The 60,948-nt window shown below is 58.0% G+C and overlaps 1 protein-coding gene and 1 long non-coding RNA gene across 3 annotated transcripts; one reads left to right on the top strand and one right to left on the bottom strand.

The window, feature by feature from the left end:
- Positions 1-1,076: 1,076 nt before the first annotated feature.
- Positions 1,077-4,748, bottom strand: LOC102445534 (suppressor of cytokine signaling 5-like). Of its 2 annotated transcripts, none has more exons than XM_075917230.2 (3): positions 4,612-4,748; positions 4,284-4,439; positions 1,077-3,484 (listed from the first exon to the last, which is right to left on the bottom strand). In XM_075917230.2, exon 3 carries the CDS (start codon positions 3,347-3,349, stop codon positions 2,198-2,200), a length of 1,152 nt encoding a protein of 383 aa, XP_075773345.1. In that variant the 5' UTR covers positions 3,350-3,484; positions 4,284-4,439; positions 4,612-4,748; the 3' UTR covers positions 1,077-2,197. The 2 variants fall into 2 exon arrangements, with proteins under 2 accessions (XP_075773345.1, XP_075773346.1); XM_075917231.2 differs by having other exon boundaries at positions 1,077-3,479.
- An 18,963-nt stretch (positions 4,749-23,711) lies between these two features.
- On the top strand, positions 23,712-26,720 carry LOC102445379 (uncharacterized). The gene is made up of 3 exons (XR_016347201.1): positions 23,712-24,136; positions 24,321-24,451; positions 24,753-26,720. It is a non-coding gene; the product is annotated as an uncharacterized LOC102445379 (long non-coding RNA).
- Positions 26,721-60,948: the final 34,228 nt, after the last annotated feature.

The raw sequence follows: 60,948 nt of genomic DNA, 5'->3' as shown, positions 1-60,948 counted from the left end.
GATGGGTTGCCTATTGGACCCTCTTTATTAGGGTTCCCTGTGCCCAGCCCAGACTGCTGCACAGGGCAGAATGACTCCAGCTCGTAGGTCACAAGGCTCACTCCATAGGCCTCCTCACTACTGTACCAGACTCTGGCTCCTTTGGGCCTTGCAGCTGTTGCTCTGGCACTAAACCCTGCTGGGGATAGAACCCTGATGGGCAGGACAGCTCCCATGCCTCAGGCCACTTCCCTGGCTTTGCAGGACTGGAACCAGCCTCAATCCCTGCACTGTAGCAAGATGCTGGCAGGAACCTGGGCCTGGACAGGACCAAAAAGCTTGGCTTTTCTTTTCCCTGCTCCCCTGGCACCTCCCTTTCTCTTTGCAGCTGTCCCTTCTCTTGAAGCAGGGGCTGAGCCCTGTATGAGCAAGGTCTCTGATCCTCTTCCCTGGCTTGCTCACAGGCACTCCCAGAAGCGGGAGGAGGCATAAACCTGGCCTGTGTCTTTGACTCCCACTCCCACTCTCTTCCTAGTTGCCTTCCTGGTAGTGGGGCCCCCCTAATGGGGAGTGGGGGCAGGTATTCTGAGGTCCTGTTACACCCAGAGCCAGGTGGCTCTGAAGCACAAGGCTGGAGAGGTGAGATGGTTTGTTGCTGGTTGTGGCACAATGGATATATACAGACCCCACCCCACCCCCAGCCTAAAGAAGGCTGTACCTCCTACAGTCAAAAGTCCCTGGGCCCCAATAGTGGCAGGGTGGGGGCAGCTTAGGGATCAGCTGAACTCCCCCTCCAGTGCCCCAGAGATCAGCCCTGGGTTTGTTTCCTTGCCAAGGGGCCTGGCTCCCGGAACGGTGGGACAGGACAGCTCTCCTTTGTTCTACCAGCGCCTGCACAGGAAGGATCCAGCTCCTGCTTGCAGAGACCAGCAAGGCCGGTAAGGACCCTGGTGCTTAGCTAGTGTGGGACCTGCCAGGTACCATGCCCCAAATAATTCCCAGAGCAGAGCTGTCAGAAAAAAACCAGCATTATGTAAAACCAGAGACAGACTCCACCTATCCCCTCAACTAGGCCGGAAACTAAGGACTCTTACTGCTCCAAACCAAATTCTAATTTATTTCCAGTATGACTATCTTCCAGCCGCTGGTGCAACCTTCCGTGGCTTGCCTGCAGTGGCCACGAAATATTTGTTCCCCGCACAGGTACTTACATGTGAGGATCCAGACACCCTGAACACACACTAAGTGAAGCCAATCAAGCTTAGGGTTGAATTCTTTTATCCTTCTTGTGGCTCTTTTCTGACCCCTATCCAATTTACCAATGTCACTCTAAGTGGTGGGCACCAAAACAAAGCAGGAGCCCAGCAGCAGTTGCACCAGTGCCCAACACTGAGGGAAAATCATCTCTTTGCTCCTGCTTGATAGTTGTGGCCTTGCAGCTGGAGAACAAGCCAGCCCCTGCCTCAGTGTGCTGGCCCAGGCCATGGCTCTTAGGCTGCTCTTGCATCATGGGGCCATGGCAGGGGATAGAAGGGGAACAGATTAAGGAATTAGTCTCACTCAAGCCCTGCCCCTGCTCACTTGGAGAATTAGGATCCCAGCAGGTGGCCTCCAAAGGAACAGAGCCATATGGTCGCTTCCTGTGACAAGGCACCCAGCTCTAGTGAAAAACCAGCTGGGATTGCTAGGGGGTGGAGTAAGGGGTGGGTCAAGGTCAATCATTGAATGCAGCCCCTTCGCCAGCTCTCAGTGGGGGCTGAGGGCCAGACCTGGTCATCCTCCGATACGTCCCCAGGGGCCTCTTACAGTTGTCACAGCAGCACAACTTTATTCCAGTAGCCCAGCCTCTTTAAATAGAGCAGCTGATGGAGGCCCCAGTTGTGTCTTCCCCTGGGCAGGATCAAGGCAGGGGAGAAAACTCCTGCCACAGTACGGTTGGTGGAGCAGTAATTCAGACATACTGTTCCATCCTGCTTGGGGCTGACGACCCCAGCACACCGGGGGCTGAGAGAACTTCCTAGACGGGACCCAGAACCTGCTGTAGAAGGCAAACCCGGCCATGGAAAGTTTGCTGGCAACATAGCTGCATATTGGCCCAGCTGGTGACAGTCCAATCCAGGAGTCAACCCCATGCCCCTTGCATATGAGCTGTGGCCAAGAGGACCAAAGCCACAGGCCGGATGCTTCCAGCTCTGGGAAATCGGAGGCTTACCGGGGCTCAGTTCCAGTGGGCATCTAGCCGCCGCACTCGTACCTTCTGCTTGTAGTGATACTCCTTGAGGTACTCCTGGAGTGCACGTGGGATGGGAAGGTGGCTGATGCCATCATAGGAGGTGCAGCCGGTTACCACAGAACGGCACAGGTGCTGCAGGGCAAAGGGGAAGGGCCTGCACACTGGGTGGGAGAGCAGAGGCTCGAAGAACATGCAGGCACTGGGGTCCTTGTAGCGCTCCAGCAAGCCTGAGACAGTGGGGGCATGGAAGACACCTGGGTCATGGACATCAAAGCTGAAATTGTGGTTCCACTGCTCAACGCGGGCATGAAGTGAGCGGCCGTAGCGTCGGAAACTGACAGAAAAGAGATAGTCCTCTTGGGCTGAATCACGCAGCAGGAAGGTCCCATCTGGTTTCCCCTCCAGCAGGGCTTCTGCTTGGTAACGATCCATCACCCCCCAGTAGCAGGACAGCTGGGTTAGCTGCAGTAGATCTGGCACCAGGCAGTGAATGTAGTCGATCTGGGTGTGGATGCGGAGCTCCTGTTCTGGGGCTGCCACTGCTGCCTCCTCCTCTTCCTCCTCTTGCTGGGGTGCCAGGGTGGCCCGATTGTCCCCAGCCAGTTCATTCATGCCATGGGCCAGCTTGGGCCCCAGTTTGTAAAGCGGGTTGATTTGCGCTGTCACCTCGAAGGTGTGGATCAGGGCATCCGGGGGCGGCTCAACCCCCTGCTCAATGCTGATGCGTCTCCGTTCCCGCAACCGGTCATCCTCGTCCTCTGCCAGCCCTGCCCCACCACAGGTCAGTCCTTCCTGTGCAGATACGGGTGCTGTGTGTTGCTTGATGAGGTTCCACTTGCGGGCCAGCTCTGAGCCGGCCGGGAAGGGGCACGTGTCCAGCATCAGCTCCCGCAGGTGGATCTTGCGCTGGGAGGGGGAGAATTCTGGGGATCGGGCCCTGCTATGCCCCTTGATGGGGAAACACTGACCCACTGCATCCTTGATCCTCTGCCGCAGTGAGCGCCCCGCCCGGCCCGGCTCTGCCCTCTCTGGTGTCTCCAGGTGCTTTGTTCTGTGGCCGCTGCGCCTGCCCCTGGCCTCACCTGGCCTCTCCTTGGGCCGGGCCCCTCTGTCAGGTTCCTCTGCGGCCTGGGACATGGCAGAGTCAAGCACTTGGAGGACTTGGAAAGGTGTCAGGGGGCCCGGCAGGGAATAAGACAGAACTGGGGGTCTTTGCTGGGGTGGGGTGACCCTTGCTTGCTCATGGTGAGGCCAGGGAGCATCTGGGCTGTACTGAAGGAAGAAAATTTGTTAAGAGTCTAGCCCCAGCTTGTGTCCTGTGGGGACCCTAGAACTGGCACACTCCAGAAGTGATTGCATCTCAGGATGCCAGATCCCTGTAAGACCAGCTCCATGCTCAGACACGCCCCACCCCACAGGTGGTTGCTGCTCAGTGGCCCAGCTGAGGGGGTACTGCCTGGGTTCGGGCACTGCCAGCTGCAGGTTCAGCACTAAGGGGGAGTGACAATCTCTACTCAGAAGCTCCCCCTCCCCCACAGAGTTTGGCCTTCAGTGAGGGGTCAAGCTACCTGCAGCCAGGAATCTGACAGCAGCTGTGGGGATCTGGGCCTCGGTTGCTCCTGTTCTGGAGGGAGGGGGCAAGCAGTCTAATGGAGGGGTGCACTTGAACTGAGCAGACTAATGGCTGGGAGATAAATACCCCCCATCCAGAGACCCAACCCCCATCTCTAGCCCCTCCCTCCCACACTAGATACACCCCAGTCTCCTCCATGCCTGCAGCTGCACCCCTCTCCCCTCTGGTTCCCCACACAGCCAGCTGTCGCCCATCCCCACTCCCCCATATCCCAGCCTGGCCTCACCCCCTCACCCCCACGACTCTGCTCCCAGCTCTCCCCACACACACCCTCACTTCGTGCCCCTCGATCTATCCCCAGCGCCCCAGCCCTGCCTCCCCCACCTAAACCCAGACTCCACTCCCTGCCCATCCGCCTCCCACCCGCGCCCAAATATCTGCCCCTAAACCTCCCCACCCCCAACCCAGCTGCAGCCCACGGGCGGAGCCGGGACTCACCGCGGCGGGTCCCCACGCTGTCAGGCCGGGGCCGGAACTGGCTGAGAAGCGGCGACCAAAGACGGAGCCAGTCGGGGAAACGAGGCTGGGCCGGGCCCAGCGCCCAGCTCCCCCCGCAGCGCCGCCCAGCTGCTGCCTCCGCTGCGGAAGGGAAGGCTGAGCCGGGAGAGAACGCAGGTGAGAACCTCCTCCCTGCCCCCCCCCAACCAGGCATCCTGCCCCAGGAATCTTGGCCTCCAACCCTCCCCCACTAGACCCCAGTCTTCCTGCCAGCTCAGAGAAAGAAAAGAACCCGGCGCCCAGCTGGGCCCCAACAGACTCCACTTACCTTCCAGACCTAGAGCAAGAACCCAGATATCCTAGGCCCCCACGCAGCCCCGGCTCCCCATCTCCTAACCCAGGGGAAGAACCTGGCCTCCACTCCTCTGCTCGGACTGCTGCGCCTTTCCCCTCCCCTGACCCGACCCGACCCGACCCGACCCTCCAGTGTTTTGCACGAGAGGGTATGTCTACACTTGCCCCCTAGTTCGAACTAGGGAGGCAAATGAAGCATTCCGAAGCTGCTAATGAAGCACGGGATTTAAATATCCTGCACTTGATTAGCATATTTGCGGCTGGTTGCCATTTTAAAAAGCCGGTAGCCCGAATTAACTCGCCACGTGTAGACGTGGTAGTCCAATCCAAAACCCTTCCCACTAATTAACTGTTACTCCTCGTGCAATGAGGGGCTTAGGGGGGAGACTCTAGGGATAAACAAACCTTTCCTTCCCCAGAGCAAGGCAGGGGAAGTCCACCCCCCCAGGTGCCTTCTTGCTCTGAGTTCCTGCCTTTTAGCCCCCCAAGTAGGTGCAGTGCACCGCTGCCCTGCACCAAGGAGAATGGGGCCTGGGACATGAGAGGGCTGGATGGTGGATGCCAGACCTCCTATTGTCAGCCAGTTGGAGGTGGTGACACCAGCAGGGTTCAGGAAGCCAGACTACCTCTGGCACAAAGGGGGTAGTGATCTCTAGCAGGGATGGGGGCAGCCCCGAGCATAGGGCAGAGAGATGCCTGGTTTTAGGAAGAGACTTGTTTATTGAGGACAGAAGAGTTCTGATGCCAGCCTGTATATACAGAGGGCAGGTGCAGGGCTGAAACAAACAGCAGTAAAACAAAAAAGACCCCAGCTTCCTGGGAGGGACCCCAAAGGGGATCCCCTGGCCCAAAGGGGGCATTTCCAGGGGTTCTTCAACTAAGCAGGGGGTGGGGGAAGCAGGGCTGTTTCCTCCCAAGTGTGGGGGTAGGGGAATTCCAGCAACTTCAGGCACAAGAAAGGCTGCTCCCCAGTGCTCACAGGGTGGAGCAAGGGCCCCCCAAGTTGGCATGTGGATCTGTCCCAGGAGAGGGGGAGGCTGCTCTGTCACTGGAGACTGAGGCAGCCCCACAGCCACTCCTGCTGGGTTCTTCCTCGGTGTTGGAGCCCTTGCTGACATTCCCCTCCAACCCAAGGCTGCATCGCCCACTCCGCTTGCCCTTGTTGTTGTTGTTGTTGTTGCTGCCAAAAATCTTCCCCTGATGTGTGGGAGAAGCCTCCCACTGGGGGCAGGGCTGGGGGAGCTCAGTCAAGTATATCTGAGCAAAGGGACCCACAGGCTGCAGGGCTGGTCATGTTGGTTAGCCATGGATTTGGTGGGGGTGAGTGATTTCTTTCAGATGGTGGGAGCCTGGATCTTCTCCTCCCACAGTTTCTCATCAGCTGGACCAGAAGAACTGAAAGAGGCACAGCAGGATGGGAAAGGAGCTGCACCAGCTCACCCTCAAAGCTCTTGGGCTTGGCTATCAGTGAGGACAGGCACAATGCAGACTATACCATAAGCAAGATGCTTTGGGGGGGAACTTTCAACAAGATCCCAGATTCAGGGTACAAGAGGGACTGCTGAAATGGAAAAGATGCCCTGCTCTGGCATGGGCAACATGAGACACAGCCCCCCCACCCTCCCCACACACACCATGTTTTCACAAGATCATAGAACCATAGAGCTGGAAGAGACCTCAGAAGGTCGTCAAGTCCAGCCCCCTGCTCTAGGCAGGACCAATCCCAACTAAATCAACCCGGCCAGGGCTTTGTCAAGCCAAGACTTAAACACCTCTAGGGATGGAGACTCCACTACTTCCCTAGGTAACCCATTCCAGTGCTTCACCACCCTCCTAGTGAAATAGTTTTTCCTAATATCCAACCTGGACCTCTCCCACCGCAACTTGAGACCATTGCTCCTTGTTCTGCCATCCGTCACTACTGAGAACAGCCTCTCTCCATCCTCTTTGGAACCTCCCTTCAGGAAGTTAAAGGCTGCTATCAAATCGCCCCTCACTCTTCGCTTCTGCAGACTAAACAAACCCAAATCCCTCAGCCTCTCCTCATAAGTCATATGCTCCAGCCCCCTAATCATTTTGGTTGCCCTCCGCTGGACCCTCTCCAATGCGTCCACATCCTTTTTATAGTGGGGGGCTCAGAACTGGACACAATACTCTAGATGTGGCCTCACCAAAGCCGAATAAAGGGGAATAATGACATCTCTGGATCTGCTGGCAATGCTCCTCTTAATGCACCCTAATATGCCATTAGCCTTCTTGGCTACCAGGGCACACTGTTGACTCATATCCAGCTTCTCATGCACTGTAACCCCCAGGTCCTTTTCTGCAGAACTACTACTTAACCGGTTGGTCCCCAGCTTGTAACTATGCTTGGGATTCTTCCATCCCAAGTGCAGGACTCTCCACTTGTCTTTGTTGAACCTCATCAGATTTCTTGTGGCCCAATCCTCCAATTTGTCTAAGTCATTCTGGATCTGTCAGTGAGGAGGCTCGGTGAGAAGGTCATGCTTGTGCTGCTTTTCCAGAGAGGTTCCTTTGTACTGCACAAGCCTGGGGAAGGGTCAGGTGAGATGCCATCCCCAGAGAACCTGCATTCCACCCCCAGGCTGGCACTAGTGCAGGTGAGCCAATCCCAGCCCTACTCCGTGGCTTTCCCCTCACCTGTTTTGGTCACAGAAGTACCAGAGAATTTGGGATCAAAGGGGATATCCCAGAGACTGTTACAGTATTTCTTTCACCTGACACATCATGTCCAACCTGACTGGATCTCAGACTCCTGGGTTCCTAATCCCCTGCCAGCCATGATGATGAAGAAAGTGCAGGTGGAAGAGGTCATGCGCCATGGCGTGCCCTCCAAACTACACCCTGTAACTTTGATTGTGCCCAGCTGCCATGAAACTAATGTGTCAGGATCTCATCTGATTCTTAGTGGGGCAGGTTTCTACAGGTCACAGGTAGCCAGAGCAATTGCTTTCTCTCTCCCCACCTCTCTACAGTCTTTGCCAGCAAGTCCAAGGGCTGGGGGGGGGGGGAAGAGGGGACCCTGTAAAAATTGGGGGGCCCCTCCCCAGCTCTTAGGGCACAAGGGGTGGGGAATTGCAAGCTGCAGGGCGAGGAGGGGCCATACCTCTCTGGCAGAGTCCAGTGAGCATTGGGCCTGCAAAGAGGGAGAAATAAATAACAGTAAATAATTGCACCACCACCAAGCTCTTTGCACCTATACATCTCGGCTACGTCTACACTGGCATGATTTTCCGGAAATGCTTTTAACGGAAAAGTTTTCCGTCAAAAGCATTTTTGGAAAAGTGCGTCTAGATTGGCAGGATGCTTTTCCGCAAAAGCACTTTTTGCAGAAAAGTGTCCGTGGCCAATCTAGACGCGCTTTTCTGCAAAAAAGCCCCGATGGCCATTTTCGCGATCAGGGCTTTTTTGCGGAAAACAAATCTCTGCTGTCTACACTGGCCCTTTTGCGCAAAAGTTTTTCGGAAAAAGACTTTTGCCCGAACGGGAGCAGCATGGTATTTCCGCAAAAACACTGACAATCTTACATGAGATCGTCAGTGCTTTTGCGGAAATTCAAGTGGCCAATGTAGACAGCTGGCAAGTTTTTCCGCAAAAGCAGATGATTTTGTGGAAAAACTGGCCAGTTTAGACACAGCCTTCAAGGCAATGTACCAGGCATATCAATAGCATTAGCCCCATTCTGCAGATGGGGAAATGGAGGCAGAGAGCAGCAGAATGAGGGTCAACATTAGGGTGCTACCTATAGGTCTGGCCTGTGGAGCCCAGCCTCACCAGAGAAACATGGCTGTTTCTCCCCACTGAGAGCAAAACCCCTGTACCTCTCCCCGGGAGACAAGTCAACAGCATTAACTCTACTGGGCACATGGAGAAACTGAGGCAAGACCAGCAGCAGGGCCAGGTGCCACCAAGTGGAATTGCTGCCAACTGCGTGCAGCCCCTTTTGGGGTGGGCATGGCTATGCTGGAGTTTGCTGGGGAGCCACAAGTTTGTCTGTGAGCCACAAGTTGCCGACCACTGCTTTACAGGGTCATTTTACTCCAGCTAGAATACTGTATTAGAGGAGCAGCAGAACTGTTTTCTGCCAGTTCTAGGAAGGGAGACTGTGACAGTCTCATGGTGATCTATGTGATCCTGCCCGTCACATGTATCTTAAAGCCTTAAGGACAATAAGGAAATAATAGCCAGATTCTTTTCTCAAAGTCAGGAATATTAAAATACATGTGTTGATTCTATGGCCAACAATTGAAGTATGTTCAGAATTGCAGGATTGTAGGAATTCAGAATTGTAGGAGACCGGATTGGCTTACAGGGGAAATCCTTGGTGAACTTAAGCACAAAAAAGAAGCTTATGAAAAGTGGAAACTTGGACAAATGACCAGGAAGGGGTTTAAAGGTCTAGCTCGAGAATGCCGGGGGGTTATCAGGAAGGCGAAAGCGGAATTGGAATTGCGACTGGCAAAGGATGTGAAGGATAACAAGAAAGGTTTCTACAGGCATGTTGACAAGAAGAAGGTGATCAGAGAGGATGTGGGGCCCCTACTGGATGAAGGAGGTAACCTAGTGACAGATGATGTGGGGAAAGCTGAAGCACTCAATGCTTTCTTTGCCTCTGTCTTCACGGACAAGGTCGGCTTCCGGACTAATGCGCTAAGTGATGCAAGAGGGGATGAAGATGGACAGCCCGTGGTGGGTAAAGAACAGGTTAGGAACTATTTAGAAAAGCTAAACGTACACAAATCCATGGGTCCGGACTTAATGCATCCGAGGGTACTGAGGGAGTTGGCAAATATCAGTGAGGAGCCTTTGGCCATTATCTTTGAAAAGTCGTGGAGATCGGGAGAGATCCCGAATGACTGGAAAAAGGCAAATGTAGTGCCCATTTTCAAGAAAGAGAAGGACGATCCAGGGAACTATAGGCCAGTCAGTCTTACCTCAGTTCCTGGAAAAATCATGGAAGGGATCCTTAAGGAATCCATTTTGAGGCACTTGGAAGAGAGGAAAGTGATCAGTAATAGTCAGCATGGATTCACAAAGGGCAAGTCGTGCCTGACCAATCTGATCAGCTCTATGATGAGGTAACTTGCTCTGTGGACATGGGTGTGACGTAGTGGGGGTACCTGGCTGGTTTCTATGCTGCTGGCTCTGGGGTAACCCCCACTGGCTGCCGTGGGTACCACGACCCAGCAAAACAGGATGAGTCACTATGCAAACCAGTAGGGCCAGACACCCCCCATGGAGAGGAACAAAGGAAGGTGGAGGCTGCCCTGGCTGGGGGGCAGGGCTGGAAGATAGTTAGTTAGTTGCTGTCTGTGAGCATGGAGGAGACAGCCTAGGGAGAGGGGCTGGAGTTTAGGGGCCCAGTCTCCCCCCAACTCAAGGGGGCCTGAGGCATCCTAGCCCAGCTCTGTGACCAGATTCCATCTGTGTTGTGCTGTATCCTGGAGAGGCAATAAACTTCCTCTATTCCACCGGCTGGTGCAGTCTGTTTGTGCCATTTCGGGGTGCAGGAGACGGGGGACCCCCAATCCGCCATCACAATGGGAAAGTCAGTGGATGTGATATAACTTGACTTTAGCAAGGCTTTTGATAAGGGTATCCCATAATATTCTTGATAGCAAGTTAAGGGAATGTGGATTGGATAAATGGACAGTAAGATGGATAAAAAGCTGGCTAGAAGGCTGGGCCTAGCCGGTAGTGATCAACGGCTTGATGTCAGGAAGGTGGTCAGTTTCTAGTGGAGTGCCCCAAGGTTCGGTTCTAGGACCGGATTTGTTCAATATCTTTATTAATGACCTGGATGAGGGGATGGATTCCACCCTCTGCAAGTTTGTGGATGACACTAAGCTGGGGGGAGAGGTAGATACGCTGGAGGGCAGAGATAGGGTCCAGAGTGACTTAGACAAATTGGAGGATTGGGCCACAAGAAGTCTGATGAAGTTCAACAAGGACAAGTGCAGAGTCCTGCACTTGGGACGGAAGAATCCCAAGCATAGTTACAGGCTGGGGACCAACCAGCTAAGTAGTAGTTCTGCAGAAAAGGACCTGGGGGTTACCGTGGATGAGAAGCTGGATATGAGTCAACAGTGTGTCCTTGTAGCCAAGAAGGCTAAAGGCATATTAGGGTGCATTAAGAGGAGCATTGCCAGCAGATCCAGAGTTGTGATTATTCCCCTTTATTCGGCTCTGGTGAGGCCACATCTGGAGTACTGTGTCCAGTTCTGGGCCCCTACTACAAAAAAGATGTGGATGCATTGGAGAGGGTCCAGCGGAGGGCAACCAAAATGATTAGGGGGCTGGAGCATATGACCTATGAGGAGAGGTTGAAGGATTTGGGTCTGTATAGTCTGCAGAAGCGAAGAGTGAGGGGCGATTTGATAGCAGCCTTCAACTTCCTGAAGGGAGGTTCCAAAGAGGATGGAGAAAGGCTGTTCTCAGTAGTGACAGATTCTCCCTTTCGTCCTTAACCACCGCATTCTCTTGTTTTTGTCCGGAAGCAAATTCTCTGCCAAGCCACCTTTTTTTTGCCTGTCACGTAATTGTCCGCTCTTTCGTTCGGTGTGGTAGACTTGGTTTAGCGTGGCATAATACAACCGAGCCACAGAAAAGTCTGCCTTGGTACCACTGAGTACCTGCCCAGACCAAAGTAGCTTTCAGACACCTTAAGATACATGTTGATTTGCAATTCTCCCCTTTCTTCCCCTTGGATTTTCGACTAGGAAAGTGTGCTAATCTTATTCCTCCTCTCCTCTATCAAACTACATCTATAGCACAATCTAACACTATGGAATAGCTGTTAAAAGGAAATTAGGAATCCTAGTTCCTAAAAATTACCAATACATTGTATCTAATGTTCATGTGAGCTAAGATTAGCTCATGTGGCTGACATCTGCAAACATACAGTTTTTCAAGACAATACTGAGGAGACAACATTGAAATGTGTATGTTAATGGAGGAAAGTTTATATGTATCCAGTATCTTGTGAAGAACTTGTCACCTCAGCACAGAGTCTGGGGTGGGTTTTACCATAAGGGACCCCAAGAGATCATCTAGGCCAGCTGTGAGGGGGGGGGAGAGGAGGTTGGCCACTGAAAATGTTGCAGTATTAATTTATTTTTTATTTGACTTCGTATAAAAAAACCATTTACAGTCACGCACCTTGTTAATTCTCACTTGTCTTGTTTTAGTACTCTTTCTTCCAGAACGTTTTAAAAACACAGACATGTTTTCGCATGGGTGGCAGACGTCCGAAGAAGTGCATGTGACCACAATCTTGGCGCACGAGACAAAACTCACTCCTCTCCTGGAGGGAGGGGACATGTTAGAGGGAACACTGGGCTCCAGTTAGCAGCAGCCAGGTGACGCGTGTGTCTGTCCGGCCACACCTGGGGTGGCCTAAGCGAGGCCAAAAGGAGCCATCCTCCTGAGACCATGCCGGCAGATGGAAACGAGACAGCTATCTGGGGAAGAAGAGCAAATAGCAATTGGCTCAAGGTAAGTATCGAGGGAGGGCCGCACAGACGTTTGCGAGCGTGGCACGGGTCCCTGAGAAAAGGCCCTCTGGCTTGTGGTGGAAGAACTTGAAAATATGAACTACCAAAGTCACAGAAACTGAACACCTAATTTTGTATTTTTAAAAATGTCATTATTCCCCCCCCCACTTCCCCAATCTCCTGGCTGGCAATAGTTAGTTTTCCATATGAACCTAGATGCATGAGTTGAGTAGGCTGCTAACTGACCCAGCGTTACGCATGCTGAGAGTTGGCAAAACTGGGATTGAAATAAAGACTTTGTCTTGCAGCTGCACCGAGAAGTGCCTTATGGGAATGGTTCTCTTCTAATTGATCTAATCTTTGGCTTTTGAGTTTGAAATTGTTGCATCCTTCTAGGCTACTGTTACTTGATGTGCATGCTCGCGAGTGCGAGTGTGTGTGTCCCTGGATGTGTACGTACATGCACACGTGCCAATGCCCATTAGCACGTGTGCGTGCGTGTATGCCTGCCTGCAGGCACGTTTTGCAGACACGTGTGTGTGCGTCTGAGCAAGTGCATGAGTATCCACACACATGTTTGTGCGAGCACGAGTGGGCTCTCGGGCGTGTTAATCTGTTAATTCGTGTTTGTGCATGTGCACGCATCCCTGCGTGTGAGCTTTTGGCGGGGCGTGTGACTGTTGCACGGGCGTGTGCGTCTGACGTGTTTCAGTCAGACGGTGCCCTGGCAGAGGTTGCTCCTGGAGAGTGACACCCGTCCCGTCCCAGCTGGAGCATGCAACGGGAGAGGCAGGGAAGAGAGTAGCTGCTGCGGCCCGTTACAGCCCGAGGCTCTAACTGTCACGTGGTAGCTGCTCCTCTCGTGTCCGGCGCAGGGCAACAAGGAGCGGCCTCGCGTCATGCTGGCATCGCGTGCGCCCCGTCCCATGGACTGGAAGTGACGTTTGTTCGGTCCATGGCCTGACAGCAACCGACTGGGAACCGTGACCGCAAGGTGCCCAGGTACGTGCTCCAATCACGTGCCCCGGGAACAGGGCCCGGAGTCGATTGGCTTCGGTGAGCGCTCAGCTGGCGCCAGGTCTGCAAGTGGCAGGCAGAGGGAGACACCGGGCTGGGTGGGACGGGTTCACCCACCAGTGGCACTGCTCCCAGAGATTCTCTCCCATCGTAGTGACACCAGAGTGGTTCCCCCCACCTTGTAAGGACCCAGGGCCTTGTCCCAGGCAGCGCCCCACCCCCTGGTGAGTAGAATGTGAGACTTGGCCCCTCCTCCCTCTAGGGAGCGCACATCCTGGGGCAGGCTGTGTGCAGAGCAAGGTCTGTCCCAGGCTTCTCCCCCCAGGACTGGGCTGTGAGTCCCTGCCTTTGGCAGAGGGGAGCTGCTGCCAGCCCCCAGCATTTGCAGGGAGTGGGAGCCAGGGAGCCAGCAACATGTGGGGAAGCAAAGGTGGGGGAGCTGGCATGGGGCTCGGAGGGCAGTGAGGGAGGAAGAGCAGAGGGGGAGGCGGGGACAGAGTTGCAGGGGGCCCCGCCCCAGAAGCAGCTGTACCGAGGCTCCAGCTCTGGGTCCGGCTCCAGCAGCCGCCTGCCAGGCAGCCCACCCTGGGAACAGCGGGTCAGCCGCCACATGGGTCTGGCTGCAGCTCCAGCCCTGGGGCAGAAGTCCTGGCCCACTCCACTTCTGGATGGAAAGTCTTAGAGAAAACCCTGCCCTGGACCTGGAGTTGAGGGTGGGCATGGGGGGGCAGGGTGAAATCCTCTGAACCAGAGATGGGGGGGTCCAGGCAGCCAAATGTGAGGCAGAGAACCTCCATCAGAATCAGCTTCCCCTCCGCGCTTGTAGAACTGCGCAGCTAAAATGGTTAGAAGCCAATTCTGACCAGCACACGTGTGTGTCAGAAACGGCTATGGGGAGCCAATTGTGACGGCAGCTGTTTGTGACGTCACTCCGGCCCCGCCCCCGGGACTGTGGAATGGTTGAATAGCCAGTGAGAGTTCACGAGTCCATTGACTGTTCCATGAACCGACATTGGACATCCCCGCCTCAGCCCCACCCCCACCAGCTCTGCTTTCCCTGGCCGGCACCCATGCCTCAGTTTCCTCCTTTGCAATCACGTCATCAACTCCCCACCCCGCGCACTCACTCCTCCCCCTTTCCTGGATCCAGCACCTGCCCCCCACTCCCTCCTGGTCCTGAGCGGGACCCAGGCTGCAGCGGCGTGCAACACCTTCTCCCCCAGGCCACCCCCGCCCAGCCACAGCTGCCCCCCCAGAGGTGTGCCATGGCTTGGCGCTCCTGCCTGGCTCCAGCCAGGTGGGCCTTAGGGTGGGAGGGAGGAAGGAGGGAGTCGCAGTGGCCTGTGGGAGATGTAGTTGCCCCAGCCTCCATCTCCCAGCAGCCACTGCGGGGTCAGGAGCACGTGAGAGGGGCACAGCGGCCAATGCGAGGTGCGGTGCATCCTGATTGGGTGAGGGAGGCTTTGGGTAAACTGCCATTTGGTAAGCGAGGAGGAAATGGAAGTGGGTGCAAGAGGAAGTGGCGGTGCTGCGCCGGATGCTCCGTGGGAGTTGTAGTTTCCTGGGAGTGTGCTACCTTCGCCGGTGAATTTCTCCCCAGCAAGTCCCGGACAGAGCCCACCCCACTGCAGCCTGGGCCCCTCAATGCCTCCCCGTTTGCCACCGCCCCAGAGGCAGTGGCGCGGCAGAGGCAGTATGCGGGACGGGGGCGCGCAGTGATGCAGGAACCGACAGAGCCAGGTTTGTCTGGGAGTCGTGTCATTGACCCTCTCCACCACCGCCTCCTTAGCCGGGGGCTGCCAGATCGTAACTGTCACACGTGGCGGCCTTGTGGTGCCCCGTGACCGAGGGGCCACTCCCCCCCCAGCATCTCCCCTTTTCCTGGCTGAAGAGTTCAGTAGCACAAGCAGGTGGAAACGGTCCCCTCCAGCCATGTGTACTGGCCACAGTACAGTGTGGAAACTAGGTCAGATCCCAAGGTCCTTGCTCAAGACAAGGATCCATTTACCTATGGAGTGAAAATCCTGCAAGGGCCTCATGGTTTCACCTTCAGTCTTTTAGGAGAGAGCTGGAGAGGATTTAGCTTGCTGCCACTGCAGTGCAACAGTTGGGTTTGCTTTCCTAGGCCTTTGACTAATGAAAATAGGAAACACATGCCCAGTGCCGGATACAGTGATTACTAATGTAGTTTCCTTACTTAGCGCTGAAATTGGATAGATTCTTGTACCACCATCAGGTAAAGTATGAGAACTGTGTTCAGTTGGGAGTCTGAAAGTGCATGGTCGCAACAATCTTACTTAAAAAATCACCCTGCTGTGTCTACACTGGCATGAATTTCCGTAAATGCTTAAAACGGAATACTATTCCGTTTTCAGTTTTTCTGGAAAAGCAGCGTCTACATTGGCAGGCTGCTTTTCCGGAAAAGCCCTTTTTCCAGAAAAGCGTCTGTGGCCAATGTAGACACGCTTTTCTGGAAAAGAGCCCCGATCGCCATTTTCGCGATTGGGGCTTTTTTGCCGGAAAAGACTACTGGGCTGTCTACACTGGCCCTTTTCCGGAACAGTGTTCCGGAATAAGGACTTATGCCCGAGTGGGAGCAGAATAGTTTTTCCGGAATAGCGGCTGATTTTGTACAGTAGCGCATCGTTGCTTTTCCGGAAATTCAAGGGTCAGTGTAGACAGCTCGCAGCTTATTCCGGAAAAGCGGCTGATTTTATGGAATAAGTGGCCCAGTGTAGACACAGCCCCTGTGTTTATAATGAATAGAGCTAGAGCCACACCACACATCACACAAACACTCTAACCCTGCACAGCAAGTAGAGAGAGTACAGGATAAGCTGGGCGTCCATCCGCTGCAGGCTGTTTGGAAACGGATGGTTTAGGTCTCTTCTCCTTTGCCATCAGACGTCACCGTGGCATCTCTCAGGGCACACAGAGTAGAATACAACTTCTACAATGTGTTCCACTGATGCCACCATGCCCAGAGCAATACACAGGAGGGGTTTCATGTCCTTTTCCTTATTTGTAATTCCTTACCTCACCACAATGTTGGGATGCTCTTCCCTAAATTCTTAATCCTTTTACCTCACTCTCATTAGCAGTAGAAGTCAGTCAGTTACCATGGCATTCTTGTTGTTAGGGAAAGGGACATCAGCAGATGCCTAACTCATTTATTTCCAGAAGCTTCAGGGGGTAGCTGAGTTAGTCTGTTACAGAAAAAAACAACAAACAGTCTGGTAGCACTTTATAGACTAACAAAACATGTAGATGGTATCATGAGCCCACAAAAGCACATGATCCCATCTACGTGTTTCATTAGTCTATAAAGTGATACCAGACCATTTGTTGTTTTTTTCTTTTATTTCCAGATGCTGTGAACTAGCATCCCCTGGCTACATGTCACCTCTTCAGTCATTTCAGCATTTTACTGTTTAAGATGGTATTATCTAGGGTTATTTTTAGTTACTACTTATGCTTAAGGCTTTTTACGCCTTCTATCCTTATTTGGCTCAAGTACTGTCTTACAGGCTCATTGCATTATTGCCTTAATATATATCTAAGCATCACCTAGCAAATACTTAGTGCTGCAGGCAGCAGTACTAAGAGGTACTGGAAGTTTTTAGTGTTGTCTCTAATCTAGTGTTTCTCAAACTGTGGGTCGCGACCCCCAGGGGGGTAGCGATCAATTTAGAGGGGGATTGCAGCTGGATTGGGCTTTTCACTTGTGACCCCTCTCGCCTGGGCAGGATGGTGGAAGGCAGCAGCCAGCAAGCTGCACAGCATGGCTGGGGCCCCGGGAGTCCAGGAGTACAGCTCAGCCGCAGAAGGAGGCAAGGCAGTGGGAGAGTGTGGCCGGCGCAGGAGCAGATACGCAAGGGGCAGGCCAGGGCATGCTTGCCAGGTGACCAAACGCTTCCCCAGCTGGGAGAGGGCGGGGTATCTCAGGCAGCGGGCTGGGGGATTGGGTCAGGGCAGAGGACCCGGAGATAAGGGCACGTGGGGGTCAGAGGAGGAGGCAGAGGAGAGGAAGGAACCAACCAACCAAAGGGACACAGAGGAGAAAGAGACGGGGGGAGCGGGGAAGGAACCTGCAGGAGGGAGGGCGTTAAGGACCGCAAACGCCATGAAGGAATCCCAGGAGGGCAAGGAGTTTGGTGAGAAGGGGGGGGAAGCGACCCAGGGCGGGGGGGGGGGCACACAAAATCATTTAGCATTTTAGGGGGTTGTGGTATCACAAATTTTGAGAACCCCTGCTCTAATCCATGTTCCAGTAATCACTTACATAAAGATGTGATGTTAAACTCATGTGGCTACGTCTAGACTGGCATGATTTTCTGCAAATGCTTTTAACGGAAAAGTTTTCCGTTAAAAGCATTTGTGGAAAAGAGCATCTAGATTGGCACGGACGCTTTTCCACAAAAGCACTTTTTGTGGAAAAGCGTCCACGCCAATCTTGACACGCTTTTGCGCAAAAAAGCCCCAATCGCCATTTTCACAATTGGGGCTTTTTTGCGCAAAACAAATCTGAGCTGTCTACACTGGCCCTTTTCCACAAAAGCTTTTGCGCAAAAGGACTTTTGCCCAAATGGAAGCAACATAGTATTTCCACAAGAAGCACTGATTTCTTACATGAGATCGTCAGTGTTCTTGCAGAAATTCAAGCGGCCAGTGTAGACAGCTGGCAAGTTTTTCCCCAAAAGCAGCTGCTTTTGTGGAAAAACTTGCCAGTCTAGACACAGCCATGTAAGTTTTACCCTAGAAATACACAAACCTTTTAATTTTGAAATAAATCTAAATGCCTAGTGTTCTGTTCATATTCTTTTGAGCAGGTGTTGCAGTTTATTCATATTTAAGAGCTTATGGTTTAATTTATTGCTCACCATTTTAGAGTTAGATGTTATCACTGACTTTTTAGCTGTTATGTTCCCAGCACTTATCAGCTCAGAGGTATTGCTCATTGCTTGCTGGTTAGGGGCTAAGCTCAGCACACCAGATTTAGTGGTTTTCTCTAGGAATGTCAATGTATAGATGACTACACAATTAACCAATAAGCCTAAACTTATTGGTTAATCTTGTCAATTGTATGCATTCTCCCCTCTCATCCGCTGCCTCTATTAGAGGCAGACTCCAGACCCAGGCGTGGCCTGAGGAGTGTGCAGAGAGGGGGTGTGACAGTCAGACGGTGCCATGGCAGTGCATTCCTGCATGTGAGCATTTGGCACAGTGTGTGGCTTTTGCATGGGCATGTGTGCATGACATGTTCCAGTCAGATGGTGTCCTAGCAGCAGTGCCAGGCGGATACTTGGGTCCCACTCCTGGAGAGCAACACCCCTCACCTCCCCAGCCGGAGCCTGCAATGGCCCAGACAGTCTGAGAGGGCCAGAGGGAAGAGCCAGGCGGGACAGGGACTCGGGCTCAGGGCCCCACCCGTTACTGCAGCGGGAGCTGGCAGACACTGAGATGGACACGCACCCTCTCAGGGGGGCCTCTTGTTTTGACAGTTCACATATGGGAACCCCACTCCAGCTCCCATGATGCACTGATGCGGGTGGGGAGGATTGTAACTCCTGTGGCGCGTTCTGGCATGAGGCAGGAGCTGTGCGTCTCGCATCCCTCACAGGGCAACAAACAGCAGTCAGGTGGGTGCTGTGAGCTCTCACAATGTAGCGTCATGCCAACACGTGCGGCACGGGGTGCCTGTCTGGGACAGAGACTGGAATCGGGAGTTTCCTGCGGCGGTGCAGCCAGCGTAGCCCACCAGCTCCCGCGGTACGCGGGGCAGAGGAAGGACAGCAGAGTGGAGGCTGGAACCGCTCCGACAAGGCACCACTCTGCTTAGGGTTGCCAGGTGTCCGGTTTTGAACTGGACGGTCCAGGGTTTCAGCTTTTTCTACGGGAAACAAATTGAGAAAATAGAAATGTCGGGTATTTTCTAAATCAGATGGAATGCAAATTGTGACGTCATGTCAGGTGTGTCTGGTATTTGTGGTGAAACCATCTGGCAACCCTAGCTCTGCTCCTTGCTTGGCCGGGTGGCGCCCTGCCTCTGGGGCAGGTCCTGACGTCACAGGGAGCGGGTTCCCCAGGAAATCCCACCCTAGGCGGGCGAGGCGACAGCAGTGCCCGCCGGGAGACGGGAGAGAGCCCCCACCAGTCACTGCGGCCCCTGGCACCGCGGTAGCGGCTTCCGGTCTGCGCCACCCGGCCCCAAGGGAGCGGCGGCGGGAGGCGGCAGCGAGGTCAGAGCGTGACGCTGCCCCGCCCGGATCTCAGCCCTTGGGCGCCCCAGTGTGCACCCCGCCCGGCCGGGCCGCTCCCCTGTAGCTCCGCCCCCAGCGCTGAGCCCCGCCCGGCCGGGCCGCTCCCCTGTAGCTCCGCCCCCAGCGCTGAGCCCCGCCCGGCCGGGCCGCTCCCCTGTAGCTCCGCCCCCAGCGCTGAGACCCGCCCGGCCGGGCCGCTCCCCTGTAGCTCCGCCCCCAGCGCTGAGACCCGCCCGGCCGGGCCGCTCCCCTGTAGCTCCGCCCCCAGCGCTGAGACCCGCCCGGCCGGGCCGCTCCCCTGTAGCTCCGCCCCCAGCGCTGAGACCCGCCCGGCCGGGCCGCTCCCCTGTAGCTCCGCCCCCAGCGCTGAGCCCCGCCCGGCCGGGCCGCTCCCCTGTAGCTCCGCCCCCAGCGCTAAGACCCGCCCGGCCGGGCCGCTCCCCTGTAGCTCCGCCCCCAGCGCTGAGACCCGCCCGGCCGGGCCGCTCCCCTGTAGCTCCGCCCCCAGCGCTGAGACCCGCCCAGCCGGGCCGCTCCCCTGTAGCTCCGCCCCCAGCGCTGCGCCCGCTGCCTCGTGCCGGGCTTGGTGCGAAGCTGCAGCTGCCCGCTACGAACAGCAGCGCGCTTCTAGTGACGTCAGTGTCCTGCCGCGGGGCATGCAAATGATGGAACGCGGGGCACATTCTATCGGCTCCCGTCAGGCTGGCGCACTGAATGGTCCGGCGAGTGACACGTGGGTTTGTGTCGCACACAAACGGGTCCCAGGCTCCGTCATTAATGGAAGGGGCGGGGCTTGATGTGGGGGCGGGGCCACTGACTGGCAGGAACTCAGCTGGGACACAGAAACTCCTCGGGGTCTCTGGAAAATTCTCGCGCGGCCCCTCTGGGCTTGTGAACAGGACTCATCAGAGGCAGCCGCCCCCCCACGCTCCCCGCTGCACTTTAGAAGGCAACAGCAGCATCAGCCTGTCTCGCTGCCCGTCCCCGCACAAGCCGGCTGGGAAATTTGGTGGTGGGGGGGGAGCAGACTGCATGGGGGGGAGAGGAGTTTGGTGGTGGGGGGAGCAGACTGCACGGGGCGGAGAGGAGTTTGGTGGTGGGGGGAGCAGACTGCACGGGGCGGGGAGGAGTTTGGTGGTGGGGGGAGCAGACTGCACGGGGCGGAGAGGAGTTTGGTGGTGGGGGGAGCAGACTGCATGGGGCGGGGAGGAGTTTGGTGGTGGGGGGAGCAGACTGCACGGGGCGGGGAGGAGTCTGCTGGTGGGGGGAGGAGACTGCACGGGGCGGAGAGGAGTTTGGTGCTCGGGGAACAGACTGCACGGGGCGGAGAGGAGTTTGGTGGTGGGGGGAGCAGACTGCAGGGGGCGGAGAGGAGTTTGGTGGTGGGGGGAGCAGACTGCACGGGGCGGAGAGGAGTTTGGTGCTCGGGGAACAGACTGCACGGGGCGGAGAGGAGTTTGGTGCTCGGGGAACAGACTGCACGGGGCGGAGAGGAGTTTGGTGGTGGGGGGAGCAGACTGCAGGGGGCGGAGAGGAGTTTGGTGCTCGGGGAACAGACTGCACGGGGCGGAGAGGAGTTTGGTGGTGGGGGGAGCAGACTGCAGGGGGCGGAGAGGAGTTTGGTGGTGGGGGGAGCAGACTGCGGGGGGCGGAGAGGAGTTTGGTGGTGGGGGGAGCAGACTGCGGGGCGCGGGGAGGAGTTTGGTGGTGGGGGGAGCAGACTGCGGGGCGCGGGGAGGAGTTTGGTGGTGGGGGGAGCAGACTGCAGGGGGCGGAGAGGAGCTTGGTGGTGGGGGGAGCAGACTGCAGGGGGCGGAGAGGAGTTTGGTGGTAGGGGGAGCAGACTGCAGGGGGCGGAGAGGAGTTTGGTGGTGGGGGGAGCAGACTGCAGGGGGCGGAGAGGAGTTTGGTGGTGGGGGGAGCAGACTGCAGGGGGCGGGGAGGGGGTTGGCGCGCGGTCTCCTCTCCCGAGGGGGGCGGAGCATCAGCGGCGGACGCTGCCGTCTCTGAGGCAGGAGCCCCGCCCAGCAATGGGGCGGGGCGGGATGAGGGGGAGAAGGGAAAGTAGCCGCAGTGGCTTGTGGGAAACTGAGTGCCCCAGTCCGCAGCTCCCATCGGCCATTGCAGGGTCAAGGCAGGCCCGGCGCTGTTCGGTTGGGCGGGTGCAGCGGAAGTGACATCACAGAGCGGCTATTGATCAGGGGGCGACGGGGTTGGTCTCGCGCGCGAATCACGCCCAGCGTCAGCGATGCATCCTGGGAGTTGTAGTTCTCAGAGTGCAGCGTCCAGGGGCGTGTCTCAGTCCGCCCCGCTCCGCCCCATATCATAGCCCCGCCCCTCCCGCCCAACCCGTTATAGCCCTGCCCAGCGTGTTCCAGCCTCTCCCTGCCCACAGCAGCATCCCAGGCCGACCTGCAGCGCTACTCAGGCACCGCTCACGTCTGCACCCGCCCCGTGCCGCGGTCTCACCCTCCCCCACCACCTCTGCACAGCCCCGCCCGACCTGCCCCCCTTCCCCCACCCCAGCCCATTCCACACCCCCTGCCCAACGTGCACACCCTTCCCCCACCCCAGCCCATTCCACACCCCCTGCCCGACCTGCCCCCCCTTCCCCCACCCCAGCCCATTCCACACCCCCTGCCCGACCCCCCCCTTCCCCCACCCCAGCCTATTCCACACCCCTGCCCAACCTGCCCCCCTTCCCCCACCCCAGCCCATTCCACACCCCTGCCCAACGTGCACCCCCTTCCCCCACTCCCAGCCCATTCCACACCCCCTGCCCAACGTGCACCCCCTTCCCCCACTCCCAGCCCATTCCACACCCCCTGCCCAACGTGCACCCCCTTCCCCCACTCCCAGCCCATTCCACACCCCCTGCCCAACGTGCACCCCCTTCCTCCACCCCAGCCCATTCCACACCCCTGCCCAACGTGCACCCCCTTCCCCCACCCCAGCCCATTCCACACCCCCTGCCCAACGTGCACCCCCCCTTCCCCCACTCCCAGCCCATTCAACACCCCCTGCCCAACGTGCACCCCCTTCCCCCACTCCCAACCCATTCTACACCCCCTGCCCAACGTGCACCCCCTTCCCCCACTCCCAGCCCATTCTACACCCCCTGCCCAAAGTGCACCCCCTTCCCCCACTCCCAGCCCATTCCACACCCCCTGCCCAACGTGCACCCCCTTCCCCCACCCCCAGCCCATTCCACACCCCCTGCCCAACGTGCACCCCCTTCCTCCACCCCAGCCCATTCCACACCCCTGCCCAACGTGCACCCCCTTCCCCCAGCCCATTCCACACCCCTGCCCAACGTGCACCCCCCTTCCCCCACCCCAGCCCATTCCACACCCCCTGCCCAACGTGCACCCCCTTCCCCCACTCCCAGCCCATTCTACACCCCCTGCCCAACGTGCACCCCCCTTCCCCCACTCCCAGCCCATTCTACACCCCCTGCCCAACGTGCACACCCTTCCCCAACTCCCAGCCCATTCTACACCCCCTGCCCAACGTGCACCCCCTTCCCCAACTCCCAGCCCATTCTACACCCCCTGCCCAACGTGCACCCCCTTCCCCGATTCCCAGTCCATTCCACACCCCCTGCCCAACGTGCACCCCCTTCCCCCACTCCCAGCCCATTCTACACCCCCTGCCCAACGTGCACCCCCCTTCCCCGACTTCCAGTCCATTCAACACCCCCTGCCCAACGTGCACCCCCTTCCCCCACCCCCAGCCCATTCTACACCCCCTGCCCAACGTGCACCCCCTTCCCCCACTCCCAGCCCATTCTACACCCCCTTCCTCCACCCCAGCCCATTCTACACCCCCTGCCCAATGTGCACCCCCTTCCCCCACTCCCAGCCCATTCCACACCCCCTGCCCAACGTGCACCCCCTTCCCCCACCCCCAGCCCATTCTACACCCCCTGCCCAACGTGCACCCCCTTCCCCGACTCCCAGTCCATTCAACACCCCCTGCCCAACGTGCACCCCCTTCCCCCACCCCCAGCCCATTCTACACCCTCTGCCCAACGTGCACCCCCTTCCCTGACTCCCAGTCCATTCAACACCCCCTGCCCAACGTGCACCCCCTTCCCCCACCCCCAGCCCATTCAACACCCCCTGCCCAACGTGCACCCCCTTCCCCCACCCCCAGCCCATTCTACACCCCCTGCCCAACCTGCACCCCCTTCCCCCACTCCATTCTACACACCCTGCCCAACCTGCACCCACTTCCCCCACCCCCACTCCATTCTACACACCCTGCTCAACCTGCACCCCCCTTCCCCACTCCCAGTCCATTCTACACCCCCTGCCCAAACTGCACCCTCTTCTCCCACCCCCAGTTCATTCTACAGCCCCTCCCTACCCTGCACCCTCCTTCCACCACCCCCAGTCCATTCAACACCCCCTCCTCAACCTGCCCCCCTTTCCCTGACCACAAAATGCATTCAGCCCCTCCCCTCCTGCCCAAACTGCCTCTCATGTTTCTTTCTTAAGGAGGAGGATGCAAGGTGGTAATTTTCTGGCTACCTCTCATGTGTTTCTCTCTTGTTGCTCTCTCGTATTGGCCAATACGTTCTGTCTGTCTGTTTCTGTGTCTTTGTCCTTGTTCTGCTTCTGCCGTGTCCTTGTACAGGACACTTGTAGGCATTCCAGGTGATCATCTCCACGGGTTAAGGGCTCAGGAGCCAACGGGAATTATGCAGGTACGCCAGTCGCGCAAGGTAGAACAAGGGAGAGTGGTGGTGTGTCATGTCCGAGTGCCTGAGTGTTCTTGTAAATGGCCCTTTACAGAAGGCAGGGGGGGAAAGGGCTAAAGGATAGAATTCTCGCGGGCGGAGACCTTAGTGAGTGAAAGCTCACGCTGGGCTTTTTCTGCCGCGCTTGCAGAGCAAATAAATGCGGGGCCATAGCCGGAGAAGAAACGCTCCGAGATGGACTTGAGCTGCCTGGCCGTGATTCTCGGGACACATGAAGGGTCTTCAGCGTTCGGCCTTCCCATGGCTCTGTGTGAGTAAGAGGTGCGTGCTTTGAAATCTTCAAGAGTGCTGGCAGTAGGTTTCTTCTGAGGCAGAGAGCTACCTGCTGGGGCACGGAGCCTGGTGGCTTGGGGACTGGTGAAGGGGCAGTAGTCGGTTCAAGAGAGCGTGGATAGAGATTCAAGGCCTCCTTTGTCTCCGTGTTCCTGCAGTGGCAGCGGAAGAGGGTGGCCCCTGGTGGGAGGCTGCTGTGCGTTATTGGGGAGGAGAAGCGATGCCGCGTCCTGGCGGACTGAAACGCTAAGTTCTTTGTTTGGTTTTCCCCCTTTTCTGGGTTGGGTAGCGAGCGATAAGAAGTCAACCGTTCCGGTGTCCTCCTGTCTGGGGATGGAAGGAAAACGAGAATGGCGAGCTCTGGACCTTGGTGGAAGCGAGGCAAGAACCATCTGGCTGGGAGCGGAGGAGCCATTGCTGACACGGAGATAAATTTGGGGTCCGGAAATCTTTCGGCTTACGGCCCGCTCGGTTCTAGGAATGGAAGTGACGTTTGCTTAGAGAGCCAGTCCGAGCGGAGGTTCCCAAGGTGCTTCCTTGGTTGTGGGAGAAACAGGGCTCCCGTTTGTCAGGGGTGCTGGTTTCTCTGGAACACGGTGTCCTTCTCAGCAGACGCTTGGCTTGAGGAGGAAGAGGCAAGGTGGTAAGGTTTCTGGGTGTCTCTCGTGTGTTTCTCTCTTGTTTCTCTCTCGTATTGGCCAATACGTTCTGTCCGTCTGTTTCTGTCTATGTCTTTGTCCTTGCTCTGCTTCTGCCGTGTCCTTGTACAGGACACTTGTAGGCATTCCAGGTGAGCATCTCCACGGGTTAAAGGCTCAGGAGCCAACGGGATTTATGCAGGTAAGCCAGTCACGCAAGGGAGAGCGGTGGTGCGTCATGGCCGAGTGCCTGAGTGTTCTTGTAAATGGCCCTTTACAGAAGGAAGAGGGGGAGAAAGGGCTAAAGGATAGAATTCTCGCGGGCGGAGAATGAGAGCTCACGCTGGGCTTTTTCTGCCGCCCTTGCAGAGGAATCAGTGCGGGGCCGTAGCCGGAGAAGAAACCCTCCGAGATGGACTTGAGCTGCCTGGAAGTGATTTCCAGGACACGTGAAGGGTCTTTAGCGTTCGGCCTTCCCATGGCTCTGTGTGAGTAAGATGTGCGTGCTTTGAAATCTTCAAGCGTCCTGGCAGTGGGTTTCTTCTGAGGCAGAGAGCTTCCTGCTGGGGCACGGAGCCTGGTGGCTTGGGGACTGGTGAAGGGGCAGTAGGCGGTTCAACAGAGCGTGGATAGAGATTCAAGGCCTCCTTTGTCTCCGTGTTCCTGCAGTGGCAGCGGGAGAGGGCGGCCCCTATTGGGGAGGAGAAGCGATGCCTCGTCCTTGCGGACTGAAACACTAAGTTCTTTGTTTGTATGTTCCACCTCTGCTGTGTTCGGTAGCGAGCGATAAGAAGTCAACCCTCCCGGTGTCCTCCCATCTGGGGATGGAACGGAAACGAGAACAGCGAGCTCGGGAGCTTGGTCGAAGTGAGGCGAGAACCGTCCGGCTGGGAGCGGAGCAGCCATCGCTGACATGGAGATAAGTGTCGGGTCTGGAAATCTCTCGGCTTACGGCCCACTCGGGTCTAGGAAGGGAAGTCACGTTTGCCTAGAAAGCAAGTCCGAGCGGAGGTTCCCGAGGTGCTTCCTTGGAAGTGGGAGAAACAGGGCTCCCGTTTGTCAGGGGCGCTGGTTTCTCTGGAACACGGTGTCCTTCTCAGCAGACGCCTGGCTCGAGGAGGAAGACGCAAGGTGGTAAGGTTTCTGGCTGCCACTCATGTGTTTCTCTCTTGGTGCTCTCTCGTATTGGCCAATACGTTCTGTCTGTCTGTCTCTGTCTGTGTCTTTGTCCTTGCTCTGCTTCTGCCGTGTCCTTGTACAGCACACTTGCAGGCATTCCAGGTGAGCATCTCCACGGGTTAAGGGCTCAGGAGCCAACGGGAATTCTGCAGGTACGCCAGTCGCGCAAGGGAGAGCGGTGGTGCGTCATGGCTGACTGACTCAGTGTTCTTGTAAAGGGCCCGATACATAGGCGAGAGGGGGGGGAAAGGGCTAAAGGATAGAATTCCCACAGCCACAGACCTTAGTGAGTGAGAGCTCAGGCTGGGCTTTTTCTGCCGCCCTTGCAGAGGAATCAGTGCGGGGCCGTGGGCGGAGAAGAAACCGTCGGACATGGACTTGAGCTGCCTGGACATGATTCTCGGAACACGTGAAGGGTCCTCAGCGTTCGGCCTTCCCATGGCTCTGTGTGAGTAAGAGATGCGTGCTTTGAAATCTTCAAGCGTCCTGGCAGTAGGTTTCTTCTGAGGCAGAGAGCTTCCTGCTGGGGCACGGAGCCTGGTGGCTTGGGGACTGGTGAAGGGGCAGTAGGCGGTTCAACAGAGCGCAGATAGAGAATCAAGGACTATTTTCTCTCCGCGTTCCTGTAGTGGCAACGGGAGGGGATGGCCGATGGTGGGAGGCTGCGGTGCGATGGTGGGAGTGGAAGCGATGGCACGTCCTTGCGGACTGAAACGCTAAGTTGATTGTTTGTTTGTTCCCCCTCTGCTGTGTTCCGTAGCGAGCGATAAGAAGTCAGCCCTCCCGGTGTCCTCCCGTCTGGGGATGGAACGGAAACGAGAACAGCGAGCTCGGGAGCTTGGTCGAAGCGAGGCGAGAACCGTCCGGCTGGGAGCGGAGCAGCCATCGCTGACACGGAGATAAGTGTCGGGTCTGGAAATCTCTTGGCTTACGGCCCACTCGGGTTTAGGAAGGGAAGTCACGTTTGCCTAGAAAGCGAGTCCGAGCGGAGGTTCCCGAGGTGCTTCCTTGGTAGTGGGAGAAACAGGGCTCCCGTTTGTCAGGGGCGCTGGTTTCTCTGGAACACGGTGTCCTTCTCAGCAGACGCTTGGCTCGAGGAAGAAGACGCAAGGTGGTAAGGTTTCTGGCTGCCACTCATGTGTTTCTCTCTTGGTGCTCTCTCGTATTGGCCAATACGTTCTGTCTGTCTCGGTGTCTGTGTCTGTGTCTTTGTCCTTGCTCTGCTTCTGCCGTGTCCTTGTACAGCACACTTGCAGGCATTCCAGGTGAGCATCTCCAAGGGTTAAGGGCTCAGGAGCCAACGGGAATTCTGCAGGTACGCCAGTCGCGCAAGGGAGAGCGGTGGTGCGTCATGGCTGACTGACTCAGTCTTGTTGTAGAGGGCCCGATACATAGGCGAGAGGGGGTGGGAAAGGGCTAAAGGATAGAATTCCCACAGCCACAGACCTTAGTGAGTGAGAGGTCTCTTCAGTCACGCCGCTCTCGGGTCTCGCTGCAGGGAGTGATTCAGGCGCCGCTCTCGGGTCGTGCAGCTTGGGCGTGTCTCTAGCGCCACTCTCGGGTCTCGCTGCTGGGGGGGAGGGGTCTTTGGGGCCACTCTCAGGTCGTGCTGCTGGGAGGGAGTCTGGCGCCTCTCTCGGGTTGTGCTGCTGGGGGGGGTCTCTGGTTCCGCTCTCGGGTCATGCTGCTGGGCGATGTCTCTGGCGCCTCGCTGGGGTGATGCTGCTGGGGATGACTCTGGCGCCTCTATCGGGTCCTGCTGCTGGGCGGGGTCTCTAGCGTCGCTCTCCAGTCGCGCTGCTGGGGGGGGGTCTCTGTCTCTGCTCTCGGATCGTGTTGCTTGGGGCGGGTCTCTGGTACCGCTCTCAGGTCGCACTGTTGGGGGGGGTCTCTGGTGCCACTCTCCGGTAGTGGTGCTGGGGGTGGGGTCTCTGTCTCCACTCTCGGGTCACGCTGCTGGGGGAGGTCTCTGGCGCCGCTCTCGGGTCGCAATGCTGGGGGTGGTCTCTGGAGCCTCTCTCCGGTCGCGCTGCAGAGGGGGGGTGTCATTGGCCCTGCTATCAGATGATGCTGCTGCGGGGGGTCTCTGGCACCTCTCTCGGGTTTTGCTGCTGGGTGGGTGTCTGGGGCCGCTCTCGGGTCGCGCTGCTGTGGGGGGGGTCTCTGCCGCCGCTCTCGGGTGATGCTGCTCGGGGAGGTCTCTGGGGCCGCTCTCGGGTCGCGCTCCTTGGGGGTGAGGTCTCTGTCGCCACTTTCAGCTCATGCTGCTGGGGGGGTCTCTGGCGCCGCTTTCGGGTGATGCTGCTGGGCGGGGTCTCTAGCGTCGCTCTCCAGTCGCGCTGCTGGGGGGGGGGGTCTCTGGCTCTTCTCTCGGATCGCGTTGCTTGGGGGGGTCTCTGGTGCTGCTCTCCAGTCTCCTATCTCGGGGCGGGGGTCTCTGGCGCCGCTCTCGGGTGATGCTGTTGGGGGGGGGGCAGTATCTGTCGCCGCTCTCCGGTTGCCCAGCTGGGGGTGTTTCAGCCCTCCAGACCTCCCAGCTCCCACCATTCCTTGCAGCTACACACCTGTGTTGTTGCTCGGTGAGTAGCTGCTCCTCAAATCTGTCGGCTCTCCGGTCTCACTATTGGGGTGGGTCTCTGGCTCTCCTCTCAGGTCGTGCTGCTGGGGGGGGGGAAAGATCTCTGTCGCCGTTCTCCGGTGATGCTGCTGTGGGGGGGTCTCTGGCGCCACTCTTGGGTTGCACTGCTGGGGGCGGGTCTGTGGTGCCGCTCTTGGGTCTTGCTGTTGGGGGGGGGGGGTCTCTGGCACCGTTTTCGGGTCACTCTGCTGGGGGAGGTCTCTGGCTTCGCTCTCGGGTCACGCTGCTGGGGGGGGGGTCTCTGGTGCTGCTCTCGGGTCTTGCTGCTGGGGGGGGTCTCTGGCACCGCCCTCGGGACTTGCTGCTGGGGGGGGTCTCTGGCGCCGCCCTCGGGTCGCAATGCCGGGGGGGTTCTTTCGCGCTGCTCTCGGGTTTTGCTGCTGGGGGGTGTCTCTTGCTTCGCTCTCGGGTCATGCTGCTGGGGGGTCTCTGGCGCTGCTCTCGGGTTGTTCTGATGGAGGGTGTGTCTGGCGCCTCTCTCGGGTGATGCTGCCGAGGGGGGTCTCCGGCGCCGCTCTCGGGTTTCGCTGCTCGGGGGAGGTCTCTAGCGCCGCTCTCTGGTCACGCTGCTGGGGGGGGGACTTTGCAAGCGGGGCCGGGTACTAAAGGCACCAAGCAGCTGGCGGAATCACGGAGGACAAGGGTCATGGGGTCGGGGGTTGGTTGAGACCCTTTGGACCAGAGGCAGGGGGTCCAGGCTGCCAAATGTGTCGCGGAGAACCTCCATCTATCAGACGCGGCTTCCTCTCCGCGCTTGCAGAACTGAGCAGCTAAAAGTGTTAGAAGCCAAATCAGAGCGGCTCGTGTGTGTGTCAGAAACGGCTACGGGGAGCCAATTGCGACGGCAGCTGTTTGTGACGTCACACCGGCCCCGGGACTGCGGCGTCATCGAGTAGCCGCTGAGAATTCAGGAGTCCATCGGCTGCTCTGTGAACCGACATGGACCGGCCTCAGCCCCACCAGCTCTGCTTTCCCTGGCTCTCCCCCCCCCGTGCCTCAGTTTCCTCCTCTGCAATCACCTCATCCCCTCCCCTGGACCTGGCACCTGCCTCTCGCTCCCCAGTGGGGCCCAGGCTGCGCTTCAGCCCGGCCGGCCACTCCCGCCCGTCACCCGCAGGACCAGCCGCGGCCCCGCCCCCTAAACTGCGCCGTGGCCGGTGCTCCTGCCCAGCTCCAACCAGTCAATCTTAACGGACTGCTCTGTCAGCAAATGGGCTGTGATTAAAGGGCGCGTCCTTTATCTGAGGCGACCAATAAGCTGACCCGGGAATGATCTTAAAGGACACCTTTTGGTTGCACTGGCACCTGACGCCTTCTTCAGCCCTTTGTTGCTGCATTCTCAGGCTGGCACCTCTCAGAACCATTCATTCATCGTCCAAGCACTCTCTCTCTTACGTACATTCCCTAATTAATGTTTCCCATACAGTATTTTGCATAATAATACAAGAGTTGTAGTTACAAAAAGTTACAAAAGTTTCTGGGTGGCATTTCTTAAAACATTCTCTCTGAGTGCTGAGTTAGTTACTGTTATAATTACAATGCTTCACTTTGCGATTAGGGTTAAGTGCTTCACAATGCTTTGAAGAGAACGGTTGTCAATTCTGTAACAATAAGTTTGAGCGTGCCCTGGCACACAGAGAGGGGAGTTGTTTCTGGCTACATAGTAGTATATTTTTAACAGTTTGAAGTTACATGACCTAATATTACATTCCTAACCAATTATATTCTAGAGGGGCAAAAATGTTTAGATTTATAATTAAACAATCCTAACAAATAATAATAAATCTAAACACTTATCAAGCTTGATAACACTAAATCTAAACACTTCTATGCTTCTTCTACTTAACAAACTTCTCCTCCTTAGACTTTTAGTTGTGGGGAACAAATTCTGGGGAGTCACTTCCACTTGGGGAATCCTGTTTCATACTTGACTATGTTATCCCTACACTAAGGCTGGCCGAGAGACTGTCCCAGACTGATCATAATAGACTGTTCTGTCCGCGAATGGGCTGAGAGTAAAGGGCGTGTTCGGAATGTGTGGCGCCCAATCTGAGGCTGTCCGAGGTGAATCTTAACGGACTGCTCCGTGCGCCAATGGGCGGTGATTAAAGGCGTGTTCTTGGGCTGCTGGCGGCCAATAGGTTGTCCGGGGTGGATTATAACAGACTCTTCTGTCCGCGAATGGGCTGTGACTAAGGGGCGTGTTCTGAATCAGAGGCACCCAATAGGCTGACCCGGCTGCATCTTAACGGACAGCTCTGTCTGCGAATGCGGTGTGACTAGGGGGAAATGACCTGCCACGGCTCTCGACCAATAGGCTGTCCGGGGTGGATCTTAATGGACTGCTCTGTCCTCGAATTGTCTGTGACTTAGGGGTGGTTCCTGGCTGTGTGCCAGCCAATGGGCTTTCGGAAGACAGCCCTGGCGGAGGATAGTGTCGCCCAATGGGCTGTCAGCAAAGGAGATCCTGCCTCTGGTTCGGCCAATGGGCTGTCGCAGGGGGGCGTTGTCTGACTGGGCGGCCGGCGCCGCCATGACAGGAAGGTCCGAGGAGCGCGCGGGGGCGCGAGCGAATCCTGGGTCCGAGTGCGAAGCTGCCCCGCCCCCAGCCCGCCCCTTGTTGGTGTCTAGCCCGGGGGGGGGAGGGGGCGCGAGGGAAGGTGGGGGAGCGGGCTGGGGGAGGGGTGTCTGGCCCGGGGGGAGGAGGCGGCGCGAGGGAAGATGGGGGAGCGGGCTGGGGGTGGGGTGTCTTGCCCGGGGGAGGAGGGGGCGCGAGGGAAGGTGGGGGAGCGGGCTGGGGGAGGGGTGTCTGGCCCGGGGGAGGAGGAGGGGGCGCGAGGGAAGATGGGGGAGCGGGCTGGGGGTGGGGTGTCTGGACAGGGGTGAGGTGTAGGAGCAGGCTGGGTGTGAGGGGTCTCAGTGGAGGGTGTGTGTGAGCAGGCTGGGGGCGTGGGGTCTCAGCCTGGGTGAGTGAGGGGCCACTAACTTCTTTCACAGTGCTGCCAGCACCATGGCCCAGGATCAGCCTCCCGCTGCTCCCATTGGCAGGATATTGGCAAATGGGAGTAGCAGGAAAATCCTTCAGGAAGCGGGTCCATGCCCTGCTGTGGGAGGGGGAGGAGGAAGGGAAGCAGCAGTGTGCGGAGCCGATTCTAGCTCCGCTTCTTCCTTGCAAGTTGGATCCGGCAGGGAGCCTTGGGGCTTTTCCCCCACCCCCGCCCTTTCACCTCCCCTCTCCTGTGGCGTGTGAGAATGGAAGAGCGTCATATAGAGAGTTAACTTTCTTTTAGGAGCAAACAAGGAATTTTTCCTTTTTTTGAGGGAGACTTAGGACAGGTTATTTAGAGCTTGTCAGAAAACTTCAGATGATGTCCAGTAGCAGACATCAAGAAATGAAGAACCCGTCACTTGCTTTGGTAGTTTGTGCCAGTGGTGAATCATCCTCCCTGTGAAGTATTGGTGCCCTATGTCCAAGAGGAACGTGTCTGGTTTCACCTTCCAGCCACTGGCTCTTGTCCTGCCTTTCTCTGCACCATGAACCGGCCCTTTGGTACCCGACATGTTCTCTCCGGAAAGGCCCTTAGACGCCCGAGTAACGTCACCTCTCAGCTTTCCTTGTACAAGCCAACCACACGGAGCTCAAGAGCAGAGGAGAAGGACTTTCTCTGCAGCCCTCCAGACTTTTTGCTCTTTGCTGCCCCGTCTCTAAGTTTCCAACAGCTTTTCAAAATGTGGCCCCTGAAGCAGGCTGCAGTCTCCAATCTCAGTCTCATGGACGCTGCATCACCTCCCTGCCCTGCTCGCTTCTCTGCTCGTGGGGCGGAGCTGGCGGGCAGGGCAGCGGGTCGGTCACAGCTCAGCCTCGCAGGGTCAGTGATGCGGCTCCCCCGGCTCCTTCTTTTTCTGCTTGTCCAGGGCCGAATCCACTCGCCCCTCAGCAGGAGCCAGGTGATGGGAAACGTGCATCTGGGCAGGCTCTACACGCTGCTCCAGTTTCACGCCATCGTCGCCGACTTCCCCTCCTGCTCCGTCGCCCCGGGTAGGTGGCAGCAATGGCGGGAGAGGCCCTCTAGAAAGGAGCATGGGGGGGCTCTGGCCCGGCTGAGAAACGGGCACGGGGCAGAGGGGACATTAGAGCTGATGCTAGAGTCCCCTGTTGCCCAGGCTGGGCGGGGAGGGCCCCCCGGCATACCAGAAGCCCACGGGCTAATCAGACTATAGAGGGTTTGTGGATTTAGGGTTTCTGCTCCAGAGGCTGTGGTGCCTCAGGCTTTAGCTGAATGAGTTACAGCAGGAGGATTTTGCTCAGGAAGGCCAGGCAGGAATAGCTGGTGGGCGGGAGGGGTGCAGCCGGCCAGGCCTGCGGCATGGACAGTGGAGTATCGGCGGGTGACGCTAGGGATGTTCAGTGGAGCTGAATCAACTACCGTAATTTAGCGAATATATCCCGCACCCGAATATACCCTGCAGTTTTTTCTATTTGAGTAAAAAAACCTCTTTTATACCCCGCACACAAATATAACCCGCAGAGCATACAAGACTTTTCTGTGCCGGGGGTATATTTGCTGGGGTATGTTTACGGTGCGGGGGGGGGGGATAGCCACTCAGCACCCCAGGTTCCAGCACAGCCGCTAGCCTCCGGGCGGGGGAGCGCTCACCGCCCAGTTCCTGCCCAGCCGCAGGAAGGGGCAGGGGCGTGAGCACAGGAGGGAGGGGCGGGGGCACAGGTGGCTCTCCATGGCACTGGCTCCCATTCCCCCCGTTTTACTGCTGATAGAGAGGCGTGGCGCGGAGGGTGAGGGGGGCAGATGGAGCCGGTACCTGCACGAAGATTTCCAGCCACCTCCCCGCATGTGCCAGCTATCGCAGGCAGCAGTGGCAGGCGGGGTGGGGGTCATCAGGGCTCACTGCGGACGGAGGCAGCTGCGTGAGATGCCGGGGCAGCGTCAAAGGAAGCAGTCCGTGCTGGGAGGGGTTCCTGGGAGTGGGGGCTGGGAGCACACTGGCTGCCGGCCCCACCTCAGGAGACTATCGAATAGTCGTGGAACCGACAGTATTTTGTGCGGTTACAGGACTATTCACTTAATGGCTGCCTAACGTCCCTGCTTGCCTTGCGGTCAGTGCGGGCTGGGGATTTGGATGGGGAGGGTTTGAAGGGGATATGCTGGTAGGGGTCCTGGATTTCATTTCTGTTGCTATTGGGTTGGAAATAGCAGAGTAAATATGCCTTATCAAGGTAACGTCACAGCCAGATCCCAAGGGAAGTATGGTTCTGAGGCTGGCTAGACCATCAGGCTCCGTGGGTCACGGGAGAAGGCAGTAAGGGAGGCTGCAATGGACAGGAGGAGGGCTGACCAGCACGGGGGGCAAGGGGTCACATTCAGGTAGTCAGCAAAGGGGCTGGCCAGGGGGCCAGGAGAAACACCTCGTTCATTCAACTGGGCAATTGATTACAGAGTGGGGGGAGAGAGTGGGGGAAAGATCTTATTCTACTCCTAGCAAATGACATTTTTACCTCTTTAACTATATACTCTGTATTAGAACCCTATATAGAAAACTAAGTTACAAGGTTATATGGATTCAGGTTCTAATACAAAGTGACAAGGTTATATGGAGAGGCACAATGTCAAGTCATATGAAGTACTATATTTAATACATAGATTTATCTACAACAGAAACTGAACACCGATTTTTGTATTTTTAAAAATGTCATTAACCCCCCCGCCGCCCCCCGAATCTCCTGGCTGGCGATACTTAACGTGTCTAGGATCATACGGAAAACTAAGTGAGTAGGCTGCCAATTGACCTAGCGTCACGCATGCTGAGAGTTGGCAAAACTGGGATTGAAATAAAGACTTGGTCTCCCAGCAGCACCAAGGAGCCCCAGACATGGATTAGGGCCTCGTGGGAATAGTTGTCTCCTAATTGATCTAATCTTTGGCTTTTGAGTTTAATATTATTGGTGAGTCCTTCTAGGCGACTGTTACTTGGTGTGCATGCGTGCGCACGTAAGTATGAGTGCAAGTGTGTGCGTCTGCAAGTGTCCATTTGCGTGTGTGTGCATGTGCCTGCGTGCGGGCAGATTGAGCAGATGCGTGTGTGCGCATCTGAGCGAGGGCATGAGTGGGCGCCCAGGCGTGTTAATCTGTTAATTCGCGTTTGAGAGTGTGTACACGCATCCCTGCGTGTGAGCATTTGGCAGGGTGAGTGGCTGTTGCACGGGCGTGTGCGTCTGACGTGTACCAGTCAGACGGTGCCCTGGCAGCAGTAGCTCCTGGAAAGCGACACCCCTCCCCTCCCATCTGGAGCATGCAACTGGGATGAGAGGGGCAGGGAAGAGTAGCACTGCTGCAGCGCGTTTCAGCACGAGGCTCTAACTGCCGCGCGGTAGCTGCTCCTTTTGTATCCGACGTGGGGCAACAAGGAGCGGCCTCGCATCGTGCCGGCGCCACGTGCGTTCAGTCCCACGGACCGGAAGTGATGTTTGCTCGGTCCACAGCCTGACAGCAACCGACTGGGAACCGTGACCGGAAGGTGCCCAGGTACGAGCGCTCAGCTGGTGCCAGGTCAGCGGGTGGTAGGCAGGAGACACGGGGCCAGGCGGGACGGGTTCAGACAGGGGGTGCCTGGCTGGGACAGCGACTGGGGTTGGAGGTTTCCTGCGGCGGTGCAGCCAGCGTAGGCCACCAGCTCTCGTGGTAGGTGGGGCAGAGGAAGGACAGCAGAGTGGAGGCTGGAACCGCTCCGACAAGGCACCACTCTGCTTATGGTTGCCAGGTGTCCGGTTTTGAACTGGACGGTCCAGGGTTTCAGCTTTTTCTTCGGGAAACAAATAGAGAAAATATAAATGTCCGCAAGAGCGGCAAGGAGTTCTGTGCCACAGGACTCCTCGCTGCTTTTGCAGATTCAGACTAACGCGGCTACTCCTCTGATAAATGTCTGGTATTTTCTAAATCAGATGGAATGCAGATTGTGATGTCATGTCAGGTGTGTGTGGTATTTTTGGTGAAACCATCTGGCAACCCTAGCTCTGCTCCTTGCTTGGCCGGGGTGGCGCCCTGCCTCTGTGGCAGGTCCTGACGTCACAGGGAGCGTGTTCCCCAGGAACTCTGGGCAGTGCAGCGGCTTCCGGTCTGCGCCACCCGGCCCCAAGGGAGTGGCGGCGGGAGGCGGCAGGGAGGTCAGAGCGTGACGCTGCCCCACCCGGATCTCAGCCCTTGGGCGCCCCAGTGTGCACCCCGCCCGGCCGGGCCGCTCCCCTGTAGCTCCGCCCCCAGCGCTGCGCCCGCTGCCTCGTGGCCCGGCTTGGTGTGAAGCTGCCACTGCCAGCTACGAACAGCAGCGCACTGCTAGTGACGTCATTGCCCTGGCGCGGTGCATGCAAATGATGGAACGTGGGGCACGTTCTATCGGCTCCCTGGCGAGTGACACGTGGGTTTGCGTGGCACACAGACGGGTCCCAGGCTCCGTCATTAATGGCAGGGGCGGGGCCTGGTCTGGGGGCGGGGCCACTGACTGGCAGGAACTCAGCTGGGACACAGAAGTGAGCGGCAGAAAACTCGGGGTCTCCGGAAAATCCTCGCGCGGCCCCTCTGGGCTTGTGAACGGGACGCAGCAGAGGCAGCCGCCCCCCCCACCCGCCTCACGCTCCCCGCTGCACTTTAGAAGACAACAGCAGCATCAGCTAGTCCCGCTGCCCGTCCCCGCACAAGCCGGCTGGGAAATTTAGTGTTGGGAGGAGCAGACTGCATGGAGCGGAGAGGAGTTTGGTGGAGGGGGGGACCAGACTGCATGGGGCGGAGAGGAGTTTGGTGGTGGGGGGAGCAGACTGCACGGGGCGGAGAGGAGTTTGGTGGTGGGGGGAGCAGACTGCACGGGGCGGGGAGGAGTTTGGTGGTGGGGGGAGTAGACTGCACGGGGCGGAGAGGAGTCTGCTGGTGGGGGGAGGAGACTGCACGGGGCGGAGAGGAGTTTGGTGGTGGGGGGAGCAGACTGCATGGGGTAGAGAGGAGTTTGGTGGGGGGAGGGGAGCAGACGGCATGGGGCGGAGAGGAGTTTGGTGGGGGGGGATCAGACTGCATGGGGCGGAGAGGAGTTTGGTGGGGGGGAGCAGACTGCATGGGGCGGAGAGGTGTTTGGTGTAGGAAAGGGGGAGCAGACTGCATGGGGCGGAGAGGAGTTTGGTGGGTTGGGGGATCAGACTGCACGGGGCGGAGAGGAGTTTGTGGGGGGAGCAGACTGCATGGGGCGGAGAGGAGTTTGGTGGTGGGGGGGATCAGACTGCATGAGGCGGAGAGGAGTTTGGTGGTGGGGGAGCAGAGTGCACGGGGCGGAGAGGAGTTTGGTGGTGGGGGGGAACAGACTGCATGGGGCGGAGAGGAGTTTGGTGGGGGGGAGCAGACTGCATGGGGCGGAGAGGAGTTTGGTGGAGGGGGGAGCAGACTGCAGGGGGCGGAGAGGAGTTTGGTGTGGGGGGAGAGCAGACTGCAGGGGGCGGAGAGGAGTTTGTTGGTGGTGGGGGATCAGACGGCATGGGGTGGAGCGGAGTTTGGTGGTGGGGGGGATCAGACTGTATGGGGCGGAGAGGAGTTTGGTGGTGGGGAGGATCAGACTGCACGGGGCGGAGAGGAGTTTGGTGGTGGGGAGGATCAGACTGCACGGGGCGGAGAGGAGTTTGGTGGAGGGGGAGCAGACTGCACGGGGCGGAGAGGAGTTTGGTGGTGGGGGTGTCAGACTGCACGGCGTAGAGAGGAGTTTGGTGGGGGGAGGGGAGCAGACTGCATGGGGTAGAGAGGAGTTTGGTGGGGGGAGGGGAGCAGACGGCATGGGGCGGAGAGGAGTTTGGTGGGGTGGGGGATCAGACTGCATGGGGAGGAGAGGAGTTTGGTGGAGGTGGGGATCAGACTGCACGGGACGGAGAGGAGTTTGGTGGTGGGGGGTCAGACTGCACGGGGCGGAGAGGAGTTTGGTGCGGGGGAGGGGGAGCAGACTGCACGGGGCGGGGAGGAGTTTGGTGGTGGGGGGAGCAGACTGCACGGGGCGGAGAGGAGTTTGGTGGTGGGGGGAGCAGACTGCACGGGGCGGGGAGGAGTTTGGTGGTGGGGGGAGTGGACTGCACGGGGCGGAGAGGAGTCTGCTGGTGGGGGGAGGAGACTGCACGGGGCGGAGAGGAGTTTGGTGGTGGGGGGAGCAGACTGTATGGGGTAGAGAGGAGTTTGGTGGGGGGAGGGGAGCAGACGGCATGGGGCGGAGAGGAGTTTGGTGGGGGGGGATCAGACTGCATGGGGCGGAGAGGTGTTTGGTGTAGGAAAGGGGGAGCAGACTGCATGGGGCGGAGAGGAGTTTGGTGGGTTGGGGGATCAGACTGCACGGGGCGGAGAGGAGTTTGGTGGGGGGGGGAGCAGACTGCATGGGGCGGAGAGGAGTTTGGTGGTGGGGGGATCAGACTGCATGAGGCGGAGAGGAGTTTGGTGGTGGGGGAGCAGAGTGCACGGGGCGGAGAGGAGTTTGGTGGTGGGGGGGAACAGACTGCATGGGGCGGAGAGGAGTTTGGTGGGGGGGAGCAGACTGCATGGGGCGGAGAGGAGTTTGGTGGAGGGGGGAGCAGACTGCAGGGGGCGGAGAGGAGTTTGGTGTGGGGGGGAGAGCAGACTGCAGGGGGCGGAGAGGAGTTTGTTGGTGGTGGGGGATCAGACGGCATGGGGTGGAGCGGAGTTTGGTGGTGGGGGGGATCAGACTGTATGGGGCGGAGAGGAGTTTGGTGGTGGGGAGGATCAGACTGCACGGGGCGGAGAGGAGTTTGGTGGTGGGGAGGATCAGACTGCACGGGGCGGAGAGGAGTTTGGTGGAGGGGGAGCAGACTGCACGGGGCGGAGAGGAGTTTGGTGGTGGGGGTGTCAGACTGCACGGCGTAGAGAGGAGTTTGGTGGGGGGAGGGGAGCAGACTGCATGGGGTAGAGAGGAGTTTGGTGGGGGGAGGGGAGCAGACGGCATGGGGCGGAGAGGAGTTTGGTGGGGTGGGGGATCAGACTGCATGGGGCGGAGAGGAGTTTGGTGGAGGTGGGGATCAGACTGCACGGGGCGGAGAAGAGTTTGGTGGGGGGGGAGCAGACTGCATGTGGCGGAGAGGAGTTTGGTGGTCGGGGAGCAGACTGTATGGGGCGGAGAGGAGTTTGGTGGTGGGGGGGAGCAGACTGCATGAGGCGGAGAGGAGTTTGGTGGTGGGGGAGCAGAGTGCACGGGACGGAGAGGAGTTTGGTGGTGGGGGGTCAGACTGCACGGGGCGGAGAGGAGTTTGGTGCGGGGGAGGGGAGCAGACTGCACGGGGCGGGGAGGCGTTTGGTGGTGGGGGGGATCAGACTGCATGGGGCGGAGAGGAGTTTGGTGGAGGGGGGGATCAGGCTGAATGGGGCGGAGAGGAGTTTGGTGGAGGGGGGATCAGGCTGAATGGGGCGGAGAGGAGTTTGGTGGAGGGGGGGATCAGACTGCACGGGGTGGAGAGGAGTTTGGTGGAGGGGGGGATCAGACTGAATGGGGTGGAGAGGAGTTTGGTGGAGGGGGCATCAGACTGCACGGGGCGGGGAGGAGTTTGGTGGAGGGGGGGATCAGACTGCACGGGGCGGGGAGCAGTTTGGGGGGGATCAGACTGCACGGGGCGTGGAGGAGTTGGGGGGGGAGGGGTTGCCGCGGGGTCTCCTCTCCCGAGTGGGGGCGGGCCATCAGCTGCGGACGCTGCCGTTTCTGAGGCAGGAGCCTCGCCCTGTTATGGGGCGGGATGGGATGAGGGGGAGTAGGGAAAGTAGCCGCTGTGGCTTGTGGGAAACTGAGTGCCCCAGTCCGCAGCTCCCATCGGCCATTGCAGGGCCAGGGCAGGCCCGGCGCTATTCGGTTGGGCGGGTGCAGCGGAAGTGACATCACAAAGGGGCATTGACGAGGGGGCGACGCGGTTGGTCCCGCGCTCCTGTCACTCCAAGTGTCAGCGACGCGTCCTGGGACTTGTAGTTCTCATAGTGCGGCCTCCCGGGGCATGTCGCAGTCCGCCCCGCCCCTATCATAGCCCCGCCCCCCGGCATAGCCCCGCCCAGCGTGTTCCAGCTTCTCTCCGCCCCCACCTGCATCTCAGGACGTCCCCGCAGCACTACTCAGGCCCTGCTCACGTCTGCCCGCGCCCTCTGCACGGCCCCCCCCGCCCGACCTGCACCCCCTCCCCCACCTCAGTGCATTCCACACTCCCAGCCCGACCTGCACCCCCTTCCCCACCCCCAGTCCATTCCACACTCCCAGCCCGACCTGCACCCCCTTCCCCACCCCCAGTCCATTCCTCACTCCCAGCCCAACCTGCACCCCCTTCCCCACCCCCAGTCCATTCCTCACTCCCAGCCCAACCTGCACCCCTTTCCCCACCCCCAGTCCATTCCTCACTCCCAGCCCAACCTGCACCCCCTTCCCCACCCCCCAATCCATTCTGCACCCCCTGCCCAATCTGCACCCCTTTCCCCACCCCCCAATCCATTCTGCACCCCCTGCCCAATCTGCACCCCTCTTCCCCCACACTCCAGTCCATACTGCAGCCCCTGCCCAATCTGTACCCCTTTCCCCACCCCCCAGTCCATACTGCAGCCCCTGCCCAATCTGCACCCCTTTCCCCACCCCCCCAGTCCATACTGCAGCCCCTGCCCAATCTGGAACCCTCTTCCCCCACCCCCCAGTCCATTCTGCACCCCCTGCCCAATCTGCACCCCTTTCCCCGCTCCCCCGGTCCATACTGCACCCCCTGCCCAATCTGCACCCCTTTCCCCACCCCCCAGTCCATACAACACCCCCTGCCCAACCTGCACTCCCTTCCCCACCCCCAGTCCATTCTACACCCCCTGCCCAACCTGCAACCCTCTTCCCCCACCTCCCAGTCCATACAACACCCCCTGCCTAAGTGTCAGCGACGCATCCTGGGACTTGTAGTTCTCATAGTGCGGCCTCCCCGGGGCATGTCGCAGTCCGCCCTGCCCCTATCATAGCCCCGCCCAGCGTGTTCCAGCTTCTCTCCGCCCCCACCTGCATCTCAGGACGTCCCCGCAGCGCTACTCAGGCCCTGCTCACGTCTGCCCGCGCCCTCTGCACGGCCCCCCCCCGCCCGACCTGCACCCCCTTCTCCCACCTCAGAGCATTCTTCACTCCCAGCCCAACCTGCACCCCCTTCCCCCCCCAGTCCATTCTGCACCCCCTGCCTAACCTGCACTCCCTTCCCCACCACCCAGTCCATTCTGCACCCCCTGCCTAACCTGCACTCCCTTCCCCACCACCCAATCCATTCTACACCCCCTGCCCAATCTGCAATCCTCTTCCCCCACCCCCAGTCCATTCTACACCCCCTGCCCAACCTGCAACCCTCTTCCCCCACCCCCCAGTCCATACAACACCCCCTGCCCAATCTGCACTCCCTTCCCCACCCCCAGGCCATTCTACACCCTCTTCCCAACCTGCAACCCTCTTCTCCCACCCCCAGTCCATACAACACCCCCTGCCTAACCTGCACACCCTTCCCCACCCCCAGTCCATTCAACACCCCCTCCTCAACCTGCACCCCCTTCCCTGACCACCAAGTGTATTCAACCCCTTCCCTCCCACCCAAACTGCCTCTCATGTGTTTCTCTCTTGTTGCTCTCTCGTATTGACCAATACGTTCTGTCTGTCTGTTTCTGTCTGTGTCTTTGTCCTTGCTCTGCTTCTGCCGTGTCCTTGTACAGGACACGTACAGGCATTCCAGGTGAGCATCTCCACGGGTTAAGGGCCCAGGAGCTAAGGGGAATTCTGCAGGTACGCCAGTCGCACAAGGGAGAGCACGGGAGACCAGTGGTGCGTCATGGCAGACTGACTCAGTATTGTTGTAATGGACCCGATACGGGGGGGGGGGGGGGGTCTAAAGCAGTGGTCTCCAACCTTTTTACACCCAAGATCACTTTTAAATGACAGACCAAGCCAAGATTTACTGCCCTGCCCCTTCCTTGAAGCCCCGCTCTCTCTATTCTCCTCCTCTCCATCACTTGCTGTCCCCAATCCTTATACTGCTACTTTTCTTTAAAAAAAACAATTCTTCTGTAGAATGAGGTTTTTCCAACATTTGGCCTGTCTAGACTGGACCAAATGTCAGGAAAAAAAACCCCTTCTTTTGGAAGCCCCCTTATTCCTTGTGGAAAGAGGAATATAGGGGTGACCAAAAGAGCCTGATTGCTCTTCCACTAAAAAAGCGGAAGAACAAACGCAACCCTGGATGCAGAAGAGTTTTTCTGAGATATCTCCAGAATCCTGAAAAACTCCTGCAGTCTAGCCGGACCCCCGCTGGGTTGAGACAGGATGTGTAGTCTCTGCGGTGGGAATGAGGGATTTGGGTGTGGGAAGAGGTGAGAGGTGCAAGCTGTGGGAGGAAATCTGGATGGAGGAGGAGGTGGAGAAGGGGACACTGGCTCGGGGAGGGGGCTCCAGGCTGGGCGGTGTTGGGATACTAAGCAAGTCACAGGCTTGTGGATGTGAGAATGCAGGAATTTGTGTTGGGGTATGTGAAGGGCTCAGGGCAGGGGGTTCCAGTGTTTGATAGGCTCAGATCTAGGGTCTGGGGAAGGGGGAGTGCAGGAGTGGTTGTGGCCAGATGGGGGCTTGGCCCCAATTGGGGGTTTGTTGGCCAAGCTCCATTTTTAAATAAAATACTACGTTAAGCACAAAAAGTTTCTGCATTGTCTTTATTTATGAGAATGGCAGGGAACCTGCCTTGAGTCAGGGGTCACTGACGCATAGAAAAGTCCTTTGGGAGCAGGTGACACAATACTGGGGAGGGGTGCTAGTGGGTTCTGGGACAGGGAACAGGGTGCCAGTGGGGGCAGGGGAGAGGGGGCAGGGTGCCAGGACAGGTTTCTGCAGCAGGGGACAGGGTGCTGGGGGAGGACAGGTTTCTGTAGTGGGGAAGGCAGGGGGACAGGTTTCTGCAGTAGGAGACAGGGTGCCAGAGGGAACCGGTTCCTGCAGGGGGGGCAGGGTGCCGTGGGACAAGTTTCTGCAGAGTGGGGAAGGGTTAGACAGCGGGGTGGGGGGGGGGCAAGGGAGAGGGAACGGGGCCAGGAGGGCGGGGGACAGGTTTGGGGCAGAGGAGAGGAAACAAGGTTGGGGGCAGGGAGTTCCCTACACCAGCCACGGAGGGAAGCCTCAGACCCGCGCTCCCTCCGGACTGACCGCAGGGCAGCCAGGCTGGAGTGAAGAGAAGCGGCTGCCCGGAGAGCTGGTCGTGGCGCTCAGCCAGGGTGCACCAAGCTCCACGTGGGCAGGCACAGAGGAGAAGCCGCCGATCAGTTGGAGCGCGGGGCAGCGTCTTTCTGCTGAAAGCCACAGTCAGCTGGCTGGGGTGTTTCAACCCTCCAGATCTCCCAGCTCCCACCATTCCTTGCAGCTACACACCTGTGTTGTTGCTCGGAGAGTAGCTGCTCCTCAAATGAGGAAATCTAATGTAAATGTACTGCGCACGCACGCAGTTCAGAGAGGGCTGAAGAGCTACTCTTAGAGCCTCAACATCTACCGGTAGATCGTGATCTATTGGTTGGTGACCATGGGGCTAAAGGCTAGAATTCCCGCAGCCACAGACCTTAGTGAGTGAGAGCTCACGCTGCGCTTTTCCTGCCACCCTTGCAGAGGAATCAGTGCGGGGCCGTGGGCGGAGAAGAAACCGCCCGAGATGGACTTGAGCTGCCTGGACGTGATTCTCGGGACCCGTGAAGGGTCCTCAGCGTTCGGCCTTCCCATGGCTCTGTGTGAGTAAGAGGTGCGTGCTTTGGAATCTTCAAGCGTCCTGGCAGTGGGTTTCTTCTGAGGCAGAGAGCTTCCTGCTGGGGCACGGAGCCTGGTGGCTTGGGGACTGGTGAAGGGGCAGTAGGAGGTTCAACAGAGCGTGGATAGAGATTCAAGGCCTCCTTTCACTCCCCGTTCCTGTACTGGCAACGGGAGGTGGTGGCCGATGGCGGGAGGAGAAGCGATGCCGCGTCCTTGCGGGCTGAAACGCTAAGTTGTTTGTTTTTTCCCCTCTGCTGTGTTCGGTAGCGAGCGATAAGAAGTCAACCCTCCCAGTGTCCTCCCTTCTGGGGATGGAACGGAAATGAGAACAGCCAGCTCGGGAGCTTGATCGAAGCGAGAACCGTTCGGCTGGGAGCGGAGCAGCCATCGCTGACACGGAGATAAGTGTCGGGTCTGGAAATCTCTCGGCTTACGGCCCACTCGGGTTTAGGAAGGGAAGTCACGTTTGCTTAGATAGCGAGTCCGAGCGGAGGTTCCCGAGGTGCTTCCTTGGTAGTGGGAGAAACAGGGCTCCCGTTTGTCAGGGGTGCTGGTTTCTTTGGAACACGGTGTCCTTTTCAGCAGACGCTTGGCTCGAGGAGGAAGACGCAAGGTGGTAAGGTTTCTGACTGCCTCTTATGTGTTTCTCTCTTGTTGCTCTCTCGTATTGGCCAATACGTTCTGTCTGTCTGTTTCTGTCTGTGTCTCTGTCCTTGCTCTGCTTCTGCCGTGTCCTTGTACAGCACACTTGCAGGCATTCCAGGTGAGCGTCTCCAAGGATTAAGGGCTCACGAGCCAACGGGAATTCTGCAGGTACGCGAGTCGCGCAAGGGAGAGCGGTGGTGCATCATGGCTGACTGACTCAGTGTTCTTGTAGAGGACCCGAGACATAGGCGAGAGGAGGGGAAAGGGCGAAAGGATAGAATTCCCACAGCCACAGACCTTAGTGAGTGAGAGCTAACGCTGGGCTTTTTCGGCCACCCTTGCAGAGGAATCAGTGCGGGGCCGTGGGCTGAGAAGATACCGTCCAAGATGGACTTGAGCTGCCTAGACGTGATTCTCGGAACACGTGAAGGGTCCTCAGTTTTCGGCCTTCCCATGGCTCTGTGTGAGTAAGAGGTGCGTGCTTTGAAATCTTCAAGCGTCCTGGCAGTAGGTTTCTTCTGAGGCAGAGAGCTTCCTGCTGGGGCACGGAGCCTGGTGGCTTGGGGACTGGTGAAGGGGAAGTAGGAGGTTCAACAGAGCGTGGATAGATATTCAAGGCCTCCGTTATCTCCGCGTTGCTGGAGTGGCAGTGGGAGGGGGTGACCGATGGTGGGAGGCAGCGGTGCGATGGTGGGAGTAGAAGCGATGCCGCGTCCTTGCGGACTGAAACGCTAAGTTGTTTGTTTGTTTTTCCCCTCTGCTGTGTTCGGTAGCGAGCGATAAAAAGTCAATCCTCCTGGTGTCCTCCCGTCTGAGGATGGAACGGAAACTAGAACAGCGAGCTCGGGAGCTTGGTCGAAGCGAGGCGAGAACCGTCCGGCTGGGAACGGAGCAGCCATCGCTGACAGGGAGATAAGTGTCGGGTCTGGAAATCTCTCGGCTTACGGCCCACTCGGGTCTAGGAAGGGAAGTCACGTTTGCTTAGACAGCGAGTCCGAGCTGAGTTTCCTGAGGTGCTTACTTGGTAGTGGGAGAAACAGGGCTCCCGTTTGTCAGGGGTGCTGGTTTCTCTGGAACACGGTGTCCTTTTCAGCAGACGCTTGGCTCGAGGAGGAAGACGCAAGGTGGTAAGGTTTCTGGCTGCCTCTCATGTGTTTCTCTCTTGTTGCTCTCTCGTATTGGCCAATACGTTCTGCCTGTCTGTTTCTGTCTGTGTGTTTGTCCTTGCTCTGCTTCTGCCGTGTCCTTGTACAGCACACTTGCAGGCATTCCAGGTGAGCATCTCCAAGGGTTAAGGGCTCACGAGCCAACGGGAATTCTGCAGGTACGCAAGTCGCGCAAGGGAGAGCGGTGGTGCGTCATGGCTGACTGACTCAGTGTTCTTGTAGAGGACCCGATACATAGGCGAGAGGGGGGGAAAGGGCTAAAGGATAAAATTCCCACAGCCACAGACCTTAGTGAGTGAGAGCTAACGCTGGGCTTTTTTGGCCACCCTTGCAGAGGAATCAGTGCGTGGCCGTGGGCGGAGAATAAATCGTCCGAGATGGACTTGAGCTGCCTGGACGTGATTCTCGGAACACGTGAAAGGTCCTCAGCGTTCGGCCTTCCCATGGCTCTGTGTGAGTAAGAGGTGCGTGCTTTGAAATCTTCAAGCGTCCTGGCAGTATGTTTCTTCTGAGGCAGAGAGCTTCCTGCTGGGGCACGGAGCCTGGTGGCTTGGGGACTGGTGAAGGGGCAGTAGGCGGTTCAACAGTGCGTGGATAGATATTCAAGGCCTCCGTTCTCTCCGCATTCCTGGAGTGGCAGCGGGAGGGGGTGGCCGATGGTGGGAGGAGAAGCGATGCCGCGTCCTTGCGGACTGAAAAGCTAAGTTGTTTGTTTGTTTTTTCCCCTCTGCTGTGTTCGGTAGCGAGCGATAAGAAGTCAACCCTCCCGGTGTCCTCCCGTCTGGGGATGGAACGGAAACGAGAACAGCGAGCTCGGGAGCTTGGTCGAAGCGAGGCGAGAATCGTCCGGCTGGGCGCGGAGCAGCCATCGCTGACAGGGAGATAAGTGTCGGGTCTGGAAATCTCTCAGCTTACGGCCCACTCGGGTCTAGGAAGGGAAGTCACGTTTGCTTAGACAGCGAGTCCGAGCGGAGGTTCCCGAGGTGCTTCCTTGGTAGTGGGAGAAACAGGGCTCCCGTTTGTCAGGGGTGCTGGTTTCTCTGGAACACGGTGTCCTTCTCAGCAGACGCTTGGCTCGAGGGGGAAGATGCAAGGTGGTAAGGTTTCTGACTGCCTCTTATCTGTTTCTCTCTTGTTGCTCTCTCGTATTGGCCAATACGTTCTGTCTGTCTGTTTCTGTCTGTGTCTTTGTCCTTGCTCTGCTTCTGCCGTGTCCTTGTACAGCACACTTGCAGGCATTCCAGGTGAGCATCTCCAAGGGTTAAGGGCTCAGGAGCCAACGGGAATTCTGGAGGTTCGCAAGTCGCGCAAGGGAGAGCGGTGGTGCGTCATGGCTGACTGACTCAGTGTTCTTGTAGAGGACCCGATACATAGGCGAGAGGGGGGGAAAGGGCTAAAGGATAGATTTCCCACAGCCACAGACCTTAGTGAGTGAGAGCTAACGCTGGGCTTTTTTGGCCACCCTTGCAGAGGAATCAGTGCGTGGCCGTGGGCGGAGAATAAATCGTCCGAGATGTACTTGAGCTGCCTGGACGTGATTCTCGGAACACGTGAAGGGTCCTCAGCGTTCGGCTTTCCCATGGCTCTGTGTGAGTAAGAGGTGCGTGCTTTGAAATCTTCAAGCGTCCTGGCAGTATGTTTCTTCTGAGGCAGAGAGCTTCCTGCTGGGTCACGGAGCCTGGTGGCTTGGGGACTGGTGAAGGGGCATAGGCAGTTCAACAGAGCGTGGATAGATATTCAAGGCCTCCGTTCTCTCCGCGTTCCTGGAGTGGCAGCGGGAGGGGGTGGCCGATGGTGGGAGGCAGCGGTGCGATGGTGGGAGGAGAAGCGATGCCGCGTCCTTGCGGACTGAAAATCTAAGTTTGTTTGTTTGTTTTTTCCCCTCTCCTGTGTTCGGTAGCGAGCGATAAGAAGTCAACCCTCCCGGTGTCCTCCCGTCTGGGGATGGAACGGAAATGAGAACAGCGAGCTCGGGAGCTTGGTCGAAGTGAGGCGAGAACTGTCCGGCTGGGAGCGGCGCAGCCATCGCTGACCGGGAGATAAGTGTCGGGTCTGGAAATCTCTCGGCTTACGGCCCACTCAGGTCTAGGAAGGGAAGTCACGTTTGCTTAGACAGCGAGTCCGAGCGGAGGTTCGCGAGGTGCTTCCTTGGTAGTGGGAGAAACAGGGCTTCCGTTTGTCAGGGGTGCTGGTTTCTCTGGAACACGGTGTCCTTCTCAGCAGACGCTTGGCTCGAGGGGGAAGATGCAAGGTGGTAAGGTTTCCAGCTGCCTCTCATGTGTTTCTCTCTTGTTGCTCTCTCGTATTGGCCAATACGTTCTGTCTGTCTGTTTCTGTATGTTTCTTTGTCCTTGCTGTCCTTCTGCCGTGTCCTTGTATAGCTCACGTGCAGGCATTCCAGGTGAGCATCTCCACGGGTTAAGGGCTCAGGAGCCAATGGGAATTCTGTAGGTACGCCAGTCGCCCAAGGGAGAGCGGTGGTGCGTCATGGCTGACTGACTCGGTGTTCTTGTAGAGGGCCCTATACATAGGCGGGGGGCCGGGGGGAAGGGCTAAAGGATAGAATTCCCACAGCCACAGACCTTAGTGAGTGAGAGGTCTCTTCAGTCACGCCGCTCTCTGGTCTCGCTGCAGGGAGGGATTCTGGTGCCGCTCTCGGGTCGTGCAGCTTGGGGGTGTCTCTAGCGCTGCTCTCGAGTCTCGCTGCTGGGGGGGAGGGGTCTTTGGGGCCACTCTCAGGTCGTGCTGCTGGGAGGGAGTCTGGCGCCTCTCTCGGGTTATGCTGCTGCGGGGAATCTCTGGTGCCGCTCTCGTGTCGCGCTACTGGGGGGGTCTCCGGCGCCTCCTTGGGATCATGCTGCTGGGGGGGGGTCTCTGGCTTCGCTCTCCGGTCGTGCTGCTGGGGGGGGTCTCTGTTACCGCTTTCGGGTCGCGCTGTTAGGGGGGGGGGTCTCTGGTGCCGCTCTCCGGTAGTGGTGCTGGGGGTGGGGTCTCTGTCTCCACTCTCAGGTCGCGCTGCTGGGGGGAGGTCTCTGGCGCCGCTCTCGGGTCGCACTACTGGGGGTGGTCTCTGGAGCCTCTCTCCGGTCACGCTGCAGATGGGGGGTGTCACTGGCCCCGCTATCAGGTGATGCTGCTGCGGGGGGTCTCTGGCACCTCTCTCGGGTTTTGCTGCTGGGTGGGTGTCTGGGGCTGCTCTCTGGTGATGCTGTTCGGGGAGGTCTCTGGCGCCGCTCTCCGGTAGCGGTGCTGGGGGTGGGGTTTCTGTCTCCACTCTCGGGTAATGCTTCTGGGGGGGTCTCCGGCGCCGGTCTCGGGTCGTGCTCCTTGGGGGTGGGGTCTCTGTCGCCACTTTCATCTCATGCTGCTGGGGGGGGTCTCTGGCGCCACTCTCGGGTGATGCTGCTGGGGGGGGCCTCTGGCTCCCATCTCAGGTCGTGCTGCTGGGGGGGGGGGAGATCTCTGTCGCCGTTCTCCGGTGATGCTGCTGGGGGGAGGGTCTCTGGCGCCACTCTTGGGTCGCACTGCTGGGGGTGGGTCTGTGGTGCCACTCTCCGGTCTTGCTGCTGGGGGGGGGTCTCTGGCACCGTTTTCGGGTCACTCTGCTGGGGGAGGTCTCTTGCTTCGCTCTCGGGTCACACTGCTGGGGAGGGTCTCTGGCGCCGCCCTCGGGACTTGCTGCTGGGGGGGGTCTCTGGCGCCGCCCTCGGGTCGCAATGCCGGGGGGGTTCTTTCGCGCTGCTCTCGGGTTTTGCTGCTGAGGGGGGGGGTCTCTTGTTTCGCTCTCGGGTCATGCTGCTGGGGGGGGACTTTGCAAGCGGGGCCGGGTACTAAAGGCACCAAGCAGCTGGCGGAATCACTGAGAACAAGGGTCATGGGGTCAGGGGTTGGTTGAGACTCTTTGGACCAGAGGCAGGGGGTCCAGGCTGCCAAATGTGTCGCGGAGAACCTCCATCTATCGGACGCGGCTTCCTCTCCGCGCTTGCAGAACTGAGCAGCTAAAAGTGTTAGAAGCCAAATCAGAGCGGCTCATGTGTGTGTTAGAAACGGCTACGGGGAGCCAATTGCGACGGCAGCTGTTTGTGACGTCACACCGGCCCCGGGACTGCGGCGTCATCGAGTAGCCGCTGAGAATTCAGGAGTCCATCGGCTGCTCTGCGAACCGACATGGACCGGCCTCAGCCCCACCAGCTCTGCTTTCCCTGGCTCTCCCCCCCCGTGCCTCAGTTTCCTCCTCTGCAATCACGTCATCCCCTCCCCTGGACCTGGCACCTGCCTCTCGCTCCCCAGTGGGGCCCAGGCTGCGCTTCAGCCCGGCCGGCCACTCCCGCCTGTCACCCGCAGGACCAGCTGCGGCCCCGCCTCCTAAACTGCCCAGCTCCAACCAGTCAATCTTAACGGACTGCTCTGTCAGCAAATGGGCTGTGATTAAAGGGCGCGTCCTTTATCTGAGGCGACCAATAAGCTGACCCGGGAATGATCTTAAAGGACACCTTTTGGTTGCACTGGCACCTGACGCCTTCTTCAGCCCTTTGTTGCTGCATTCTCAGGCTGGCACCTCTCAGAACCATTCATTCATCGTCCAAGCACTCTCTCTCTTACGTACATTCCCTAATTAATGTTTCCCATACAGTATTTTGCATAATAATACAAGAGTTGTAGTTACAAAAAGTTACAAAAGTTTCTGGGTGGCATTTCTTAAAACATTCTCTCTCTGAGTGCTGAGTTAGTTACTGTTATAGTTACAATGCTTCACTTTGCGATTAGGGTTAAGTGCTTCACAATGCTTTGAAGAGAACGGTTGTCAATTGTGTAACAATAAGTTTGAGCGTGCCCTGGCACACAGCGAGGGGAGCTGTTTCTGGCTACATAGTAGTATATTTTTAACAGTTTGAAGTTACATGACCTAATATTACATTCCTAACCAATTATATTCTAGAGGGGCAAAAATGTTTAGATTTATAATTAAACAATCCTAACTAATAATAATAATAATAAATCTAAACACTTATCAAGCTTGATAACACTAAATCTAAACACTTTCACAAGAATAAATCTAAACACTTCTATGCTTCTTCTACTTAACAAACTTTTCTTCCTTAGACTTTTAGTTGTGGGGAACAAATTCTGGGGAGTCACTTCCACTTGGGGAATCATGTTTCATACTTGACTATGTTATCCCTACACTAAGGCTGGCCGAGAGACTGTCCCAGACTGATCATAATAGACTGTTCTGTCCGCGAATGGGCTGAGAGTAAAGGGCGTGTTCGGAATCTGTGGCGCCCAATCTGAGGCTGTCCGAGGTGACTCTTAACGGACTGCTCCGTGCGCCAATGGGCGGTGACTAAAGGCGTGTTCTGGGGCTGCTGGCGGCCAATAGGTTGTCCGGGGTGGATTATAACAGACTCTTCTGTCCGCGAATGGGCTGTGACTAAGGGGCGTGTTCTGAATCAGAGGCACCCAATAGGCTGACCCGGCTGCATCTTAACGGACAGCTCTGTCTGCGAATGCGGTGTGACTAGGGGGAAATGACCTGCCACGGCTCTCGACCAATAGGCTGTCCGGGGTGGATCTTAATGGACTGCTCTGTCCTCGAATTGTCTGTGACTTAGGGGTGGTTCCTGGCTGTGTGCCAGCCAATGGGCTTTCGGAAGACAGCCCTGGCGGAGGATAGTGTCGCCCAATGGGCTGTCAGCAAAGGAGATCCTGCCTCTGGTTCGGCCAATGGGCTGTCGCAGGGGGGCGTTGTCTGACTGGGCGGCCGGCGCCGCCATGACAGGAAGGTCCGAGGAGCGCGCGGGGGCGCGAGCGAATCCTGGGTCCGAGTGCGAAGCTGCCCCGCCCCCAGCCCGCCCCTTGTTGGTGTCTAGCCCGGGGGGGGGGAGGGGGGCGGGGGGGGGGGGCGGGCGAGGGGGTGGGGGGCGCGAGGGAAGGTGGGGGAGCGGGCTGGGGGAGGGGTGTCTGGCCCGGGGGGGAGGGGGCGCGAGGGAAGGTGGGGGAGTGGGCTGGGGGTGGGGTGTCTGGCCCGGGGGAGGAGGCGGCGCGAGGGAAGGTGGGGGAGCGGGCTGGGGGAGGGGTGTCTGGCCCGGGGGAGGAGGGGGGGAGGAGGTGGGGGGCGGGCTGGGGGAGGGGGCTGGCGGGGGAGGAGGGGGCAGGGAAGATGGGGGAGCGGGCTGGGGGTGGGGTGTCTGGCCCGGGGGAGGAGGCGGCGCGAGGGAAGGTGGGGGAGTGGGCTGGGGGAGGGGTGTCTGGCCCGGGGGAGGAGGGGGCAGGAGAGAAGGTGGGGGAGCGGGCTGGGGGTGGGGTGTCTGGCCCGGGGGAGGAGGGGGCAGGAGAGAAGTTGGGGGAGCGGGCTGGGGGTGGGGTGTCTGGACAGGGGTGAGGTGTAGGAGCAGGCTGGGTGTGAGGGGTCTCAGTGGAGGGTGTGTGTGAGCAGGCTGGGGGCGTGGGGTCTCAGCCTGGGTGAGTGAGGGGCCACTAACTTCTTTCACAGTGCTGCCAGCACCATGGCCCAGGGTCAGCCTCCCGCTGCTCCCATTGGCAGGATATTGGCAAATGGGAGTAGCAGGAAAATCCTTCAGGAAGCGGGTCCATGCCCTGCTGTGGGAGGGGGAGGAGGAAGGGAAGCAGCAGTGTGCGGAGCCGATTCTAGCTCCGCTTCTTCCTTGCAAGTTGGATCCGGCAGGGAGCCTTGGGGCTTTTCCCCCACCCCCGCCCTTTCACCTCCCCTCTCCTGTGGCGTGTGAGAATGGAAGAGCGTCATATAGAGAGTTAACTTTCTTTTAGGAGCAAACAAGGAATTTTTCCTTTTTTTGAGGGAGACTTAGGACAGGTTATTTAGAGCTTGTCAGAAAACTTCAGATGATGTCCAGTAGCAGACATCAAGAAATGAAGAACCCGTCACTTGCTTTGGTAGTTTGTGCCAGTGGTGAATCATCCTCCCTGTGAAGTATTGGTGCCCTATGTCCAAGAGGAACGTGTCTGGTTTCACCTTCCAGCCACTGGCTCTTGTCCTGCCTTTCTCTGCACCATGAACCGGCCCTTTGGTACCCGACATGTTCTCTCCGGAAAGGCCCTTAGACGCCCGAGTAACGTCACCTCTCAGCTTTCCTTGTACAAGCCAACCACACGGAGCTCAAGAGCAGAGGAGAAGGACTTTCTCTGCAGCCCTCCAGACTTTTTGCTCTTTGCTGCCCCGTCTCTAAGTTTCCAACAGCTTTTCAAAATGTGGCCCCTGAAGCAGGCTGCAGTCTCCAATCTCAGTCTCATGGACGCTGCATCACCTCCCTGCCCTGCTCGCTTCTCTGCTCGTGGGGCGGAGCTGGCGGGCAGGGCAGCGGGTCGGTCACAGCTCAGCCTCGCAGGGTCAGTGATGCGGCTCCCCCGGCTCCTTCTTTTTCTGCTTGTCCAGGGCCGAATCCACTCGCCCCTCAGCAGGAGCCAGGTGATGGGAAACGTGCTTCTGGGCAGACTCTACACGCTGCTCCAGTTTCACGCCATCGTCGCCGACTTCCCCTCCTGCTCCGTCGCCCCGGGTAGGTGGCAGCAATGGCGGGAGAGGCCCTCTAGAAATGGGCATCGGGGGGGCTCTGGCCCGGCTGAGAAACGGGCACGGGGCGGAGGGGACATTAGAGCTGACGCTAGAGTCCCCTGTTGCCCAGGCTGGGCGGGGAGGGCCCCCCGGCGTACCAGAAGCCCACGGGCTAATCAGACTATAGAGGGTTTGTGGATTTAGGGTTTCTGCTCCAGAGGCTGTGGTGCCTCAGGCTTTAGCTGAATGAGTTACAGCAGGAGGATTTTGCTCAGGAAGGCCAGGCAGGAATAGCTGGTGGGCGGGAGGGGTGCAGCCGGCCAGGCCTGCGGCATGGAAAGTGGAGTATCGGCGGGTGACGCTAGGGATGCTCAGTGGAGCTGAATCAACAACCGTAATTTAGCGACTATATCCCGCACCCGAATATACCCTGCAGTTTTTTCTATTTGAGTAACCTCTTTTATACCCCGCACACGAATATAACCCGCAGAGCATACAAGACTTTTCTGTGCCGGGGGTATATTTGCTGGGGGTATGTTTACGGTGCAGGGGGAGGGGGGGGATAGCCACTCACCGCCCCAGGTTCCAGCACAGCCGCTAGCCTCCGGGTGGGGGAGCGCTCACCGCCCAGTTCCTGCCCAGCCTCAGGAAGGGGCAGGGGCGTGAGCACAGGAGGGAGGGGCGGGGGCACAGGTGGCTCTCCATGGCACTGGCTCCCATTCCCCCCACTTTACTGCTGATAGAGAGGCGTGGCGCGGAGGGTGTGGGGGGCAGACGGAGCCGGTACCTGCACGAAGCTTTCCAGCCAGCTCCCCGCATGTGCCAGCTATGGGAGGCAGCAGTGGCAGGCGGGGTGGGGGTCGTCAGGGCTCACTGCGGACGGAGGCAGCTGCGTGAGATGCCAGGGCAGCGTCAAAGGAAGCTGTCCGTGCTGGGGGGGGGGGGCTTCCTGGGAGTGGGGGCTGGGAGCGCACTGGCTGCCGGCCCCACCTCAGGAGACTATCGAATAGTCGTGGAACCGACAGTATTTTGAGCGCTTCCAGGACTATTCACTTCATGGCTGCCTAACGTCCCTGCTTGCCTTGCGGTCAGCGCGGGCTGGGGATTTGGATGGGGAGGGTTTGAAGGGGATATGCTGGTAGGGGTCCTGGATTTCATTTCTGTTGCTATTGGGTTGGAAATAGCAGAGTAAATATGCCTTATCAAGGTAACGTCACAGCCAGATCCCAAGGGAAGTATGGTTCTGAGGCTAGCTAGACCATCGGGTCTGACTTCGGTAGCAGGCAAGTTAGTTGAAACAATAGTAAAGAATAAAATTGTGAGGCATGTAGACGAACATAGTTTGTTGGACAAAAGTCAACATGGTTTCTGTAAAGGGAAATCATGTCTTATTAATCTATTAGTGTTCTCTGAAGGGGTTAACAAACATGCAGACAAGGGGGATCCAGTAGTAGTTCTTCGCGTAGTGTCCCAGTGGGTGCTCCACTGTAGGTGAAGGGTCGCCCTGAGCCTCAGATCGGAGCTTTGTATAGCAGTTTCCCCTGTTGAGCCACGCATGCCCAGGAGGCGTCTCGAGCCCTTCCCGCCTCCTGAGGTTCCTCACAAGGTTCCTCACCAAAGGCTCTTGTGTCAATTCCATGGCCATGGGAGAAGAGGGAAGGTCCTTTCTTGGATCGAGAACTGGTTAAAAGGCAGGAAACAAAGGGTAGGAAGAAATGGTAAATTTTCAGAATGGAGAGGGGTAACTAGTGGTGTCCCCCAAGGGTCAGTCCTGGGACCAATCCTTTTCAACTTATTCGTAAATGATCTGGAGAAAGGGGTAAGGAGTGAGGTGGTAAAGTTTGCAGATGATACCAAACTGTTCAGGATAGTCAAGACAGAAGCAGACTGTGAGAGACTCCAAAAAGATCTCACCAAACGGAGTGATTGGGCAACAAAATGGCAAATGAAATTTCATGTGGATAAGTGTAAAGTAATGCACATCGGGAAAAATAACCCCAACTATACGTACAGAATGACGGGGGCTACTTTGGCTATGACAAATCAGGAAAGAGATCTTGGAGTTATCGTGGACAGTTCTTTGAAAACTTCCACACGGTGTGCAACGGCGGTCAAAAAGGCAAATAGGATGCTAGGAATTATTAGGAAAGGGATAGAAAATAAGACCTAGAATCTCTTACTGCCCCTGTATAAAACTATGGTACGCCCACATCTTGAATACTGTGTACTGATGTGGTCTCCTCACCTCAAAAAAGATATTTTGGCCTTGGAAAGGGTCCAGAAAAGGGCAACTAAAATGATTAGGGGTTTGGAACGGGTCCCATATGAAGAGAGGTTAAAGCGATTGGGACTTCTCAGTTTAGAAAAGAGGAGACCGAGGGGGGATATGATAGAGGTCTATAAAATCATGAGTGGTGTGGAGAGGGCAGATAAAGAAAAGTTATTTATTAGTTCCCATAATAGAAGAACTAGAGGACACCAAATGAAATTAACGGGTAACAGGTTTAAAACTAATAAATGAAAGTTCTTCTTCACGCAGCATGTAGTCAACCTGTGGAACTCCTTGCCAGAGGAGGCTGTGAAGGCTAGCACTATAACAGAGTTTAAAGAGAAGCTAGATAATTTCATGGAGGTTAGGTCCATAAATGGCTATTAGCCAGGGGATACAATGGTGTCCTTGGCCTCTGTTTGTCAGAGGCTGGAGAAGGATGGCAGGAGACAAATGGCTTGATCATTGTCTTTGGTCCACCCTCTCCGGGGCACCTGGTGCTGGCCACTGTCGGCAGACAGGCTATTGGGCTAGATGGACCTTTGGTCTGATCCAGTACGGCCGTTCTTACGTAGATGGTATCCTGAGTCCACGAAAGCTCATGATCCTAGCTACATTGTTTGTTAGTCTATAAAGTGCTACCAGACCAGTTGTTGTTGTTGTTGTTGTTGTTTTATTTCCAGATGCTATGAACTAGCATCCCGTGGCTACCTGCCACCTCTTCAGTCATTTCAGCATTTTAGTGTTTAAGACGGTATTATCTAGGGTTATTTTTAGTTACATATGCTTAAGGCTTTTTACGCCTTGTGTCTTTATTTGGCTCGAGTACAGTCTTCGATACAGGCTCAATGCATTATTGCCTTAATTTATAAGCATCACCTAGCAAATACTTAGTCCTGCAGGCACCAGGTATTTCACTTGCGACCCCTCTCCCCCCGGCTGTGAAGAGCGGCAGGGAGGCGGAAGGCAGCTGCCAGAAAGCCGCACAGCGTGGCCGGGGCAATGGGGCTCCAGGAGCGTGGCTCAGCTACAGGAGGAGGCAAGGCAGCGGGAGAGTGGGATGCGGAGCAGAAAAGAGGCACAGAGGAGAAAGAGATGGGGGAAAGGAGCCTGCAGGGGGGAGGGTGTTAAGGACTGCACGTGCCATGAAGGAACCCGAGGAGGGCAAGGAGTCTGGTAAGAAGGGGGGGAGGAAGCGACCCAGGGCAGTGAGGGTGGGTGGCCACACACATTCGTTTAGCATTTTAGGGGGTGGTGGTATCACGAATGTTGAGAACCCCTGCTGTAATCCATGTTCCAGCAATAACTTAATGAGTTTAACATCACGTTTTTATGTATGTTTTACCCTAGAAATACACAAGCCTTTTACTTTGGAAATAAATCTAAATGCCTGGTGTTCTGTTCATATTCTTTTGCACGGGTGTTGCAGTTTATTCATATTTAAGAACTTATGTTTTAATTTATTGCTCACCATTTTAGAGTTAGATGTTATCACTGACTTTTTAGCTGTTCTGTTCCCCGCACTTATCAGCTCAGCGGTATTGCTCGCTGCTGGCTGGTTAGGGGCTAAACTCTCCACACCAGATTTAGTGGTTTTCTCTTGGAATGTCAACGTACAGACGACTACACGATTAACCAATAAGCCTCAAGTTATTGGTCAATCCTGTCGATTACACGCATTCTCCCCTCTTACCCGCTGTCTGTCAGAGGCAGCGAGGAGGGAGGAGGTGTGAGCTGATACCTGTGGGAAGCCAGCTTTTAAGTCAGCTTGTCGCAAGAGGGCGCGGTTGTACAGTTGATCAGCTCCCCACAAGCGTTGGATCGGCCTGTTCCCCCACCTCTGTGCTGCTGCCTCTGATACAGAGGAAGCAGTATGGTGGAAGGAGGCAGGCGGGAGCTGATATGCATGAGCACTGTGTGTGGTGGCTTCATGGACCCACCTGTCAAACCCCTTGCTGCCTCTTCTAGAGGCAAGAGGGGGAGACAGGAGCTGGTGCTGGCTTCGCAGAGCTGCCTGCCTGCCTGCCCACGCTGCTGCCTGTGCCTGAGGAGTGTGCAGAGAGGGGGCGTGACAGTCAGACGGGGCCATGGCAGCACGTTCCTGCATGGAAGCATTTGGCGCGGCGTGTGGCTTTTGCAGGGGCACGTGTTCGTGACGTATTCCAGTCAGACGGTGTCCTGGCTGCAGTGCCAGGCGGATCCTAGGGTCCCACTCCTGGAGAGCAACACCCCTCCCCTCCCCAGCCGGAGCCTGCAATGGCCCAGACAGTCTGAGAGGGCCAGAGGGAAGAGGCAGGCGGGACAGGGACTCGGGCTCAGGGCCCCACCCGTGACTGCAGCGGGAGCTGGCAGACACTGAGATGGACACGCGCCCTCTCAGGGGGTCTCTTGTTTTGACAGTTCACACCTGGCAACCCCACTCGGTCTCCCATGATGCACTGATGTGGGCGGGGGGATTGTAACTCCTTGGCGCGTTCTGGCACGAGGCAGGAGCTGTGCGTCTCACATCCCTCGCGGGGCAACAAACAGCAGTCACGTGGGCGCTGTGAGCTCTCACAATGTAGCGTCGTGCCGGCACGTGTGGCGCGGTGGACGCCCGCGCCCCGTCCCACGGACCGGAAGTGACGTTTGCTCGGTCCACGGCCTGACAGCAACCGACTGGGAACCGTGACCGGAAGGTGTCCAGGTACGTGCTCCAATCGCGCCCCCCGGGAACAGGGCTCGGAGTCGATTGGGGGGGATTTGAGAGCAGCCTTCAACTTCCTGAAGCGAGGTTCCAAAGAGGCTGCAGAAAAGCTGTTCTCAGTGGTGACAGATGGCAGAACAAGGAGCAAAGGTCTCAAGTTGCGGTGGGAGAGGTCCAGGTTGGATATTAGGAAAAACTATTTCCCTAGGCGGGTGGGGAAACACTGGGATGGGTTCCCTAGGGAGGCAGTGGAGTCTCCATCCCTAGAGGTGTTTAAGTGTCGGCTTGACACAGCCCTGGCCTGGTTGATTTAGTTGGGATTGGTCCTGCCTAGCGCAGGGGGCTGGACTTGACCTTCTGAGGTCTCTTCCAGCTCTGTGGTTCTAGGATTCTGAGAGAGCGTCTGCACTGGCATGTGCTTTTACGCAAGAGCATCCGTGCCAGTGTGGACGCTCTCTTGCGCAATAAACTCTGATGGCCGTTTTAACCGTTGGCCTTTCTTGCGCAAGAAATTCCTGTTACCTGTCCGCACTGGCCTGTGCCGGAAGGGCTCTTGCGCAAGAGGCTTCTTCCTGAGCAGGAGCATCCTAGTTCTTGCGCCAGGAGCCCTGGTTGTACACAGGAGAAGGTCAGTTTCCTTGCGCAAGCACACACGGCCAGTGTAGACAGGCAGCAAGTTTCCGCGCAAGAGCGGCCGCTTTGGCGCGAGATGGCGCCAGTGCAGACACAGCATCAGTGTTTTCAAACCGGACGCAGCCGAGGCAGCCCCCCCCCCAACCTGCCTCACGCTGCCCTCTGGGCAGTTGGGTGTGTGTGGGGGGGGGTATTTGGTGGGGGAGCTGACTGCTGGGGGTAGGGAGGAGCAGAGTGGGGGGTTGGGGAGGAGCAGACTGAATGAAGAGTTTGGTGGGGGGAGCAGAGTGGGGGGTTGGGGAGGAGCAGACTGAATGAAGAGTTTGGTGGGGGAGCAGAGTGGGGGGGTTGGGGAGGAGCAGACTGAATGAAGAGTTTGGTGGGGGAGCAGAGTGGGGGGGTTTGGTGGTGCTGGAGTAGACTGCGGGGGGTTGGGGTGGAGTAGAGTGCGGGGGGGCAGAGTGGGGGGTTGGGGGGCAGACTACAGGGGGGTTTGGTGGGGGGGCAGAGTGGTGGGGTTGGGGGGCAGACTACAGGGGGGTTTGGTGGGGGGGCAGAGTGGGGGGTTGGGGGGCAGACTACAGGGGGTTTGGTGGGCGGGAAGAGTGGGGGGTTGGCGGGCAGACTACAGGGAGGTTTGGTGGGGGGCAGAGTGGGGGGTTGGGGGGCAGACTACAGGGGGATTGGTGGGGGGGTAGAGTGGGGGGCTGGGGGGCAGAGTGGGGGGTTGGGGGCAGACTACAGGGGGTTTGGTGGGGGGCAGAGTGGGGGGTTGGGGGGCAGAGTGGGGGGTTTGGTGGGGGGCAGAGTGGGGGGTTGGGGGGCACTACAGGGAGGTTTGGTGGGGGGGCAGAGTGGGGGGTTGGGGGGCACACTACAGGGAGTTTGGTGGGGGGGCAGAGTGGGGGGCTGGGGGGCAGACTACAGGGGGTTTGGTGGGGGGGCAGAGTGGGGGGTTGGCAGGTCCTGACGCCACAGGACAAGCCGGCTGGGCAGTTTGGGGGGGGGGGGGTCTCTGAGGCGTGGGGGCCGAGGGGAGCAGGGAAAGTAGCCGCGGTGGCTTGTGGGAAACGTTCCGTGCCCCAATCCGCAGCTCCCATGGGCTGTTCGATTGGGCGGGAGCAGCGGAAGTGACATCACAATCCAGCCGCTGATCCAGGGGTTGGTCTCGCGCATTGTCACGCCCAGCGTGAGCGATGCATCCTGGGAGTTGTAGTTCCCACAGTGCGGCCTCCCGGGGCGTGTCTCAGTGCGCCCCGCCCCAATCATAGCCACGCCCCTCTCGCCCAGGCCGTCATAGCCACGCCCAGCGTGTTCCAGCCTCTCCCCGCCCCCAATTGCATCGTAGGGCGCCCCCGCAGCACTACTCAGGCCCCGCCCCTGTCTGCCCCCGCCCCGCGATCCTCAGCCCCCCCTGCTCTGCACAGCCCCCCCCCCCCCGAGCTGCATCCCCCCCCTGCTCTGCACAGCCCCCCCCCCGAGCTGCATCCCCCTCCCCCACCTTCCACCCGACCTGCATCAACTGCTCCATTCTACACCCCCCACCCAACCTGCACCTGTTACCCCCCCAGGCCATTCTACACCCCCACCCAACCTGCACCTGTTACCCCCCCCCAGGCCATTCTACACCCCCCACCCAACCTGCACCTGTTACCCCCCCCAGGCCATTCTACACCCCCCACCCAACCTGCACCTGTTACCCCCCCCAGGCCATTCTACACCCCCCCCCAACCTGCACCTGTTACCCCCCCCAGGCCATTCTACACCCCCCCCCCCAACCTGCACCTGTTACCCCCCCCCAGGCCATTCTACACCCCCCCCAACCTGCACCTGTTACCCCCCCCGGCCATTCTACACCCCCCCAACCTGCACCTGTTACCGCCCCCAGGCCATTCTACACCCCCACCCAACCTGCACCTGTTCCCCCCCCCAGGCCATTCTACACCCCCCACCCAACCTGCCCCTGTTACCCCCCCAGGCCATTCTACACCCGCCACCCAACCTGCCCCTGTTACCCCCCCAGGCCATTCTACACCCGCCACCCAACCTGCCCCTGTTACCCCCCCAGGCCATTCTACACCCGCCACCCAACCTGCCCCTGTTACCCCCCCCAGTCCTTTCAACACCCCCCTCTCAACCTGCAAGCCCCTCCCCCGGCCCCCAGGCCATTCTACACCCCCCACTCCAGTGCATGCTGAACCCCCCCTCCCCTGCCCTCCAGTCCATTCTACACCCTCCAACCAATCTGCACCCCCTCCCCCAGTCCTTTCAACACTCCCAGCGCAACCT

Source organism: Pelodiscus sinensis, chromosome 18 (genome assembly GCF_052426305.1).
Source record: "Pelodiscus sinensis isolate ZL-2025 chromosome 18, ASM5242630v1, whole genome shotgun sequence".
Taxonomy (NCBI): Eukaryota; Metazoa; Chordata; order Testudines; family Trionychidae; genus Pelodiscus; species Pelodiscus sinensis.
This window is presented reverse-complemented; position numbering and strand designations above follow the sequence as displayed.

Coding starts and splice junctions, on each gene's coding strand:
- LOC102445534 (XM_075917230.2), bottom strand. CDS start 3,349: ATGTCCCAGGCCGCAGAGGAACCTGACAGAGGGGCCCGGCCCAAGGAG.